The sequence below is a fragment of the Gastrolobium bilobum genome, unplaced genomic scaffold (genome assembly GCF_033153095.1).
Source record: "Gastrolobium bilobum isolate Gb01-03AN ecotype WA unplaced genomic scaffold, APGP_CSIRO_Gbil_v1 utg11339, whole genome shotgun sequence".
Taxonomy (NCBI): Eukaryota; Viridiplantae; Streptophyta; class Magnoliopsida; order Fabales; family Fabaceae; genus Gastrolobium; species Gastrolobium bilobum.
This window is the reverse complement of record NW_026897528.1, coordinates 75558-139861: the sequence shown is the minus strand read 5'-3', so window position 1 is coordinate 139861 and position 64304 is coordinate 75558. Positions and strand designations below refer to the sequence as shown.

The window sequence follows — 64304 nt, the reverse complement described above, 5'->3', positions numbered from 1 at the left end:
TACTTTGTCAATTCCCTCTATATTTTTTTTGCAGTGGAGCAGGAGCTCATTTTTTCAGTAATGGCTACAATGCAATTGTTGTGACCCTTTACTTTTATAATGATCGAACTATTGGCATGTAATTAGGTTCAATAGTAATGAGCGAGGTTTTGGGATGTAAACAGAGAAGATGATATTTTTATGAAAATTGTATTAAATTTTAAAATATTTTTAAACCATTTTATGTTGATTTCAGGTCCAAATGGAGAGGAATATGCCTGGTGTCAGTGTACAGTAAGTTTGTTATCTCTCTTCACTTAAATTTTTGAACATGTCCACTGAACTATATTTCTTAACCTAGTGTGATGATTTTGTGGGATACACTTAGCTAAATGTGGACAAGCTAGCATGTATCAACTAGATTTATGGCTTGATCTAGTAGCTGCCCAACCACTTCCGCAGGTTAGTTTATTTTAATTATAATTGAATAGTAATCGAATTCTGACATTAATAGATCAATTTTGGAATAAAGGTGCAGAGGGAGGTGCTAATTTTCCCTATCCTAATTTATTCCTTTTCAGTAAAATAAAGGATACCATCCTTTTACTTATCCAATGATCAAACCTATGCCCCAAGCTGCACTGAACTGAAACCAAATCACATTTTGAATTATTATGATGGAATCCCCCATTTCCATTGGAGATTTGTGTTTCTAATAAATGATAGTAGACAAAGGATAGGGAGGCTTACAGTTGAGAGTCCTAGAAACACTTTAATCTTTATTAACTAAACTAATCCTGCTGAGACATAAGATCATTTTAATTTTTAAAAGTTTGCAAAAAAAAAAATACTATTGCAGTTAAAAGAAATCTTAGTCAAAATTAAGTTTGTGTTATTGATTTTTTGTGCTTACATGTCACATTATATGAGTTACCCATGAATATGGGTTTGGTACACAGGGTCTTTGGATGTGGTAGAAGAAGATGGAATTGAATTTATAGTAACCAAGGTAAAGTACCATACCCCTTATATGAGTTACCCATGAATGGCCCACGTGAAGAAATGTGAATGAAATTTCTATTTATTCTTTTCTTGAAAAATTTGCCAAAGTTGAAACTGTTAAATAATTCTTGATTCTCTCGTGTGTTTTTGAGCAACATATCTGGGAATTGTTTTTTATGGAAGTTTTCATGACCCTTGGGGTCTCTTAATTCTTTCATGACAAAAATTAAAGGTGGCCCCAGGTGTTGGTCTCAAAGAATTATGTACATTTTTTTTTTATTTTACATTTAATTTTATATACTAGAGACTTATATCTGTAGTTTATATGCGAGCTCTGAATATATTTGCCATTGAAATTGCAAGTTTCTGCCTTGCTTATCCGATTACACCTGTGGCATAGTAATTTTATTGATATTGTTTTCATATTGTTTTTAATGCAGGCAATAGAATTCAATAATCATGATCAACCTTCTTCACATTTTGCAACTCATCAGCCATAAAAGATTTCTTAGGTTTAAACTTTTGTAATTTTATTGGCACTTTGATTCCATTAGATTTAAATTGTAATATTACTGAGGTTTAAATATTTATAGTATTATTGATACTTTGATTGCATTTATGTTAAATTTGCAAAGCACATTTACTTTGTTTTATCATGTATTTGGATCTATTAAGTTTTAATGGTGAGACATTTTATATTTGATACACTATTTGTATTTATCTTGGATTATATTTAATTATGTATAAATTTAATGATAATAGATTCAGAATAAATCAATAATATATTTTTTGTAATGATATAAATCATTATAAGATAAAACAATAGCAAATAATTATTCAAAAAAAAAAGCAGCAATAGCAAATTCATAAAAGCAGCAAATATTCGTGCATAAAATCTCAGCATTGCAAATTCGCGGCGGTTCAAAATCGCTGCTAAATTTTTTAAAATATTTTATTTTAACGTCGGTTATATACATACAACGTCGGTTTTGATTTTAACGTCGGTTATTCCGTCGGTTGTGTGAAACCGACTCTAAAATATTTAATGGTGCCAATTTCTGCGTTAGTTTTAAAAAGGCCACCAAAAAATTTAGCGGCGGTTCAAACCGCCGCTAAGATTAAAAAAAACCGCCGCTAAAATACATTTTTGCTGTAGTGAAACCTAACTAATTTTGTTATAAAGTAAACTATGTAACTAAAAATAGAAGGAAAAGAATTAAAATATTGCTATTTTAATAATTATTTACGAAAACATAGCTATTTTGAAACTAAAAATGGATCTATTGCACTGAGTCACGCCCAACATGAGGCATGACCCAAGAGAAAGACACGCCTTACATTGGGCGTGAATCATGAGGAGAGAGACACGCCCAGGCTAGGGCGTGACTAGGGAACCTGATATATATCCCCATTTTCACTTTTCACTTCACGCTTTCTCTCTAAGATATTGCTCTGACTTCTCTTTATATTTTTCCTTGAATTTTTTGCGCAGCGAAGCTCTGTTAGTCAATTAAGTCTCAAAACTTGCTTTCTATATTTTTGAATTACAACAATAGATATGTTATACTAGTGACGTAGGATATTGTTGGTGACATAGAAAATTATTAGTGACTTAAGATATTGTTAGTGACATAGGGTATAATTAGTGACTTAAGATAATTATATGAAATTATAATATATGCACACATACTTTTAATAAAATTAAATAAATCATTTTTTTTTAAATCTTGGAGTAGGATTGTAAATTATTTCAAATTCAATTCATTATAACTATCAATTTTTAATAGTATATTATTATGGTTGATTCGTCATTATCCGAGTATCCTCGGTCTACATCCGAGCACAAGCCAAAGCCTTCTAATCCGACCACACATGTCCTTCCTGGACCATACAGGTGGGAGATACTCTGAAGGAGGACACAACACATGCATGTTTCATAGACCGTGTGGAATGAGGATAAGATTTAATCGTTGAAGACTCGACGCGGTAAACTAAAGGGGGGACCCCTCATGATGATATTCCGCACGTAGTCGATGAGTACCTTACATAGGCTGGTTTCATACATGTGGCACGCATGCGTCATATTCAGGTATGTATTTTAGAATGTAATGTATTATATTGTGATTACACTAATCTTTATAAATTAGTGAATTGTTTACATATGAATTGATAATTGTCTTATATACGTCAGATTGATTCTGCCCTTATCAGTGCTTTGGTCGAGAGGTGGAGACCAAAGACACACTCACCTTTCACATGATGCAGGTAGAGATGACCATTACCTTACAGGATATGGCGGCTATACTGCGATTGCCTACTGACGGGTAAGTAGTTACTGGATGTATCACATTGGATTGGTCGGCTGAGTGTGAGGAGGTTTTTGGTCATATGCCCATTGATGGATCTGACCTCTTTGGTGGCGATCTACGGCTTTCATACTTTGATAGACTGTATGCCCTTTAGGGTCCAATTGCTGAACATCCCGATGAGGTGATGCGTTACAATAAGGCGCACATTGCGCGTATATTAAGAGCATGGCTCCTGTTCGGCAAATTAGGGGGTAACAAAAAATAATATGCTAGGGTGCCGATATGAAATAAGACATATATTTTACATTTGCGTAACATTCATGCGAATGTTAGCGAGGAAGTATTCCCAAGCTTCCAAGGTCTCACCCTCAACAATGGCAAATGCAAGTGGCAAACATTCATTATTTCTATCTTGAGCCATGACAATCGACAATTTTCTTTTTGTACTTGCCATATAAATGAGTGCCATCAATTTGAATCATTAAAAATTGAAAGACTCGCAACACTGTATGAAAGTTCAGAAAATGTGTTGAAGTACACGTTTTCCACGTACCATTCGATTCGCCATAAAATAAACATTTGTTTGAACATTGTAAAAAGAACCTGATGAAAAGCGAAACATATATTCACACCACCTCGGCAAAAATGCATAAGATTCCTCCCAATCACCATACATCATTGCAATTGCTTTCTGCTTCGCATACCATGCCTTTCTATATGAAACTTTGAATCCATAGGACTAAGTGATCCTCTCCTGAACCAGTGCAATTGAGACTGATTGCTCCTTCTTGATCATCTATAATAATCAAATTGTAACGTACACATTAAGACAAACAAAAATACAATCAATATTTCATAATCAGAAAATTTTCTAATAATGTACCTAGTATGAGTGCAGCAATAACATCATAATCAATCTGTCTGTGATCCTGGTCATTCAAGCAATTTTGATTTCCACCCCATTTAGTAACCTTCCAATTTTCACCGTACGTTGGTTTTATTACCCTAATCTTCCACGGGAAACCCTGTTTATACGCACAACATTTCATGCTTAATTTTGTAGGCATGCTCTCAACCACAATCGTTTCTTGATGCTCATTCATGAGATTCACTTTATTGCCATTTGGGCCTCTATTTTTTATGCAAATTCCTGCTTAACAAACAACTTTTCCCTTAATTGTCATGGACCCTGGTCTGAACCCGAACCCTCGGTATAAGATTCTTGTTCGCTCGGATGATCCAATCAATGTATGTGGAATGTGGAATTTCATTCCAAAAAAGAGTAACAACATCATCACCCGCATGTACGAATTAATAATAGTAACAAAAAGAAAAATTACGTAAACAAAACCATATATGTGTATATGAGTTGTTTACTAACATAGCTTTAGGATGTTATAGTAATTGATTCGACCCCATATCATGATGTTCTGGGATTTGAGACCCCCCCGATCATAATATGGATGGATCTGAATCGCAGACCGAGCACATTCCTCATTATTGTCCGAAGCACTAGCATCCTCCGCAAGAAGATGATCTTCCATTGCCATATATTCATCATCGTCTTCATCATCAGCCTTATCCATAACCCAAGTAAGGTCTTTTTCATCTTCCTCAAACATGTTAACAACTAGAGCAGCTGATGATGGTAAATTACGTGGAGAATTGAAAGCAGCTGACCACATCGGTAAAATTCTATCCTCTACTCCGACAATATCCATGTACAACTCTAAAAATCTTTCCTTGATTGGTTGAAGAATTCTTCCATTACCATATCTACGTCTTCATCATCCATAACTTGAAAGCCCATGTACTATTCAGATTGTCATAAACTTGCCATGACCTCATGGGTTGAATTCTTCCATTACTATATCTACGTCTTTGAGAGCTAATTTTTGACGAATTTTCTGATGTAGTTCGCCAACTGTTGAGTTTTGCTTCATACATCAACACGAATTTTCTTGCCTTAAAAAACTACACCACGTCGACCTTCCACTTTCCTACAATTATAATATAGAACAACATGAACATAATCAAAATGTGAGTTCATTCTTAAATATATTAATAAAAAACACAAAAGAGGGTATGAATAAACAAGTGATAATATATGTAAAAGTTGGATTTATGATGGAGAAGAGTCGTGAAAAATATGGAGAAGAGAGGGATTTAAATAGGGGAGAACTGAGTTAATCACACCCAAATAATACAGGATAGGGTTCCTGGTCACGCCCCAGCTTGGGCGTGTCTCTCTCTTTATGACTCACTCCCTATGGAGGGTGTGTCTCTTCATAGGTCACGCCTTATGTAGAGAGCGAGTGGTCACACCCAATTTTGGGCGTGACTGAGTGCAATAGATCCGTTTTTAGTTTTAAAACAACTATGTTTTCGTAAATAATTATTAAAATATCAATATTTTAATTTTTTTTCGCCTAAAAATACAACTACAACTTATTACTTCGACTTAAGATTGATAATGGATATTCAACACATAAAGAACCATTTTAACTTAAAACCTTAATGATTGGGTGACACTACATCAATAATTTTACATCTCTCTAACACACCTGGTCACACAAAAGCTCTTTGAGCTTGAAGCATGAATATTGCACAGATCCATTTATTGATTTATCTTGTGCTGCACAGGCCCATTTTTGGTTTACCTTGTGCTTACTTAATTCCACCATAAAGTTGGGGTAGTGAGGATCGAACTCGTGATCATTTGGTCACTTAAGCTTTGGTACCATATAAAGAACCATTTCAACTCAAAACCTTAAGGCGTTGAGTGAAATTATATTAATAATTTTATATCTCTTTAACTGAAAGAGGCTATCTCTTTAACTGAAAGAGGCAGAGGCTTTGTAAGTAGATCTGCGAGTTGATTTTGAGAACGAATAAGGATCAAGTTGATTTACAATATTGAGTCTTGAGTTCCACAGAAAAGAAGCAACAGGAAGACGAAGTAAAGTTGTGATATTACTTAGCTTAATTACTACATGTTAAAAAAACAACATGCCTTTTTAACATAAGGCCGAAAGAAGAAAATGAGACAAAGGCTACCTTAAGACAAATATTGTTACAAAGTAACTAAAAATACACTAAAACTTATTAATTATACATCTTTAATTTTCAAGCAAGATTTGATGATTTTTTCTCTCCATTAATTGTTTTGTGTGTGTCTTCCTTATCATCAAACATAGTTTGCGTTTACAATCAAATCCCAACTATATGGTTTATAAAATTATACATCACTTATTAATAAAAAAAGGGTAAATTACACAAAGCCATTGATAAACCTTTAGTTTATCTTGTTTTTATAGACTAAAATCAAATGAATTATCATGTTAAATGAGTAAAAACTAGGGTTTTGATATAAAATACATGAATTATGTGATTATGAATTAAATAATACATATTTGCTATTTTGAAGGAATTTGATGATAAATGGAGTCAAATATGAAGATTGGATAGATGGAGATCAAAACTATAAGATATGAGGATCTATCTAAAGAAAATCAAGAAAAATCAAGTTGTTAAAGAGGAGGCTTAAGCCCCCATTTCAAAGCTTAAGCCTCCCAATTATTCCAAAATAAGCAAATAACCACTGCCTGAGGAAGTTTAAGCCCCCAACTCAGGGCTTAAGCGCGAACCAAGAAGAAAATTCAGATTCGAAGAGCGCGTTTAAGCGCGCCACGTTAATTCTGCATGCAAATCTTAAAAGGCTTAAGCGCCCCACAGCGCCACCTAAATATGAATTTAATAATATTTAACATATTATTAAATTCTAAAACTATTTAACATATTTAATAATATTAAGACAATAATACCTTTATTCTCAAGCCACCTAAACCATTATCATGACACCCTGATCTTGCACCACGGCCCTCCAGTTGCCACCTTGTCACTGGTCATTAGTGCCCTTCCTTTCAAGTGCAGTTTCTAATATGAATTTAGTAAGGAATTGATATAAAAAAAGAAAGAATTGAAAGAGTTACTAGATGGTCAAACTTAGGGCAAGTCATTGCCTGCACATCCGTCAATAGGCCTTGTGCTTTCTTCCACTGTGGAGGTTTTACCAAGCACTCAAATAGTAGCACCAAAGAATGCCAAGTAAAACCCATTATAGCAATTGCAAAGATGGGACCAAATATGTCTTTGAATTAAAAAAATATTTGTTTTTTGGACCCCAACGGAGTCACCAGTACTCAAACAAAGGACTTCCATTCCGTAGTAAAACGATCTTACCTCTGGTTCATCTGTTGTCCAAGGAAAACCCTGTGCAACAGGTATCCTCTGCCTGAAATTATAATTAAATCAATACATTTGTGTGTGCGATCGCCTTTAGGATATCGCTACACCAATAATAGTACTTAACATGCAAAAGTCTTAATTTGGACAAGGATAATATAAGGCTGCGTTACGTATGATTGGATTTTATAACTGAAGATAAGCCTACCTTTCCACTCCAGCTGCAGCCACTAACAACATAGAGCTTAAGAGCTATATCTTAATGCGATAAAATTTCGAAAGCATGTGACACTTAAATTGTTGAAGCGAACTATTACTTATAGTTTATTAGTGTTTTTAGCTACATTTGCTGTGTCAGTTGAACTAGAGCTGCAGACAAAGTAGCAATTAGCAAGGCTGGTTTTTGAATCAATTGGAATTACTGCGCACTTCCCTCACGGTTACGGCAATGAGCAATGTATAGCGGCTCCATAGCCCATGTATTTTCACATAATCACATAAACTAATTGCCCTGAGAATTGTAGCCTCCAAAACTGTTCCCTTTGAAATCATTGTTGCTGATTTATATATTTATATTAAGATTTATCTTCTATGTATACATAAAAGTATGCGAGATTGATATTTTCTCTTTTTCGGAAGAGTGACCATTTTGCCACACTTGGCAAAAAAATTTACCAGACTGCCACGCCAAGAGTAAATTTTGTCAAAATGCCACGCTGCACCCTTAGCCGTCGTTGAAGAAGTCTGACAACATAACTAATTCACATTATCTTATCTTAACTCTTAATTATTTTCAGACTTCTTCAACGACGGCTAAGGGTGCAGCGTGACATTTTAGCAAAATTTACTGTTAGCGTGACAGTCTGGTAAATTTGTTTGCCAAATGTGGCAAAATGGTCACTCTTCCCTCTTTTTCCTTCTTCTCCTAACATGAGCTCATATGAATCCAATATACTTTTATGTATGTGACTATATGTAAGAAATAAAATTTATAACATGAAAATATTAAACACTTTATATTAACATACAAGATAACATATACATGTGATATATATATAGGGGCGGGATATTCTTACACCAGTGTAAGAGTTAGAAGTCTTACACTCAATCTTGACCATTGATTCACTTGTATCTAATGGCTCACATTACTAAAAAATTAGAGCCCTTATATATAAGTGTGATCAACGGACAAGATTAAAAGTGTAACTTACACTGGTGTAAAATGATCCTGACCCATATATATATATATATATATATACAGAAACTCTCAATTTATATTTTATACATGGTTTTGAAAACCGAGTTGACAAAAGTTGTAATCGTAGAGAGTTACAATTGAAGGCCCTAGGTACGGCGCTCCATGAACAACTAGGTCATTAGGCAATGGTTTCTCCTCTAGCATGGCATAACCTGTAGCAGTAGCACACAAATTAATATTTATATATTAAAAAAAAGATATATTAATGAAGAGAATCAGAGCATTCAAAATTAAATCACCAGTGAGGGAAGGGATAGGGGCATCTGAATAGTAAGTGGAAGGCCTTCCAAACTCTTCAGAGTATGGTGGAGACAGCACGTCTAGTATTGCACATGGGGTCAACGCTTTGAAAGAATGAATGTTGCCACCACTTCTTGGAAATAATATAGATGGCTCATGTGGCGCTTTGATTACTTCATCAATTACCCTGCCTGCTAATCCTACTACACCCCCGCAACAATATTGAAAGACAAAATGTTATTATGGTCAATTTGAATTTTGTGTAATACGGTGAGAAATTCAAATTAAAATCTTTATGCTGTAGTAATTCTTCTTACTTGTTTTGCACCCAGAAGTATCCAATTTGATCCAGTCATAAGCTTTGACATGGACTGAGCCATATAAAATCTTGCTCAACACTGTCATTCCCGGGTGATCATGAAGTGGAAATAACTTTCCTGCTGGAAGACAGAACACGCCAATCTGCATGTTCTTAAAATTCATTAGATTAAATATTGTCCTTAAACTTTCATTAACAAGAAGTAAACAAATTTAGTACTTAAATTTTCTACTCACAGAGAAATTGTCACATTCATGAATGTGAATATATGTTATTTCAGAGAAGCCTTGCCCACAAAGCAATCCCCTGCTGCCATCTATGTTTGTCTCTGAAATCGGAGAATCACACGACCCGAACTCGTCAATTCCTACATCTATAGCTTCAATTTTATCTGCAAATTCATTAACCTCAAACCTATGAATTAGTCTTCTATTTACATACCACACATAAGCTAATACAATGGTTAGGAAAATTATAAAGACAAACAATAACATGTGCACTTGATTCAGGATGTGGATATATAAAAACCCACCTAGGAGATTTTTCAGATAATGAATTTGTTGAAAAGTTGGAAGCCCCTCCTGAGAAAACAAGGCATGACAAGCATCATACAGAACTTGTATTTTGTTCCTCTCCACCATTGTCTGTTTGGATGGCCAATGTTTAACGCATTATGGAGATGAACGATGACTATAAATTGAAGGACAGTGAATAACGTCAACCAAACCTTGGGCCCGATCTGACTTATTTTATATTACAGTGTGCTTTTGTTGTTTGAATCTTTTTCCATTTCGGAAAGGGAAAGGGTTCTTTATTATACAACTAAGACAAGCTGGGGGCGGAAGCTTGAATTTTGACATTAGTCAATTTTTTTAATATAATTGCTGCCCTATGTTTAAAGATAAAAATGGGCTGTAGATATTAAAACTGTGTGACCCCTTCTGTTGCTTACATTAAATTTTTTAAATTACTAGCAGTATGCTTAATTTTCTATATGAAACTCTAAATAATGCATTAGGAAAAAATTATAAAAGGCAAGTTTTTGCCGTCCACGCACTATTTCATGTCAGGCGTTAAAGAAACAAGCACTGTTGCTGGTAGTATAACTAACAAATATCTGTTTTGGTGAATTGATTATGTACACCATGCTAAGAGATATAAGATTAAATATTGATCAGTAACCGTTGGTGCCGAAAAGAGGAACACGTTCACATTGAAATTCGGTGACTATACATCAAGACAATAATCTTCTTGTACTAATTAGATGTAGTGGGGAATTCTGTTGTTCCCTTTTCCTAGAAACATTTGCAATTGATTTTTTTTTTTTTTACACTTTTCATTTTATTTCATGATTTTTTTATATGAGAGAAAATATAAAGAAATTGTGTTAGAATGTATATTTTATTATTTCAATAGAAAGTAACATAAAAATTATATAATAGAAATAATGTATAAATAATAGTCATTTGTAATTATATAAAATCACTTTAAAACTACATAAGCAAATGTATACGATAAAAAAAAAGAAGGAAAAATGATAGGGTTTTTTTTTTTCTAGAAAAATTGTTGGAGTATTTAAGTATGATGATTGATTGGTGATAAATAATGGACTCAATGAAGTTCCTATAAATAGGAGAATCTATGAATCCAATACTTTAAATTTTTTTGAGAATTAAATTCCTACCACAGAAGGTTCTCGGCCACGTAATATCGTTCTCTTACTCCTCTGTTGACTCTTCTGCTGCTGCTTTGTTGTGATTCTAAAGAGTAAAGATGTAGGGAGTGCATGAGATGAAGACAGTTCCAACTTCCAAGCTTTCTTCGTCGTTTCCTTTCTCCTTTAGATTCTATGTAGTTGAAGTTGCACCTGAAAAATTTCATCTTGCTCTTTCTTTGTCATTGCCTCACGACGAGCTAACTTGATTTCTGAATTACATGACTCAGAGCCAAGAAGGGATGAATTAGTTCCTTTAGTACAATATTAAAAATTATACAAATAAAAATATATGCAAAACGTAACGCAAAAAATATGAATGTTTGAAAGTAAAAGATACAGGAATAAGATTAAAATGTTGTTTATCCAAGTATCTGCTCAACTTTTTATTTATTTCACCTGTGTTTTTGTTCAAAGTACATCGACTAATATTCCTCTATCTTATGCTTCGAAAAAAAGTAGGGTGATTTTGTTTCTTTTAAAGATAACATAACAACCTTCTTCTATCTCTACTTGAAATACAGGGATTAAGTCAAGCTCTTCCAAAATGATGATTATAGAATTTTGAAACTTCAGTAGAAGTTTTTTATTCTTCTTATAAATACATCATATATGTGCACAAACAAGAGAATTATTGGATGGGGAGGAAAAAATAATAGAAAAAATTAAAAAAAAATTGAATAGTTATGATGAGATAGTGTGAAATTTTTTATTTATATATTAGTATATATCATTACGGAAGAAGAAACTACTAAGGCATTATGAGATTGCCATTAAACAGAAATCGTCTGAGTAAGATTCTTATTTCATATCCATATTTAGAACAATTGACTATATACTATAATTTCATATCTTAGTCCGGTCGCTATAGCCATAATTTTCGCTGCTTCAATAATTACATCAATTAACTAGAAACAAAACTATGGTGTAATATGCAGGACATATAATGTTGTTAATCAATCGATTTTTTAAAATAATAATCATTGAGAGAAGAAGCGTCTTCCCTCGAATACTTTTTTTTTATACAGATAGGTTTTTGTTAAGAACTTGAAGTCACCATCCCAAAAGTTAGCTCGAAGGGTGGGAGTGCCAAGGCTTCATAAACTCTACATTAGTTGCTTTGATACCATGTTAAGAATCTTGAGATCACTACCCAAAAGCTAGCTCAAAGAGTGAGAATGTCTAAGACCTTATAAACTCCATATTAATTGCACGTAAAACCAAGCGTGGTACTATATTTTTCAACAGTTTTGTTTTGTGACAATCATCGTTACGTATGCAAATCCTATGGGCTTTCGAACTGCTGTTTTTTGGGATAGATGTGAAGACGATATTGATGAGGATTCGGTTTCGTTTACTAAATACCTTTTTGTAGTCACACACCATGATTCAGCTTCGAAAAGACACTTTCAACGTTTTATTTTGATCTGTCAAGCTGACCAAGTGAGGAATGAGGATTGCACCAAAAATAAAAAATAAAAAAAATGAGGATTTACTGAGACCCGATTTCTCATTGTTGTTTAGGATGAGTTATTCTATGGACAGGTTCTATATAATTGACAAATGCTCTCTTTCATATGCAAAGGACAAAAACAGAAAATAAAAGAAAAAACAAGGGTAGAATAGTAAAAACAAAGTGTTGACTGTGAGTGAGATCACGAAAATATAAAATGAGCCGGGATCGTATAAATTTTTTTCGTTGTTTAGATTGGATTCGTAGGTCATTTTATCTCTCATAATTATAAAGATTGATTTGATGTGAAAAAATAATTATGTTATTTAATCACAACCATTCATTGATGATGATGACAATAATAACATATCTACGTAATCATTTTTTTCACATCCAAAGCCATGGAGAGTAGACTTTTGCAGTCTTGAATACTACGGAAATGTTTGGTAGATGAGAAATTTTTTTTTATCCAAAAATCTCAATTTTCAAAAATATAATTTTTACATTCAGTTTACGATAATATATGAAAATTAAAAATTTAAAAAAATTTAATTTCCCGAAAATCGTCAGAAATACCGCGTACCAAATGAGGCCTTAGCGTAGTAGAATTTCGACAGAGACCTCGAAATTTTCTGCATAATCAAATTGGCCTCAAACTAGACCGAATTTCATATACCATATAGAACAGTTCACTGTTCTTTGTGTCTTCGTAGGATTCAGCTGAATTGAGCTCAAACGAGAGATGATCAGTTTATTTGCTTGCTGCTCTACTAGAAAGAATCATAAATACACACTATAAAAAAAAAAATTAGATTAACAAATAAATTGATAGCTGAAAAAACAAAATAAACTTTTTTTTTTACTTTTCTTTATTTGTAAGTCATTCACAAAAATATATTTATATCCCCTTTAACATCTTTCATAAATTATTATTTCGTTGAATTAAAATAATTTATCCAATTTAAACTAAAATAAGTAAAATTGTGCAATGTGACACAACGCCTAATAATAAAATGGCTTTATTAATCTCAAGCAATAAAAAAGAATTCTCTCATGCAATAAAGATAATCATGTGTGAGATCCACCCACTATAGAAAAAAAAAAAGAATAAAAAAGTAACACAAAAATTGATATATGTGTAGAAGAGAAAAAATTCTTTCCTATAACATAATAGTATATTTTCCCATAATAAAAAGGGATTTATTAATCTTATGTTGCATAAAATATAATCTATCTCCTACACACACAATCTCAAAATGGGTCCCACGTTACTTTTTTTCTCTCTTCCCTTAAAAATGGACCCCACCTGCACCAATGAGTGTGTAGGAGATAATACATATCTTCTACAACATAAAAAAACTATTACCCTAATAAAAATGGGCAAATCAAATCTCATATTAGAGGAGATAAAGACATCTTCCATTTACCAAAAAAAAAAAAACATCTTCCAGCATATACATCAAAAGTAGTGGCTGATTTATTTACTTTTTTTTTTTGTTAAGTGGGATCCACAAAATTTTGTACCACCAGCATGACATGAGGCTCCATTTCCCCTAACTAAAATATACTTTATTTGAATTTGTATAACCAGGATTTTTTTATACGAAACCTACTGCCTACTGTCCCTACTTAGCTAACTGTTTCTACAAAAAAAAAAAGGGCACTTTTAAGGCTGAAGCAAACCTAGCTCTGCTGAGTCGAATCCAATCTCGGGACAAGCCCATTACCAATTAACCCAATAAAGCTGTTGGTTCCAATTGAGCCCACTTTTCCACTATTGCATATATTTCAAATGAAAAATGTTACTCTTTACTCCATTTCATTTCATGTAGCAAGCTAGACTGAAAGAACTCAAATGGATCTTTCCAAATTCCAATAGACTAGGGGAGCTTAGAGAAGCCAAGTTCACAAGATTCTAAACCATATAAAACTCAAGGGGAGCTTTAGAGAAGAGTGAGAGCATTCCACACCCATCGTGGATAACCAAAGCAACCCTAGCAGTGGACCATCCCTTTCTCCAAACACAATTAGAGACTGTGGAAAGGCTACAACATCATAATCAAGAGACGTAGGAACGAATAATAGCCCTTACCTAGGAACCTGACATTGGGATGACGAGTGCAAAGGCAATAGGGCAAAAGTTTCATTTCACATACCATCAACACTGCCAGTATATCCAACCTTAAAAGTAGGTATAATGCCATCAACCTGTATGAATAACTTATGAACAGTAATACTCACTTAATAATATGCACTTTATTTTAAATTCATATGATTTTTATTTATTTGATTACCATTAAATCAACTTACTCTTTAAATATTTAAATATCTATATTTTAATTTTATCATCCATATGAATTTCATAGTTCTCCATATTTGAAATTTCACAAACTTCGAATTTCAAAATGAAAGAATACTTTTACAACCAATACCATGATACCATCCACGTCCAGTCACCATGGGAGTGTGAATGCGTCGCACCTTTTCGCCACAAGAAATCAAAACCCCCGTGCTTGACAGCTATTTCTCTATTTCTATTTCTCTGTCTCCATTACGTATTATTAATAAATAAAAAACAAGAAGAATAATTTCCCAGATAAAATAAGAACAAAAACAGAAAAATAGAAAACCATGACAGGGAAAAAAAAGAAAAAGAAAAAAGAAAAAGAAAAATAAAGGTAGGGCTATTTTTGTCCCCGGAAATGGGATCCAACGGTCCATATTGTGCGTCTCCAAATATTCCCCGAAAACGCAACAATCGGGGGCAGAAACAGAAGCCAAACCAAAGCTTTCGGTTTCCCCACAAAAAAAATAGCTAACCCCTACAAACCAAAACCGCTATTTCTTGGTCTGAAACCAATTTTCTTCATTTTGTACCTCTCTCTCTCTCTCTCTAGCTCTCTTTCTCTCTCCTCTCAAATCCCGAACCAGATCTCGCTCCGATTCCGCAATGGCGGCTGCTCTCTCTAATCGCGAAGAGTTCGTGTACATGGCCAAGCTGGCGGAGCAAGCCGAGCGCTACGAGGAGATGGTGGAGTTCATGGAAAAGGTCTCCGCCGCTGCGGATAATGAGGAACTCACTGTGGAGGAGAGAAACCTCCTCTCCGTCGCCTACAAGAACGTGATCGGCGCAAGACGCGCCTCGTGGCGCATCATCTCCTCCATCGAGCAGAAGGAGGAGAGCCGCGGCAACGAAGATCACGTCGCCGTCATCCGCGATTACCGATCCAAGATCGAGTCCGAGCTCTCCGGCATCTGTGACGGCATCCTCAAGCTCCTTGACACCCGCCTCATCCCCTCTGCCGCCTCCGGCGACTCCAAGGTTTTCTACCTCAAAATGAAGGGCGATTACCACAGGTACCTCGCCGAGTTCAAGACCGGTGGCGAGCGCAAGGAAGCCGCCGAGAGCACCCTCACCGCCTACAAATCCGCTCAGGTTTCCACGATTTTCATTTTTCTCTGATTTTTGTGATGTAGATCTGGTTGTTTTACTGCCAGATTGGCGATTCTGACTTATCATTTATATACACACACACAATCACGCACGATTTGCTGAATTAGATTGGAATAATGGAATCTCTACGATAACGGAGATTTTAGAGTTGAAGGAAGTTGAAAATCGGAAATTACTGGTTAAAATTGAAATATTGTAGGTTTAAAGCTGCGAATTGAATATCGTTAATTATTACTAAATGTTTTTTTCTGTGTGTGCGCGTTTAGCTTACTGGTTTAAAATATGTGCTTCTGCTCTGCAGATTTTTTGTTCTTTTGTTTGTTTGAAACGTTTCAGTTATTGTGCTATGCAATTGCTCTGCGGCTTTCTGCGATCGAAGATTCTTTCGCTGTGATCTTTTGTTTGAATGCTTCGCTTTGATTGGTATTGAAATGTTAATTTCGGATGTGTTTTTTTCTGATGTTTTAATTTGACTCTTACTGCAGGACATTGCAAATTCTGAGCTGCCACCAACTCACCCTATCAGGCTGGGTCTTGCTCTGAATTTCTCTGTGTTTTACTATGAGATTCTTAACTCTCCTGATCGGGCTTGCGGCCTTGCAAAACAGGTTAGTGTTGGAGAATCTGAGTGAAGGGAGAAGATAATTGGTGTGTTATTTTTTTCAATAAATTCCCTTTCAGATTAATTAAATGTTTAACGTTTCTTGTCCGTGAATTGGAGTGATGTTTATTGCAACAACTCCATATTATAATTCCATGAACGTTGAAGTAACCTTGTGTTTAGGTTCTGGTAACTAAATAGGAATGTCTCATGTTTGTTCCTCGATAACTTTGGCATTGGAATATATATATATATATATATGGGAAATAATAATCTTATGTTACATAAGATTTGTTATCTTATGCATAAGACACAAAGTAAACGTGGAATCCATTTTAAATTTTTTTTTTCTTCCTTATTCTCTCTCCTCTCTCTTCTCTATGTGTGTGTAGGAGATAGCTCTTCTCCTATGCAACATGAGAAAAGACAATCCCTATATATATATATATATATATATATATATATATATATTAATTTGTTTACATTTTTTGTTTTTTTCGTTAAGTGGGAACCACAAAATTCTGTCTCACTAGCATGATACGAAATCTTTCCTGTAACATGAGGCTTCATTCATGTTACAGGAAAGATTTCGTATCATGCTAGTGAGACAGAATTTTGTGGTTCCCACTGACTTAACGAAAAAAACAAATAATGTAAACAAATTAAGCACTGCTTTTGATGTATGTGCTGGGAGATGTATTTGCCTCCTGTGACATGACGCTCGACTTGCCCTATATATATATATATATATATCTATCTGTGTGTGTGTCCTTCTTTTGTGTAATGGTATGTACTCAAGAACAATTCTGTTCATTTCGATATACACCAGGCTTTTGATGAGGCAATTGCTGAATTGGATACATTGGGAGAGGAGTCATACAAGGACAGCACTTTGATAATGCAACTTCTTCGTGATAACCTCACCCTTTGGACCTCTGACATGCAGGTATGGTTTTTGAGTTTTTAACCATATCTTTTGTATCTTGTTATCTCTCAATTATCTTTACACAATCTTTTATTGATTTCGGTTTACATTTTGTTGGGTTTTCAGGATGATGGTGCAGATGAAATTAAAGAAGCAGCACCTAAAAACGATGAACAGCAGTAAACATATCTTACTGCTAATTAGTCATTGAACTTCTCTTCGATAATGTTTTCAAAGGGAGAAGGTGCTGATTGCTAATCTCAATGCTACTGAGATTTTAGGCATTCATGGTCTTTGTTATGAATTATGGATGTAGTGGGCTTTTAGTTTGTCCTTCCATTTGTACGTGTTTCTGAGTTGCCTATTTTCTTAATGACACTGAAATTTCTATCATATGCAATTGGAATGTGAAGATTCTATTCCCTTTAGCAAACTTGATGTCGCAGATTTTATTTTTTTTAGGATATGAAGGTGTTGGCTTTATTTGTGTTCACTCTGAAGCCTTGAAATTTGAATTTAGCCTGCTTGGAATTTAACGTTTATTGTGAGTATTGCCCACTTCATTCTGTTCAGGTCAGTTTTTGTTGATATTGAGCGCTATTTCTGTGCAATGCACATGTATAAGTGTTTGATCTTAAAAGTAATGTTTCTTATTTTCTCTCGTATGGTATGTTAATTTTAGTGTTGCATTCGAAGTAGTGAAGAAGCGGAAATTACAAGGGCCTTTAGCTTTGGAGTTGTAGTCAGTTATAGATGGTGGCTGGATATAAAATTGTCGTATTCCTTTGGCATGGTTTGAAGTGCCAAGTACTGGATCAATGCTCGAGTGTTACTTGTTTGTGTTGATGTTGCTTGGTCTCAATTCGTAAAATATTAAGCAAGAAATACGCTGAGAGAGTGCGTGATATTATTGGTTAAGTTCTGCCGTCGAAAAAAGGAAAGGAAAATTTCATAATTGTATTAAGTCCCAACTATGACCACTCGAAACTTGTTAGGGCATGCAATTCGGCGAATCTGTTAAGCTTTTGACCAAATAAATGTTGAAAAGCATCATTTAAAATTCCTCAAATTAAACGTAACCAAATTTTTTTCCCAAAATTAATAGAATCGTGGCAGAAGGGCATATGTGTCTTCAAAATTCTTCATTATCTCTTTGTTCAATTTCTTGCATTGGAGTCAAGAAAAAATTTACAGAATCAGTAAAGGCAGTAGCTTTATATAATAAAACCCATGTTGAATAACAAATGAAAGCAAATTGATAGGAATACCCAGTACAAAAAAGACATAGGCTCTACGACTCAAAAATGCCTAGGATTCCATACAACTTTGGACGCGAATCCTTGATCAACGTCAGATATCAACTTCCCCGCAAAAATAGTGAACAAAGTACAAGAGATAAAATTATAATTTAATTAGAAGAAAAGAACCACGATGACGGAAAATACCAAAAAAATAAAATAAAAAGCTGTCAAGTGCAAGTTTAGAATATTTTAAATCTTAAAAATTTATTAAGAAGATTAATAATTTAGTAAAAAAGAACTAGATGTGTAAAATTACAGACACACGTGTATATTGTAAAGAATTTTGTGATACATCACTCTAAAAGCTAGCTCAAAGAGTGTGAGTGTCCAAGGCCCTCACACAAGAGCTCATTGGACTTGAAGAGTGGACAATGCAACAAGCCCAGCCTACCTGTGCTAAGAAACTCCACAAGAAAAAGTGGAGGACGACGAGGCTCTGATACATGTAAAGAATTTTGAGATACACACCCCAAAAGATCCGTCCTTACCATTTGCCTTGGAGCATTAAATAATTCCTTGCAAGTTGCAAGAAAAACAAGAACATGATTTGGCATTACAGCACAGAAAACCCAATATTGGAACTCGGAAACATGGTTCAGACGAAAATAAATTGTACCCATGTTCTTGCGAGAGCTCTGAACCTAGAAGCTGGCAAATACCGAATCTATTCTCAATACAGTCATTAGCCTTAGAGCCAAGACTAGTTTCACCTCAATCAATTCACACATTGAAAACCGAATTTCTGCAATTACCGAAAGTCCGAAATCATCAAAATATTCTCGTTTCACTTAGCCAAAAATTCGTCAGGCCTTAAGTGATCATAATTCATAATGACCGAAACAATAGTTGCAGACCACACTAGCTATATATTGAAAGCTAAAATTAGTTACTCTCACTTAAATACGCCCTTTATTAAATATTAAATATGGTAGTTTAGCCTTAGCTAAACCCAATGCTTGTTATTCAAAAGCTGGAAATTGTGTGTTCTCGACTATTTGCACCGACATCAAAAAGGGAAACAGGACATGACACGACACGAGAAACAGAACACGTACTATATACTGATACGTTAATTTTAAAAAATGATATATTTCGATATATTAGGACACGTTTTGATATTAAATAATATTTTTAATATATATAATATAATTTATATTTAATACATATAACAGGCAATAATAAGTCATATAATCAATTAAATATTCAAATTTCATAAAGCAAAAATAATTTTTCATACTTTGTTAATTTTTTTATATCAAATTTCATAATAGAAAAGAATTGACTTATAAATTATTTTTTCATTTTTAATTAATAAAATAAAATTTAGACCTAAAAAAATATATCCAATGTGTGTCAGAGCATTGATCGCGTATCAGAAAAATTAATCGCATGTCTGAAAATATTAACCGCGTATCAGAGTATCCGACTCGCAAATGTTTTTAAAAATCACGTTTCGGTACTTTCTAATTTCTTGGCACATGAATGCGTGGGGGTTGGCGGACGACAGTAGAAATCATGAATCCATACACTCAATATTTTAGCTTAAGGTTGAAAATTTTCTAGTTTTAGAAGTTAATACATTGATTTAATTTACATTTCTCTTGTTTCTACCAGATATATATATCTACAGAAATATGAAATTAATCCAGTAAATCATATTAAATAATGGTAGATTAGTTAGTGTCAGAAAATTAAGTAAGTAAAGATGAGAGCATGTATTCAATCCTTCACATTATCATTTTTAGGAAGAATTTAAAATTTTAATCTCAGAAATCATCTAGAATTGAACTAATTTTGAAGCGATGAACAAATTGAAATTTCTAAAAAAAAAAACAATTAAATCATGACTTCTCGTACATAGGACTAAATTCGAGAGGAAAGTAGGAAACATCTAAGCAAAGACCATAAAGCTTAGAAGTTGAGAGTCACAGGGCACAACCTTTAAGGTCAACGGAATAACGAAGCAGCTTCAGAGAGCAAAAGCAAGACGCAAGTATGTTATCTGCTTTGATTATTTTGAGAAAATTAATTATGAATTAAAAATAGTCCAGCAGCCAATTCGTCATCCTGTGCGAATGAGCAAGAGCAACTTTAAATAATCTAGTCAACATAAACACACTATCAACCATTTTATAAGGAAAATCAAAGACTGGTCCATGAGTTTCATAGCTCCAAATCAATTTGACAAATTGTAAAGCAAGCAAAATGCAGGTACTTGCTGATTTCTCGTTGGGTATCACCTTTTTTTTTTTTTTTTTTTTGAGTTACCCAATCCTAATTATCTCTTTGAGTCGAGTTGCCTTTCTCCGGTATTCCCACGAGCTTCGACTCTTTGAGCTTTCTATGAGACTAATCTGGAGTGCGGGGGAACAATGATGGATAAGGGTTCAGCCTCCTCCCCAAGAATACATTCAGCGGGAATCGAACACATATCCAACCTCACTAACTCAGCGCCAAGTTACCAACTGAGCTGCACCCGGCGGGTATCAGCTAAGCCAAAAGAAAAAATGATTAAAATTTGCTGATTAAATTTCTATTGATTGCATAGCATTTCATTTTCAAGTGACACCTTGTCTCACAAGAATTTGGCAGTTTAAAACCATAGGTCAACTTTGCAATAAGCATTGCAATAAAGAAAAAAAAAATCCACCTATCTATGTGTTCACAATGTAAAATTCTAATAATTTGAACTCCACTCTATATAATTTTATTTTATTTTAGTTAACCCAACTTAATTATCTCTTCGAAGTGAGTTGACTTCTCTTGATATTTTCATAAACTTTGACTCTTTGAGTCACCTATAAAATTAATTTAAAGTGCGAGACGGATCCCAAAAATAACATATGTGGATCGAAGAAAGCTTTTTTTTTTTCACTTACTCAACTTTCTTGTTACAAAACTGAATTACCACCGCCATTTGATATTCTCCATAATTTTTGTTAACAAACTTTAAAGCCCAAGGGCCGTGTTAAAACCAAAAACAAAGATTAATCCACAAAGCCCAAGTTATTAGTCTCGTGATTGAAAATCATGAACACGTGGCAGCTACACACCGGTTTGATTGTGGTAGCCATTTCTCACACTGAGCTCGCCAACCTTTGTGAGGTTTGACCGGTACACAACACAACGCTGCAACACCCCCAAATCCCTCTCTTGTTGTTGTTGTTGTGTTGTAGCAGCCCCTCACTCTTCCTTCCATCAATGGCTGCCGACAAATCTCCAACTCTAGCTGAGGTCTCTATTCCTTCACCTCTCATCAATCTCTGCCTTTCTTTTCTTTTCTCAATTTAACGGATCTTCGTCTTCAATTTGAGTTCCTCTTCTCTTTTGAATGGGAACAATATCAATTGAAGCTTGATTTAGTTAATCCACAATCTGGACTACTCAATTTTCCCTTATTATTATTTTATTATTTGTAGCATTGTGTTTTTAAATTGCTTTCTAATGTATGTCATGAAAAATTAAGCTTAACGTTATTCATGACATTTTTTGGTCTGTTATATCTAGCAAAATTTCTAAGCCAGATCTATATCATGGGCGCTAAGTTAAGTCTCTATATTGGTCAAATTTAACGTTATTCTAGGGATGATTGCCAGGTTTCTAATCTTCCATTCCACTTTTCTTCAATCTGCTGTTTGTATGACTTATACAAGTATTGGATGCTAGTAAGAATTCTCTAGTTTTATTTGTGTTATGCTTAGTCCTTTAGTATATGTCCATATAGCCAATTTGGCAGCATTATTGATTGTGGATGATAAATCATTTATGTGAACTACATGTCATGGATATTGGAAACCCCGATAGTTAGAATTGCTGACTGCTGAGGTATGATGTGTTGCTTGCTTATATCTTTCCTGTTAGGTAATGATGACCTTTTCCCTCAATTTCCTCTGCTCAATGTACATCTTTTTACACCTTGAATTTGCATTCTTTAACGCTTTGATGATTGGTTTTCTATTGTTATGTAGAATGTGAGGTGAAGGTAGTGACAATTTTTTTTTTTTTTTTTTTCTGGACTTGCAGGAATATTTTGTGAATGACAAACAGGAGAAAACAGATGTAATTGAAAAACCTGTTGAAGTCAAAGAAGTTGAAAACTCAAAGGTGGCTGCTTCTGAGGAAGCTGTTGTTGAGAAAACTGTGCAAGAAACAACTCCTGTGGCACGCACAGTTACTGAGGAAAGCAGTGAAGTCACCCCTCCTGCTGAAGAAAGCACTAAAGATCAAAGTAGTGGCAGTGTTGAAGAAGAGAACTCGGGTGATCAAGACGCAGCTGAAGAGACCGCAGAAATTAAGGTGACATTTATTTAACTGAATCATTTTTCTTGAATTGTTACTTGAGTATATCATAAGCTTGCTTGATGCTCCTTCCTTCAATATGTTTGTATTTGTGCTATTATTTTCCAGCTTGAGACTGCTCCAGCAGATTTCCGTTTTCCAACTACAAATCAAACAAGGCATTGCTTTACCCGATACATTGAATATCATCGGTGAGTCTTACTCTGTTGGCCTTTTTTATTGAACTTGTTGTTCACACACACTGAAGAATTGCACCATTCTTTTATTTGAACCTTCGAAATTCTTGTGTAGGTGTGTAGCTGCAAAAGGAGAAGGTGCACCAGAATGTGATAAGTTTGCTAAATATTATCGTTCTCTTTGCCCTGGTGAATGGGTATGCATTTTCAATGCTGTATATTATTGATTATCTGCTAGGCACTATCTTCTTGTCCAATAAGATTTATTAACTAATATTGCTGCTTGTTAATGTGAAATTTCCATCTGTTTATGGTCTTACTGAACCCTTTTTCATGGAAATGGAGCTGTTTCTTTTACTTTGTTGGTAGTAATATAAATTCTTTTAAGGAAATTGCATCTTGTATGCTGCAACTTAGCTGTTCTTTAGTTTTTATCCACTTCTCATGATATCTGACTTTATGGAGAGCAAGTTCTTCTTCTTCTTTTGGGGGTATATATGGAGAGGGAGTTCTTAAGTTGTGGTAAATGTTCCTGTATATGGTATATGCATGATATTTTGGATCCTCATAGTTTAAATTTTAAATGTTTGATTAATTTCTGTCATCTCAGCGCTTTATCATCTTTGACTTGTTATCATGCCTTCATTGTTTAACTCGTGCGGCCTAGCCACCTGGATCCATTTTATTCTTTGCGATGTTGAATATTCCTTCTCAGATAAATTATGCTTCAATTACCTGATAAAGCACTCCATATGAAGATCTTCGTTTTTTTGAAATGATTACAACTTTTCTTTTGTTGGCTGCAAACTTAAAATAATTAGCACCTCCTTGAATGAAAAACCCACACTTGAATGAATTGTGAAGCATTTTACTTGGTTTTAAAGTTTCAAACGCTTCGTTGGAGAGTATTGATGTCTGATATAATTCACACAAGCAGTGCTTATTGAGTTAGTGGTAGTACTGGTGTGTATATTGCTTAAATTGAGTTTTATGTTCCTATGTGTGAGGGCCAACTATCCTAATACTGGTGTGTAATACTTAGTATTTACAGTAACTGTCCGAATATTTCCAATGGATGCCTGATGAGTGATGAATACTTTATCATTAGCAGTAGCCATCAAATACAGTTATACAATTATGATTTTTTTTTTTCATATCTTTTTTCTCAATCACTTATTTAGTACATTTCACGAGAAACAATTCCTTTTTTAGGTGTTTTTTCTGTTGCTAACAATCTAAAAATTGCGTTGATGTGCTAACTGTCTGTTTTCATCAAATTATCTATTCATCAGATTGACAGATGGAATGAGCAAAGGGAGAATGGAACATTCCCGGGTCCGCTGTAGGTGGCGCACGTCTGAAATAGCTGCACAATTCGCTTGCAGTATTATATTTAAAATTGCTAGAGATAAACTCTCAAACCTTTGGGGAATGTTCAATGTTACTCATTGGGTTAATAAGAAATTTTGGCTGTCTATTTGAACTAGCTTGAGTTGTACAAATTCCAGGAAACGCATCTGGTGAAATGTCCAGAGATATGAAGTATCATTTACCGGATTCTTTACCCTATGAGGGATTGGTAGTTCTAGTCTTTTATGCCCCCACCCTTCCCAATATATATATATATATATATATATATATATATATATATATATATATATATATATATTCCCTAAAGCAAAAGATTAAAATATGTTTAAAGGAAGTATTTAAAATAGTTAAATGTATAACGAAGCTTTAATGGTACTTCAGGGACCAATAATTATTAACCACTAGTATATGACTATCGCATGAAATATTGTTTATTGGGGAATAGAGGTGAATCGTAAATAGAGACCTTGTCTTGTTGCTTTGCTGAATTTGAGGTTCTAGTTCTCTAGTATAATGTTCTGTTATGTGGAACAGCTCCCGTCGTTTCTCCTTTGCATCTAGTTAGAGCAGTACTATTACTAATCTTGGGTGGGTGCGTTTATTAATTTCTATTTCTTTTTTTCTTTAGAAAGGAAATATGACTTTTTTTTACCATTGTGCCCCTAATTAAATTAAAAAATATTATGTCTCCGTTTTTAAACTATTTAAAAGTATGACATTTTCTTTAAACATAACATCAATTTGTCCCTGTTTGACAGTTGGCTGGTACTTATATTCGAGTATATAACCAAAATACTCAGAGTAAATTAGGTGTCATGAGTTTACACTCGAATACATGACCCTGATACTTGAGTATGGCACCAAATACTCGAGTATGATGAGTTTTTACCATAAAAGTTTAGAATGCTATAACTTTAGGCCCAAATCAAGTATTTTTTTTATTTCATGTAACTTTTTTTAGATCTACACACTAGAAAATTCCTAAAGGATTATTTGTTAGTGTTGGAAAGTAAAAATTTAAATAATATCATTCTTAAAGATAAAATATGCCAAACAGGGTACAAATAAGCATTTTTTGGGAATTTTTTGGATTAAATCAGGATTTACCAACGCTTAGTTCTCGAAAAGTTATGTGGAGTAAAAAAAAACATATGGACACCTGAATCAAAAGATACGGCCTTCCGAAGTTTTACGGTAAAATTTTCCAAATTTTGTAATGCAAATAGGTTTTGTGATATCCACAAAGCTCCTCATCATATCACTCTAGTCAAGTCCAATATTATGAGTATATGACCATAAAAACTTGTTTGATCCAAAAAATATCTTGGAAAAAAATTTATATGGCTAAGTTTACTGATATAATCAATTACCGTTCGCTAGTGTAATCGATTACTTGATCCAGTCAACGGTCAAGAATGCGTGATATGAGATTTTTATAAAAAGCCTAGCTCTCGCAAGTAGCTTGGGTTGAATACTCGAATATTGTTCGTGATCTGGGTTTTTATGAACATAGGTGTACTCGAGTAAATGTTCATAAAAACCCAGATTACAAACAATACTTGAGTATGTTACAAATGTACTCGAGTATTTACTATTTCGCGCAATTTACTCGAGTACATAATTTGGTCAACGGTCAAATAGAGGCAAATCGGTGTTATGTTTTGGTACGAGAGCAAAACATTAGTATTTATTTTAATTAAAGGCAAAAGGGTAAAAAGCCAAGGAAATATCCTCATTCATTATAAATTTAAAGGACTGCTTCTTGTTAGTATGTCTGAACCCTTTGGAGGATTGATGCGGCATTAGATTAATAGATTGTAGTGATAAAAGAGTTCAAGTAATTTTATTAGAATGAAAGCGGCACAGATTAAGTGATAAAAGTGGTAGCATATTTATGACATGAAATTTTTGGTGAAAGGAAAATAATGAAGTTATTAATCAGAACAGTATAGCAAATACGTGAAACCCTGTATCATTCTTTGAAATTGCTTTTGCTTCAACTTAACTAGAGGATAACGGTGCTTTCTCGCTATATGTGCATGAATAATTACGTAGAAGTTAAAAGTTTTCCACTTAAAAAACGAGAAGAGAAAATATTAAGTCAAAACTTGAAATCCAAGGTATGTCCTGGGGGAGGAAGTAAAGAATGATATGGTACTACATGTTTACAATTTGAGTTTGGTAATGTCGATCTTTGGTCGAGCATATGTATATGCCTCATAATTGATTTGTTGGCCCAAGGTACTCAATTTTGTGAAAGTGGTTATCAGATCAACCTGAAAAAGTAAAGAAACCAAAGAAAATAACAAAGTGAATTTTCAAGCCAAAGAAAAGAAAAGACCCACTAACTTTTTTGCTGCTCTTAGATGGAGCTATACATAGATAAACTTACCTCATAATCTGTCTGAGAGACTGTTTCACGGCTCCGTTGGTATTTTTGAACCCATGGAGTAACATCCGGATCAGTGGCCAATAAGGTCTCTGTTGCAGTCTGATCAGGTCCTAAGAATGCAGACAAAACAGCCACCTGGCCAAACAGAGAAATAAATAAATTAGTAATATCAACTTTTTTTTTTAATGCATGGGAAGTATTAAAGGATGCCTGCTTGAACAAGGTGTATCTTCTCATTTCTACATGGTTGAGTTCAATCATGCAAGGCAAAAAATGATGCTGCATTTTAAAGCATAATCATCAATTCATCATCATATAGCATTATAGTTCCACTAGACTTCTATGGTCTAGATAAATAATGGTTAGCTTAATTAAGAACTTACTAGAACAAAGCCTGTGTCATGACTTGCTTTCACGATTTTACCTTACTTATTTCTATATTTAGTTTTTTTGATATGGAATTGCTTTCACCATTTCAAAGCCACACTGGAGAGGGAAAAAATGCTTATGTCAGGCTAAGTTGAGCTTTGCTGAGTATAGACCAAGATCACAATTTCTACTCTATATGCACACGGCATCTTTGATTGTATATGCCTCTCTACCTTTCAGTTAGCAAAAATAGTGACAAAGACAAATTATGTTAAATACCTGGCGAGGACCAAAGCCTACGGCAGAAAACTTCTCTTTCATTTCCTTCACACTAGCTTTCTCCCATAATGGAACTCTCCCCTCTGGATCTGGTTCTTGAGCATCGGCCCTACCAAATTGCTTATCGAACAAACCCCACTGATACCACAATAAAAGTTGCATGCATTACATGCTCAAGTTAGTGGAGGCTCAAGTAGTAAAGGGAAGAGTATCATGGAGTGACATCTTGTAAACACTCTTTATCCATGTATCTTCTTATAAAGCTTATGTGGGACTTCACTACGTGTAACTATTAATAAATCAAAACATCTTTTTCCCACATTTCACCTAAAGATACGTAGATGGTGCTAATAATAGGATCAGTGTTCCCAAAACAAAAAAGTGGAACCCCAAAAGACTTTGAAAATTAGGAAAGCATAATAGGTCAAACTGACATCGACCAAGAATTGCACAACCCTAAGAGTAAGGCTTCCAAAGCCAGAGGATGGGATCTAGCAAACAAAAAGAGTAATTTGTTTCCTTAGTTATGTGACATATATTAGAACATTCATATAATTATTCATAAAAAAAAAAAAAAAAATCAGCATATAAAACTTCTTGCGAGTTGTGATCTATGCGTTAGCTCATGCATCTGCTCAATTAGCAATGAACCTAAAAGCTCTACTTGAGGATTGGCACCATAAAGATATTTATAAGCAGATTTAAGTCAGTACACAAGTTCAGAAGCATACCTGCCCATTTGATCCATATGCAGTGTATAGTAAGTTCCCTTTCTCCTCATTTCCACCACATTTACGAATAGCAGAAGCTAAAAATGTAGCCTTGACAGCACTTTGTGCTACAAAGAATTAAGTCAATAAAATCAGGGGAATTTGAACATATCTCCACAACTTCTGCCCACCTTAATTACAAATTAATTTTACAAAAATGGTCATAATTAACAGACTAATAGAATATACATGTGCAACACGTATTGTTAATAACCGTTAAGCTTCAACTGGGTGATAATAAAAAGTACAACCTGCATACTGGATGAGATCTGCATAGGATATGGGTCCACCTTTGGAATATGAATCTATCTCCTTTTTTGCTTCCTCTAATAAATCCAAGGCAGCAGAAAGCCCCTTATTTTCAGGTCTACTTATTTCTGAGCTTCAGGCAGAATAAGAAAAAAGGGAGAAAATATTAAAATTATCAGTACGAAAAAGGTGAAAAATAATGATGCTTACAAGTGAAGGAAGAGGAAAACTTTCATCATTGAAGAACTAGCTAGCAAAACCAAAAATGTAAAATATACTAATAAATACGCAAGCACAACTCCCAAGTTTAAATTTTTTTATCACGTTGTACGAAGAGAAAGAGAGACAGAGAAGCCCTAAAAAGGTAGGAATTTGGATGCAGCAATAACAACCCAGTGTACTTTATGAAACACAACTGTTTCATGTCTGGTTATATGTTAACAAAATTGGATTTAAAATATTAGGCTTTATCAACTTGTAGGCACAATCTCATGAATGTTAATTCCAAAGGAAAAAAAGTACCTGAACCGTATAGAACCATTTGGGCCACCCGATTTTGTTGCCTACAAACTTAAGCAGATGCCGATCAGTATTTAGTTTAAATGATGGAAGACAACTATTTGTGCACCCGCGTGTTTTTCTCACCTTATCATAAGTGAAGGCATCGTTTATAGCCAGTGTTAGTATGGGAGTAATAAGATTAGGATTTGCCTGTAACAAATCCAATGTCAAATTAGAATATATCCGCATTGAGAGTTCTATTTTCTGGATGAATAGATACATACACCTATGGAGTTTGAAATATGTGTAGTCTATAAACAGACAGTTTTTACTGTTACAAAATGCAAGTCAGCATGATATACCTTTATGGATGTATAAAGTGTTCCCTTAACTTGAGCTGTAAGAATAGAAGGTTAGGAGTCCGCTGAGAAGAGAAATCGGTTGAGTTTGACATGACTAATAGTTACAAGAAAATCTAGACCTAAAGGCTCTTACATTGAAATTCAGAACGTTGTCTACGTTGTATCAAATCAGCAGCATTAGCCATTCCAACAAGCGATCCGGAGCTTCCTATCAATTCCTGCAAACAGATACAACTGACCGAAACTAATCATCACATCAATCGTATTCACTAAATACATACATTATATTGTATTCCTATAAGCATCTATATCTATGAATAACTATTGTTGCATTAGATATTCAAAGGATAATGCTATATAAAAACACTACAAGAGACAGAAAGAGGCAATAAATATGCGGAGTCATTGGATACCATGTTGACTGTAGAAAAGTTTTGGTTGATCAAGAGGCAAATCTAATGGTGCAATTGCAATGTGTTGGCTCAAGGTTTGCTACTTGAACTACTTTGTGATGATAACAAACATAAAGCTTGATGTTCTTTGACAATCTCACTTGGTCTTTTCAAGAGACTTATTTGTTAAGGATTATGCAAAACTATCTCTTGATAATAGAAGTTTCCCTGCTGGAAGCTATGAGAAGATGAGATGTTCATGTGTTCAAGGATGAGCCACTTCAAGCTTGACATACAAAACCTTATAAAGAATTGAATCTATATCTGTTGTCGAAGATTACGAAATAAAAATGCAAAGAAAAATGCCTTAGAAGTGAATCTATTCAAGATTTGATGACTTCGTGCTGATATGAGTTACGGTCAAATTTTTGTCATGAGCTGCTTAGATGAGGCGATTGATGAGGACTATGAGCTATCTGATGAGCGTTTTTGCTGATGCGGAAAACCTCAATCCAAATGAATCCATTACCTTGTGCAATGTGTCTAATACTTCCAAAACACCTCTGCAGTGTTCAAATATTGTACCAAAAAAGCAAGGGAGGCAGCTAAACCAATGAGGAGCTAACTTTAGGAAAATGTCTTTCTAAAGGAGAAACTTTCTTTTTGAATTTTTGTCCACGTACATGTGCAAAAACGAAGGCTGGAACGTTTCCATCAATTTTCTATAAATGGGCAGCTTCTTGGAGAAGATAAAAACTAACAACAGAAGAATTTTCTGAATATTAAAGCTTCTTTGAAGCCTCCATCTTCTTGAGATCAGTTGGGTGCATTTATGCTAAAAGAGTGTTCAATCTTTCTTCATCTCTTGCAAAGCTTAGTGTGGATGTTTGTTCTAGTTTGTGAGCTAGGGAGTTTGGTTTGAGAGTGACCGAGAGGCTGAAAATTAAGAGCTGTGGTGGTACTAGCTTGAAGAGGTTAGAGGATTCAAAGACTACTAAGTGGTTAGATAGTGGAAAAATCTCACATTGGGTGGGAACTGGACATAGACTCCATGGAGTTCGAACATGTGTAAAAATCCCTGTACAAGCTCTTTCTTCCCTTTCTCTCTTTAATTTTTGGATTGCATGTTTAATCTTGATTGTTGTGTATTGAAGTTTTCATTTTAGGTTTTCTGACATCAAGCATCTCATAAAAAGATAAGCTACTTATCATCTATCTCGTCTTACCTTTTCAAGACGAGAGACCCATTCCCTATGTCTCCACCATAAGGTTGTGGTCTCAACCACATCCGACACACCCTCTCCTTCACTCCCATGCATTACTCACCTCATCATGAGAATGAGCTGGCCTCACACATGAGGGGGGGCCTACGGGGTAATGGTTTTGAGGTCACACTTTGTACGCCAAGGGAATCTTCCATCCCCTATATATACCTCTTTTTTCTTAAGCAGAAGGGAAAAAATACTCTAACACTCCACCTTTGTCATATATTCCATACATCACACTAAATAGATATCATATTCATAAAATACGATTCACTTTCAAAATGCCTTGGTGGTGAAATGGTAGACACGCGAATTCTTTAATTTTTAAGGTTTATGCGATTGGAGGGATTATGGATTATACCTATTCACACAAATACCTCGACGATTCCTGCTAGTTAATACGTAAAGCCCAATAAGCATATCTTGAGTTGGTCCCTGCGGAAAGGAAAAAGAATTTCACGCTCTTGCACTAAATCCTCAATAACTGACCCAACTATACACATACCTTTCAATCTACTCAGTTTAGTGCGACATTTGCACCATCAGTCCATGCTAGCTGAACTCTTGTCCTCCACACCAGATTATCTCTAGCTCACTGAATATTAAGCATTTCATCCTCTTTAGTGGGTTGACACTCCACTCCTAGGCCCACTTCAAATCAATAAGTGAAATGTTTTACCTCTGTTGGATATCCTACACCCATATATTAAGTTTCCTAATTACTTTATTATTAAGTTTCTCATTCTCTGCATAACCTATTTTACATCCATCAGTATTACGCTTTTTGGTTTATTTTTGCAAAAGTTATTATTGTAGCTGACTTGATTCAACCCCCTTCTCAAATCTTATTTCACCACAATTGGAATGAGTTTTCAACTCGTACAGGTAAAATGTTGTTTATATATCATTAAGCTATTAAAAAACATAGGTGTTGGGGACAAATTAAATAGAGAAGAACTCTGGGTCATATTAGGTTATGTTGTTGCTTTGACCATTGAAGCTCATCATCATCAACCAAGGAAAATTTGTTAGACCTTCATTCAAATACGGAAAAGAAAAAAACAAAGAACAAAATGCAGAAGTAACATGGTTTCAAAACCAGAATTAACTTTTGCAAACATAACACAATTTCAAATGAATCCACCATTGTGGAGTGATAACAAATATCCTAATGAATTTATTTAACAAAATATGAAATTGTAAGAACATGAATTTAATAGCTTCCCACCAGCGCCATTGTCAAATTATGATTCCATTTGTATTAGCAAAGCATATTCATCAGATGCAAAGGCTACATCTTTTTAAAATATATAAATAAATACAGAAAAGTAATAGGGAGCATGTTGGATTTTTCCAAAAAATTGTATTAACAGTCAGAAGAATGGCTCTTACCAGGCCAATGGTCGCCCCGAAGCATTTAAGGATGTCTCTCCGTCTCCCATGGAACTGATCTTCATCACTAACATCGATTTTGACTTTATTACAACAAATGGGTACCTAAGAACAAGTTGAACAATGGTTATAACTTATGATAAGTAAGCAACAGTAGGAATTAAAATGATTGAGTTTTTTTTTTGGTCATATCAATGCAAAACTCCAAACCCATTTCGCATTATTCATGAACAATGCCACACAATAGCATTGTGAACTTAGGAAACAAAGAATTGTAACCACATTGTATGTTGACAGACAAACACTAACACGCAGAGACAACTAAAGCAAAGTGCGAACTTACTGAACGAGGTTGGTATCTGGTGGTGGGTGGTGGATCATGAGCAACGAGTGGAAGCAGAGAAGGGAAAGCTGAGAGGAAGGAGACACCCATTGCTGCAACTACAAGTCTATCTTGTTCGGTGTCTCTGGAGAGAGAGAGAGAGAGAGAGAGAGAGAGAGAGAGAGAGAGAGAGAGAGAGGGTCATGCAAAAGGGGAGCTTCTAAGTTATGTGGAGTGTACTAGGTCGCGGATGATATGCATTATCCTGAAATTCTTTTGCTATTGGATTGTCTTATTTCTTACCCCATCTTCATAACTAATACATTATAAATGTTGTTCGTATTTTATTATGTTAAAAGAATAAAAGAATAGAGTATATTGAGAATTTTTTTTTTTACAAACTTATCAATTATATTATGTCTGATCGGTAACACTTTATTCAAGAGTATATTATTGGTCAAACATAATGTAGTTTATAAATATAACATTTTCTATGTTAAAAATTTATATGGTAAAAACGATGTATGAATATCATTATTTATATTATTTATATGAGATTTTTCTACTGTTAAATTCATGTTTATTTACTACTTGATCCACTTGTAGACATTCATTTAAATCTTTTTTTCTTTTCACCATCCACTAAATTGATCCCGAAAATATACTGTTCAGTAATTCAAATTATAATGAGCTTTTCTTTACGAATAATATAACTTAAAACCAAATATATCTTTCTTTCTTCTTATTTTTTTCAATGAGGATTATCAAATTTTCTGTTATTTTCTTTTAATATAGTGCAAAAATTGGTTAGTTCATTATGTAAATCTGATGAATAATTTTCTTAATCCAAGTATACTAACTGATCTCTTAATAATGATTTTTCTAAAGAAAAAGAATGAGGACATATAGAATACTGACAAAACATTTTTTATGATAAGACACTTTTAATAGTGACAAAACATTATTATAAAGCTCAATAATTGGGAGCTTGTTAGCATGTGAAAGAAGAGCCAAGGTTCTCTTAACCGCTGAATAAGAATGAAGAATAATAAGTGAAGAACCACCTCAAATGAGTTTGTCCAGCAAGCCCAATCAGGCACTCCCTGCCTGAGATACCAGCAAAGTCAAGTTTCTCCATTCCACCTATTTGCATCATTTCAAAGAAAAAAATTTCTTTGGTCAAATTTCTAATACCAACTTTAATTTTGTGAGAAAGTTGGTCACGGTGACAGGATTTGTAAACCCCAGAAGGAATTTGTGCTATTAAAGGTTGGCGAAAATTTTCAGGAACATAGAGAATGATGCAAACCTAAGTAGATCTTACTGTTAGTTTGCACTTGTTGGCCAACGAAACTGAGATAAATTGGTACAGCTTTTGCTTTGACTCTGGGAAAAGGGGTACAACGTATATAAGTGCTAAGTACCACATTGTTGGAGTTAAAAATACTGAAAGCATTTACCAAAAATAAAATAAAATAATGAAATTAAAGTTTCTGTTTGCTAAGAAATTGTCTGACTTTTTACGTGGAAACAAAAAGATATTTTGCATTTTGTTGTCCTCAAAGGACTAAGAACAAAATGTGGTACAATGTAAGATTTCTCAAAAAGAATTACAATAACGTGTGATTGAATCCCTGGTCAAATCTGAAACCTCTACCTCTCTTTATAAATAAGTCAAGTTCACAGAATGAATGAATCCACTCCAAGCCAAGAAATTCTCATCCCAATCTATGATGGTATATCAAAAAACCCCGAATGCAGGTTTTCTTTTCTTTTTCTTTTCCTTTATTCTTCCCAAATTAAAAGGCCACATGAAATAGTTATACCGATATATACACTCAGCCACCACACCTTCTAGCTACACGTCAGATTTTATGCTCATACTTTGGTAAATGATAGCGCGTGTCACCCTTTTACCAAGGGACCTTTCCAAGGAAAAAGTTCTGCAGTATCTGATCTACCTAACAATGAGAGAGACGTTTAGATGTGGTGGTTCTGTTCGGCATAAACAATCAGGTAAGGGATTAGCATAGAAGGCCTCTTCTGAGCGAAACCTATCCATGCCCTTTGTTCCAGAAATTGGCCCTTTTCTCTTCCTTGGGGAGCCAAGTCTGCACAACACATATAACAAATGAAAAATCAAATATAAAGGTTCGCCCTGTGATCAGCATATTATAAAAACGAATGAATTAGAACAGATTCTTCAATAGGTTACACTAGGAAGATAATACCAAAATATTCATGTCATGTATTGGACAAACGTGACAATCAACCAGGGAAAAAAGAGGAAGAAGAAGAAGATAACATTCTGTTTCAAACTGATAATCCCACCTATCATTCATGCAAACCTGCTGTCAGCGGTGTTTGGTACATACTATAACTACGAAGCCTAAGATCTAGTTTTCAAAGATCGATCCAGCCTAGGCTGTGAAGCCAGATGGGTCAAATTCATTCAAAGCAAATGAAATGACCTGTTTCACTAATGGTCTATGGAGAAGACATGTTCAAGGAATAACAACAAAATAATAATGGCAAGTAGAAATATGTTATGATACAATCATGTGAAAAGGGGAGATGTAGAACAAGCAATCATAACAAGTGAAAGAACCGTAAACATAAATATATACATATGTAACATTCATAAAATTACTTAACATGTACACTGAAGGCTTTTTCAATGACATACCGTCTTCTGTGAAGATCAATAATCCTATTTGATAGTTTTTTCCCCTCAGTCATTGCTCCCTGATCCAGTTTATCAAACAGACGAACAAGGGCTTTCCTAATTAACATGACAGAACAAACATAACAGCTTTATAATGGATGAATTGGAAAGAGTCTATTAGACAATCTTGAAAGATAAATAAATAAAAGTGGATCTGATAAAATGACAGCTTTACCTGTCCGGAGATATTGTTCTTCCACGTCCAAGAAAACGGCGATGACCTTCAACAGCCCTTGCCATGTTTCCGGAATAAGAAGGTATAAATACATCACTTTCAATAGATACAATATAGTCAAGAGCAGCCATTTGAGATGCATGATTTAAAAAAGGATCAAGCTCCTCAATGGATGCTAACTTTTCCTGAAATTAATGACAGGTAGGTTAATCAACATGATACCAATGCTTCCAAGCAGGAAGCTATTACCCCACCCAAGGAAGAGACGCAGAGAAAAATAAAGTTTTTAATCATTAATAATAGAGGGAACATTTTTCAACAGTTCCTGCAATAACTATGAAAATACAGCCTTTGTAATCTAGCTCAACCCTGGTGCTTTGGATGATTATATTCTGGGCTTTAGACTACTCTAGAAATAACATCTGACAATTTAGACTTCTTGCCATAAGATCAGTACCTGCTATAGATAGAAAAGTTTTTTCCATAGAAAAAAGAAACCTCTGACTGATATCATGGCAGCATCTATATAATTTAATAGGATCGTGAGCCAAACCAGACACAAACTGTCATCAAACCAAAACGCTTAAGTAGTTTATAGTTTATAGTCTTCCTGCAGTGTCCCACTATTGATGTAAAGATCCCCATCCATTTAAACAATGTGGGAAGGGGCAATCTTCTCCTTAATTTAGGATAGATTTTCCATTTCAAAACATCTTAACCTTTTGATTCTACTTCCTTTTCAATTAAAAATATGTAAGGGATTAGAGGATGAACATGACATTATAAAACTTTTCCTGTAAAACCTCACTTTATTACTCAATATCATATATATTATCAATTTAGACATTGAAAGTTTCAAGTTAATCTTGATAACATACAGAAATGCTTTATACAACTTTTTTTACTAAAAACAATTTGAAACAAAAAGGCCCCATTAACTGTCAACCACATAGAGCAACACAGCATTGCAATTCCTTACCTTGCTCATTAACAAGGGGTAACGGGAATGCAGTTCAGCCATGTAGTACTCACCCCCATATATCTCACCAGCAGCAACATATATTGGAGTCTTTGATGGGTATCCAAGAGCAGTAAGGAAAATTCCAACTTCCTTTGGAGTTAAGGGGCAAAACCCCTTGGCCCTTTGCTCTCTGGGATCAATGTCCTTTATTTTCCAATAGGAAGTGTTCTCCCTACAAATTTTGTATAAAATAATTTTCAAATAATACTTGTGAGAAAAGACATGAGATTCAATGCTTCATTTTGAAGCAGCCACAGTTTCATACCTGATCATCCGTAGCTCTTCAGCTTCATCTGGAGATAAATTATGTGTACACCCACTAAATGCAAGCATATCCTTCTCATAACGTAAATGCAATGCAATATAAGGACCAAATGACCTCATCCTCTCCACCAGCAACTACAAGTACCCAAAAGTATTTAAGAATGAAATATAAAAAGCAATCCTAGAATCATGGTCCAAGTAAGAGATAGATAAAGAAATCAAAACCAATAAGAGTTAAGATCTCCTTATATACTTTTCCCATTTGTTCAATGCGAGGAGAGAAGCGAAGAGCTTCATAACAAGCACGGCAGCGAAGCTTTTGAATGTCTGGCGGTAGATTGTTGTTTGCTAACCGTGAATCAGATTTGGAAGCTCGAATAACCTTAAGATGTTATAAATAATTAGATGATTGCACAATATGTCAGAAAATAAGGCAAATAAAAAAATGGTAACAGAGAACTGCATTTAACAAAAGATTTCCAACATACTTGGTAATCTTCCCACAAGCTGGCAATCTCGTTAGCATAGTAATCCATGCCAGACCAGCTTATGAATTGCTTGACTATTCTGGTTGCATTAACCAGTTCTTTGGGAAGCTTCTTAATGATTTTCACATCATTAGCAAGAGAATTCATAAAATGCTCTTCATCAAAAATATCAGAGAAATTGCTGAAAATAAAATCATAAAACTCAATCAAGTAAAATCCAATAAGAGAAAGAAGCTATGACAGAAAAAGAAAAACAGAATTAAACATTACCTAGTATCTTGCCAAAATGATCTTTTATCAAGTTCTGGAATTACAAGAGTGGCATTTATGATACGAGCTACAGCTACCATATCACATATCTGCAGCAAAGGGAATAAATTTTCAGCTTCTAACAAAACAATGGAATGGGGCATCCAAAATTGACAAATACAACATTCCATGATCCTCATTCACGATACTGTCCATCCATCAGCATAGCAATCAATTACACAAGACAAAAATTCAACATCAAATAACTTTACATCAAAACTAATTTTATGCATATAAGAGTAATTCAGAGAGAGAGAGGTCAGACCCCAGAACGCATTTGGTTGAGCCCTCCATTTGTATGAACTAAAAGATATCCTTGTGACTCAGCAGGAGCTGAATAAACAAAAATTACTTTTAAGTACCACAATATTTCATACATGCAACTTGTAAGAAAAGCTTAAGTTTCTTACTGGTGTAATTAGGAGTAGGCTTTGTGCAGGGAAGAAACCCACGATTTGATGGAGGCTTCCACAGCTTCTCGTAATCCGAATCTCCTCTTGAACCATTCAACTGTCAATTCTAAAGGAGTGAAAACATGAAAGGTGCATAACTGCTTTGTATAATTTAAATACATCGGCCTACATACATGACACCCCAACATCTCTGAACATGTACTAAAACTAAATCAAGTTTAAAGTCAAAGAATTACACACTAGACGAGATTCATAAACATTAGAATTGCACAGAAACAATAACAGCAAGGAATAAACTGCCCACCTGGTTGACGGGGGAAATTGTGGAAATAAATTAATGAATTTAAAAAAAAACATGTTTGCAGTCAGGCTGATGTTCTAACAATAACAACTTAATAAGAAGCTCTTTGGTTGGTATAAAGATAATTTTATTAGATGTACATGATTCTGTTTCTTTATCACATTTTCTCAGCATACAAACAGATCAGATCACCATATCAGTTATTAGCTAGTGTTGACATGAAACACAAAACCTTGGGAGTAGGAAGTGGAGCTTTGGATAAATGGGGAGGAGCCAGCTCTCGCGTCCAGCTTTGCAGATCATGAGGCTGTCAAAATTTGAAATACAGAAGAAACAAAAATTAAAAAAATAAAGAATAAAATAAAATTTAACCACTATAATATCAACCGATGATATAAAAACAAAATTTCCAAAAATAAAGTCTTATCTATAACATAAATCAAAGTGGATAAACTCCCCCTAACTTGTTTCTTAAATTGGTAGCCATTAATGGCAATCTTCTTCAAGTCAACAAAGTACTGAAAACAAAAACCCTAATGTAGGGTCAACTTATAGCATAAATTTAGAATAGTTTCAAGTGCATAATAATAATAGCAGTTGGAGAGGATCACGGAATTTCCCAGAAAAAATCTAAGAAACCCATATAATAATGAGAACCCTAAACAAAATAAAAATTAGATTTTTTTATTTTTTATGAGGGGAAATGAATAACAAAAAGAGAGGAACCAAAAAAGGAAGAGGAGAAAAACCGTTAGGATCTTGTCATTGAACTTGTGATCCTTGGAGGAAGGGACAACAACGTGTACATGAACAGAGAAGAGAGCCACAAACGCTATTGAACATATGGCTACAGTGAGCAACTTCCTCAGCAGTACCAAAGGAATCCACTTGTGCCTCTGCATTCCACTCCCTCTCTCTCAGCTTCTGGGGGCACTGATTTCACCCAAATTTAATGACTTAAGAAAAAAAGCATAAAATTGTGTTGCTTTATATGCAGATAATGTTAATCCCTGCGAATGAACACTTATGTTGTGTGTATGTGAGGAAGAGTGAGACCATGGGTGTGTGTGTGTGTGCGTGTTGGTGAATGGTGACTTGACAAGGACAACAAAAGCTGGTAGCTGTTTGTTTTTGGGTTTTTTCAATGTTGTGCAGCATGCCACTTTGCTCTGGTCTGTTTTTCAAGTTGATCTGAGTCTGGGACTTCCCAATCACACTATTTTCTTTTTAATTATTTTTTTCAACTCTCGGATTATGAGGACGATCATCATTAAATAAATATAAATATTAAAAAATATATTAATATAATGTATTAATATATGATATAATAAATAATAAAGTGGTAGGATATTTTTACTACCAATTATTTCTAAATCCATTTTTTCATCCCACAATATCTGGAAAAAAATTCAAGAGAAAAAAATAAAGGAAAAACTACTCTTATACAACATAAGGGGGCGTTTGGTACATGAGAAATTTTTATTTGTCCGGGAATCTCAATTTTCAAAAATATGATTTTTACATTCAGTTTACCATAATATCTGGAAATTTAAAATTTAGAAAAATTCAGTTTCCCGGGAATCCGGCCAAATGCCGTGTACCAAACGCCCCCTAGTTTATCTCCAATAGATCCATAGTAAATCGTGACACTTTTTTTTTTTTTTGTAAATTGTGGGTCCCACCACACATGTATCTATAACATGAGAGAAGATATTTCATGTAACATGAGATTAGACTAACCAAAAATTAATCCCCTAAATATATAGTTATATTAGAATTATAATGGATTGATAATAAAAATAATTGATACTATAAATATCCTGCCTCAATAATAAAAACGCTACGAAATCTATGGTTAAACTCACTTTTCCGATAATTATGCACAAATATACACGCTTCCACACCGGAAAGATCTGAAGATGATGGTGGTGAATTCATACGACGAAGACAAATAGAAATGTTTGTGAATTTTAAAACACCTCTATAGTCTAATCCTTGATGTCATGACACTATGCGTTTTACCTTAAGAAAAAAAAGGAAACGAAATATCATCTTAAAAATTGAGTTGCCATTTGAAATTTATACAAAAATTCAGTATTAAATAACTGATTGGCACCTCATTCATTCTTCGTAATATAATCAAATCTTTTTTAAAGAAAATTATCATATTCATAACTAACGAACTGCATTAGTTCCTCTAAGATAAGGGGGGGCGGGGGTGGTGTTGTGCAAAGCTATAATAAAAGTGTCGATTTTCATAATTTATAATATATGTCTATATATTTTGTCATAATCTCGGTCGTTAATAGTCAATGATACATATTATGGTTAATCTCGGTCTTTTATATGTGCCTAAAATAAGAGTGTCTGTGGTCTGGATTGGATTGAATTAGTTTTGAAGTAAAAATCATCTGATTCAATCTCTTCGGTTTAATCATTTAATCATCCATTTGGTTTGAATTTTATTTTAAAATTCAATCTAATTTTATTAAGTTTGAATTAGATCAGTTTTTTATTTTTCAAAAAAAATAAAATTTAAGTCATACAAATTATTAACTATATAAAAATAAAGCTATTCAAAGTTACAAACCACTGAAAAATTCAAGTCTTTAAACTAAGAGGTAGGATATTGTTATTTGTTACTACCAATTTGTTTCACCGTTAGATCGATTGTGTCGATCCAACGATTATATTTATTTCTACTTTTGTATGATTATGATTCCTCATATTTAATGTGAAAGCATTAAAAATAGGGTATCATAACCATAAAAAAAAGAAAATAAATATAAAATATTAAATATAAGGAGAAAAAAGTTAAATTAGAACCGTTAGATCAACATAATCGATTTAACGGTGAAAAAATTGATAGTGACATTGGTAGTAACACTAATTGATAATAACAATATCCTATCTCTTAAACTAAAATAAGTCTTAAAACTCACGAAGTGTTGAAAAATTAAAACAAGTCTATTAAAATAGATTAATAGATAATAAAAAATTAAAACAAAATACTTTAATATCAATAACATCCAAGATTTCAAGTCTACAAAACAACAAGATCCAAGTCACTATCTTTTGAAAATAATATATACATAATACATTGAATTTAATCAATTTTCACCAACCAAAGTGAAAACTAATCCAATCCAATTAAAATATACATTTTTTTTTTGGTTTTTGAGTTATCGATTATTGATTTTTCGATTAAATCATCGCGATTTGAATCGGTTGATGAACTCACCTACCTAAAGATACATATTAACCAAATTTTTTTTTAGCAAAGCAGCATCTTGTGACGAAAACCACGCAAGCCAATACCCAAATAGGAATTAGTTTTGTACCTAAAAGATTGAGAACTTTAAAGACAATCTAAGAACAATGTTTTTAATCGATGAGATTTAATTTTAAATTTATTAAATAATATTATAAACTTAATCTATCAATATGGGCTTTTTAACCCTTTTGCCCCTTATTAATTAAAAAATAACTATTTTGCCACTGTTCCAAAACTATACCTCAATCTACCCCTCTTTAATCGATTATATCAAATATTTAATCGACTACTCCAAAAAATTTGACCTAGTCGATTGCATAATCGATTAAATGAAAAGAAAGAACATAAAAAGATGTGTTTTATGTTATGCCATTTCTATCCTACTTAAAGTTCTCACTTCTCAGTGTGTGTTTTTTTTTAATATTATTCTCGGTGTGTTTTATGTAACCATAAAAAGGTAGACCTAGTACTAGACTAGTTGCTACCACTTCCTCAAGCTCATCTTATCCTTTCATGCACTTACTCTATCAGACAGCCATGCTTCATGCAGTTTTGTTCGGTTAAGACACCAAACTCTGGAACACAAGAACCTCTGCGACATTTTTTCTTTTCATTTAATCGATTATGTAATCGACTAGGTCAAATTTTTTGGAGTAGTCGATTAAATATTTGATGTAATCAATTAAAGAGGGATAGATTGAGGTATAGTTTTGGAACAGTGGCAAAATGGTTATTTTTTAATTAATAAGGGGCAAAAAAGTTAAAAAGCCTATCAATATGTGTATTTATGTAATTAACCTATTATCTTCTTGTCGGACAGCAGACTGTAATATTCTCAAAATTTATAGTAATTTATTTAAAAAGGTGTAGAAACATTACCTTATCCTGCCAAAAGAAAAAAAATGATGTTCTTTAATTCTTTTAAAGTACTTGTTAACAAATTATTTGAAGAAAAAAATATCATTTTCTGTCCTAGTACAATTATTTTTAGGCAAAATAAAATGTTTATATATATGAATACTCAAATTAATAATTAACATGTATAAAATATATTTAAGAAATATATTTTTATATAATTTACATTATAATATATATACACCAACCGTTAGTTTGATTGATTATCATAATCATTGCAACCCAACAGTCTGTCTTCCAGGTAATGCGTCACATATTCTTAAAAATATACACGTGGCATTCGATTTCCTTCAGCCATTGATTTTTTTAAGAGAATCTGTGATCACGTTAACTCGCTCATGTCAAACGGCATTCTTCGAATTTGAAATAACCAAAATCTATTATTACACGTGAAAGGGATTCTGAGACTCGGGAGTAAGTAAGGTACGTGTCATCAGAAATTGTCGTTTTTTTCCCCATTTTGGGATGAAATTATAGCCCATGGCAGGGCATTCTTATGTAAGAGAGTATCAGGGGATGTTTGGTTTTGTATTCTTTTTTTAAAGAAAAAAAAAAAAAAAACTGTCTTGTACAATAATTAATGAAATTTGATATTTTCTGTATTTTTTTAAGTTAAAAATCAAAATATAAAAACAAAACTAATTCAAATACATTTTCTAAATTTGATTATAAAAACTAAACATTAATTATAATGTTTAGAATTATTTTTACAAACTAGGTCTTATCAAATAATTATTTTTCTAAAAATCAAAAAAAAAATAATTTTGAAAACAGAATTTAAACAAACACTTATATTTTTCATATTTTATAAGGTATTAATATTTCTCCTATCATAAGAAATAAAATTAACTCTTATAAGTTTAATACGACGTCGTTTTGAGATTTATGATTAAAAAAAAGGGTATTTTAATAAAATTAATAGGGCAAAGAAGAATATAAAATTTTCAAAATACCCTTTATTTTTAATCATAAATCTCAAAACAATGTGATTTTGGGCTTACAGGAGAAACTCTTTTCCCAATTAAAATATGGGGAAAATGTGTCATTTTAAAGGAGGTAAAGTTGTGTCATTTTAAGTGAGAGAAAGAGATAGATAAAGGAGGAGAGAGAATGGACAAAAAAATATAAAGGTCTGGGTCCCACCCTATGTAGCGCCGATACTGACACGTGACACGATACGACACGACACTCCGACACGTTAATTCTAAAAAATGTTAAATTTTGACACGTTAGGATACGTTTTGATATTAAATAATATTTTTAATTTATGTAGTGTATATTATATTTAATATTCAATAATTTAACAAAAATATGAAACTAAACTTATAAATTATAATATTCATCAATTTTGCAAAGAAACATAAGATATCCGAAATATTTATATTAAACTCAATAAAATGGTAATCGTAATCCAACAAATCTAATAGTTGAAACTAAAAACTCAACACAACGAAACCTTTGAACTTTTTCTTGAATTTCTATAACGCGTGTTGAAGTGTCGGAGAGTGTCGGAAAGTGTCGGACACGACACGTCAGGGTTTTTGAAGTGTCGGTGCTTCATAGTCCCACCTCTTTGTAAGAGTGAAATGACATAAGTTGTGTCATTTAAAAGGACAAACACAATATATTTTTTATATTACATGAGATAAAAAAATTAGTAACTTACATGAAATAATTTTATCTCATGCAATGCACAAAAAATGGGTGGAATTCATTATTTTTTTCCCTTTTCTTTTTAGTGAATCTCACCCAATTTTATGTGTGTTATATTAGACAACATGAAAATTATATTCCCATAAAACATAACATGTAGTTTGCTTGATCATACTTATCGTCACAAAATTCAAAATATTATGTAATAAAATTTCAACTTAAAATATATTTTAATTTCACATAAAACAGGCCGAGATACACATTTTGGTCCAGAATCCAAACCATTGATCGACCCACCAATCACCGATCAACACGACTTAGAATTCGAATAATCTCAACGAGCCAAGGGAGTCCTGGGTGCAGATTAGTAAATCAACATTTAAGCTATTAGGATTCTATTAGATTGTGTATTTAATTTCCATTTGTAAAAGTCTAAAAAATCATAAACGTGAGGTGTGATTGAAATTTTTTTTATCGATTACTTATCTTAACTTCTTATTTATATTATGTGAAGCTTTCATAATAAGATTCTTTCTTTGTGCGATTTTCATTTTTCTTAGCAAAAGAAGCATAAAACTATAACCCACTAATTAGACACATGAGCAATGAAATATACAAGGCACGCTCATCAGCACCAAGTACCTACCGTCTCTGCACTCATTAAGTCCCGCTAATAATCATAATCAAATGGAAAATTGAATCCACCCTTCTAATTCAATTCTGACAGTACAATTCTAGCGCGATTCGTGGGGAATGGGGAACACGTAAGAGTGGCGATAAAGTGCTAAAAAAATATAGGGAAAGGACTTGGAACTATTCTGCACCCAGATAAAGCAATATTATAATATTATATATCAGTGTTTGTCATTTTAAATGATATAAATTTTGTCGTTTTAAGGAAGAGATAGACACAAAAAATGAAAATAATGAAAGAGAAAAAATGAGTAGTTTTTTTTTAATTTAAAATAAAAATAAAAAAATTTATTCTGTGTCTATATCTTTTAAAATGACATAATTTTATGTCATTTAAAATAACAAATATTTTTTCTTATTATATATTGTACCAAAAAAGAAAAAGCAATATTATATAAACATGTAGCAGTTAATTGAATTATTTGGATCTATGAGCAATAAACACTGTTTGCTGAACGATAAGCACTGAAGTTGAGCAATAAAGCCATTGGCACTGTGACGTTGACAGGCAAATGAAAATATGACAGCTGGAGGAAAGTATTGAAACAATGTCATTTTCCAACCCCTCAAACTGGGTTCGTTTGAGTCGTGGTTTATATCAAAATGACGAATTAGTATATCAGGAAGGAAAGGTTATATGGAATGTCTCTGTCATTTCTAAGGTGGGGGTAAGTAAATGACACATCAGAAGTTGAATAAATCTCAAAATAATTATCGTGATGAATTTAGCAAGCTAGTAGCACCTAGTTGGGATTGTGTTGGTGATCGAGTGCATCCGTGAAATTTCGATAATTCTGAGTACGTTGCAAATTTACATCATTGATTTGATTTTTCACCAGCCTAAACTTGGACGCTGAATTGTTAGTGAGGTGAGATAGCCACTTATGTATTCTATCGAGGGTGAAATATGTTCATATATGGATGCTTATAATAGCAACGCTTGATACCAAAGCATGCACTCGAGAAGCTTTTGGGAACAGTGATTAAAATATCATTGTTTCTTAATTTTTTTTTTCTCTAAATGTCACAACAAGAGTGTTAATTTTTAATATGTCACGTGGAAAAGTTCATTGGACACTGCAGCGGACTCATTTTATTGATGTGTCACGTTCCTGGTGGACACTAAGTTCGCTACTACAAGTATCAAACGTGGTTGTAATTAATGCATCTGCACGTTTCTACCTGCCACGATGACACATGGCAGACATGCAACGAAATTCGCTAGGGCGGGCAGCGAACTTTGTTGCATGTCTGCCACGTGGCGTGACAGGTGGAAACGTGCAGGTGCATTAATTGCAACCAAGTTCGCTACAATGCCGAACGAACTTGCTCACGTGACATATTGAGAATTATCACTGTTGGCATGACAATTAGGGAAAAAAGTTGGGGAACAGTGGCATTTTGATCATTGTTCCAAGCTTTTCATGGTACTGGGCAGGCATACTACAATATATATATATATATTTGTGATTAATGTTTAGGGAAAATTTTATTTTCTCCCATTGTGGTTTTGTGATTTATTATTTGACCTCTCGTGATTTTAAACTTATTACTTAGATCTATTGTGCTTAAATATTTATCATTTAACTCCCCGTGGTTTTCAATTTTCACTTAGACTCCTTGTGATTAAAATATTTTCACTTAAACCCCTTGTTACAACAATAAAAATTTAAAAAAATAAATAAGAGGAAAATAAATTTCCCTTTTTTTTATTTTATATCCTCACCTAATGCATTTAAGGTTTAAAAAATAAAAACAAATTCTAAAAAAATTTCACTTATTTTTATCAAGAAAATAAATTCAAATCAAATATTTTTATTTTATCTATTTAAAGAAAGTAAATATCTTATTTTGATAATACATATTGAATTTATCATAAATAATATTTTTTAATTTCATCTTAAATGATTTTTTTAATTTCAAATATATTTTAAAATAATTTTTTTTAAGATAATTTGTAAATTAGTTTCTGAAGAAATAACTTAAAATATTTTTCAAACCTTAAATGCATTACATGAGGATATAAAATAAAAAAGAGAGAAAATTTATTTTAAATATGTTTTTAAAATGTTTATTTTTTAAACCACAAGGGGTTTAAGTAAAATTTTTTGTAACCACAAGGGGTCTAAGTGAAAATTAGAAACCATAGAGGGTGATAAATTATTTCAGCATAATGGGTTTATGTCATAAGTTTAAAATCACAGAGGGTCAAATGATAAATCACAAAATCACAATGGGTGAAAATGAAGTTTTCCCTAATGTTTATTATGTTATAGGAGATAATTTTATTTCCTATACACACATAAAAGTATATGAGATTCATATTTTTTCTCTCTTCTCTTCACATGACCCCATATCTGCCTCACATATTTTTATATATATGTAGAAGATAAGATTATCTTCTATAATATAAGAAAAATTGTATATTTACATGGAAACGTTTTACAATGCCCTTCATGCAGAGGACATACTAGGCCAAATGCAGTAAACTGAACTGTTAATTTATTAAGGGTTCCATTTTTATTATATTATTGGAAAAAAGTTATTTGCAACAATTTATTATAACTATGTATTATGTAACGCCCAGCCGCTTCAAGAATCAATGACTATCCCCACATACTAACACGAGACTTTTCAGTGTGCTTTTTTCTCACTCGCACACTTCCTGGAAAAACTTTCCAGGAAGTCACCCATCCCAGAATTACTGCAAGTCAAGCACGCTTAACTACAGAGTTCTTCTATTCCGAATTACCGAAAAGTAGATGTATATTGTTAGTATAAGTAGTACCAATTAATTCTTATAAGTTATCCCAAACTGTGTAGTCTCATGCACAGTATTTGGAATTTCTCTCTTTCGGGTGTTGATTCGATTCATTCATTTAACCCCCGCTGGAAGTCTGACAAGAGCCGCTCCTTGTCCATGCCCTTTCGCACCGGCGATCACTCCCCGCCTTCGTCAGCGCTCGGGATGATACATGCCCACCAGCTTCCGCCTAGTTCGTCCTCGAACCACACCGTACTGGGAGAGAGGTCTTGCTCTGATACCACTTATAACGTCCGGCCACTTCAAGAATCAATGACTATCCCCACATTCTAACACGAGACTTTTCAGTGTGCTTTTTTCTCACTCGCACACTTTCTGGGAAAACTTCCCAGGAGGTACCCATCCCAGAATTACTGCAAGTCAAGCACGCTTAAGTATGGAGTTCTTCTGTTCCGAGCTACCAAAAAGTAGATGCATCTTGTTAATATAGGTAGTACCAATTAATTCTTATAAGCTATCCAAAACTGTGCAGTCTTATACCTGCACAGTCTTCGAAATCTCTCTCTTTCGGATGTTGATTCGATTCATTTATGTAACCCCGCTGGAAACCTGTCAAGAGCCGCTCCTTGTACATTCCCTTTTGCACTGGCGATCACTCCCCGTCCTCGTCAGCGTTCGAGATGTTACATATTACAGGTAGTACATAGTTATAATGGTAAAATTATTTTTTTTCTCCGCCATATCAGCCGACAATATCTGAAAAGAGAAAAAAACAGTTTTAATATTATAACTATGTACTATCCACAATACATAATTATAATGAATTGTTGCATATAACTTTTTTTAGTAGCAACATAAAACAATGATTTCCCATTTATTAATTAAGAAAAGTACAGGTTGGGACGAGTGACGTGAACTTGTTAAAGAAGTAAATCATATTGTCAGTGCTATGCGAGTAAGGGGGGTTATGTTGACAAACTTTTTTTTCTTATAAACTACATTAAGTCTGATTAGTCAGACTTTAACCAAGAGTGTCTGACTAGTCAGACTTAATGTAGTTTGTAATTTTATAAGAAATTTTTTTATCAATATAACCCTCCCCATGATAGTATGTACTCTTTTTCCAAAAAGTGAAAAATAAGAGGATATGAAAAAAATAATAATCATAAAGATAAGGATAGTATAAATGTGTTTTTTTCATATCTGATAAAAGATGTACTGAGTATTCGGTATATATGTAGTACCAAAAATATTTTGAAAAAAGTAATGAATAACATTTATATATTACAAACTTAGTTTCTAAAACGAAAAATGATATCATTTGAAAAAAAAAAACCTTAAAAGTGTGCTGCCAGTGCAAATGGTGGATATGAAGAAAGATATTTAAGAATAAAAACTTTAAAAAATTGCAAGAGTGCAAATCTAGAAATAAAAATGATTGCTTCAACCATTGTAAAAAGTGTCAAAGCTTAATTAAAGAAAATGGTTTAATGTTACCTATGTTGTAGGAGACAAATTTATTTCCTATCTACACAAATATAAAAGTGTATGAGATTAATATTTTCTCTCTCTCTTCTCCTCACATGGGTCCTACTACTTTTATGTGTATGAAGGAGATATATTTTTCTCCTAAAACATTAGAAATATTAAACCCTATAGAAAAAAAGGGATAAGAGTTGTGCCTACTTTTTTTATGCCTACTTTACATACAATCTCCAATTCTGTTAGGTCAGAATCTCAACTAACTTTCACCCTTTCTCTGTCTTCTTAAAATTCTCATCTAACGGTGTTAAAAAAGAGTAGGTAGAGTATGCATGAAAAAAGGTAGGCCCAGGAAAAATATCCAAAATCCAAAATCCAAAAGAAAAAAAAGGAGAAAAGAAAATAAAGGCCCAATAATTTTCTTAGCCCAAAGCCCAGTTAAAGTGTCTAGGTTCATTATATCCTTTTGTGTTTCTTATTAATGTGCCCATGTTTATTGCTTCTTTCAAGTTTCCCATCGGAAAGTTATAGTATTTTTTTTTTTACCTATACCAAGATCATTTGATCCTCAAATGTTTTTTTTTTTTTTTTTTTTTTGTATAGAAGATCCTCAAATGTTTGATACATCTAAAAATATCAAAAATTTGAGCTTAATATAAAGTAATACATGCGGGGTTTGACACACCAAACTTTGTATCCTTTTGCGGTAAATTCATTTAATTTTTTTTTAATTTTAAAAATTCACTTTTTATATTTAATTTTGAGACAAAGTGTTTATACTCTTGCAACTTTAATTTGCTTGCTCCTATAAAGAGAATGAGTGAGAAAAAGAAAAAGAAAACTTCTAACAACTAGATAGAATAATAGGTTTGCATCACAACTTGAACATGACTCAAGACATAGGAGTAACCTTACGTTTCAGACACAGGCAAAAATATAACTTCGGCAATTTGTTTCGTTCAAAACATTACTCTTCTCCGTGTGTGATCCGTTTCCAAGTATCCAAAAATAGGCTTTGAAATTATTGTTGCGAAGATTGCATCTGGGTCTTATTGCTGCTCTCTTGATTATTTCCAATTTTTAATCCCTGCGTGTCTGACATATGGGAGAAGACATTAATTTTCATGTTTGTGGTGCCAACTCAACAACGTGAACTTTACAACGCATGCAAAGGAAATAGCGACTTGTTAGGAGGAACATCTATGGACCCACGCGTCTTACATACGAGCTGTAACGTAGTACGGTATTAGGTTTGCGTTTTCCCCATATTATGACCATCCCCTGCATCTGCATGTATAAAGTCTTCAAAGATCTCACCCCCCAAAAATGGTAATAATTGAAAATACAAAAACTTCAAAGTCTCATACTTCAACCCTAATCAGGGTCCAAAAAATAAAATAAAAACCGTACCCCAACACTAATGTAAACTTACCATATATGAAATTCTAACCTGGGAAATTTTTGTTAAAGTTGCAGTCTCAGATAAGATTTGAAATTTAAGTAACAGCCTTATTATAGTCACCGATACAGCCAAGTCAAGCCAGTCAATTCCCCCTGCATGCGCTGACCTAGCTGTTCATTAGTGAGCAAGAAAACTGAATTAAATGATATTATTTAATATTTTTCTACCTGTATTAGAACCGCCAGAGCTAAACAACAAAGACTTGCAAGAGTTCTCTTTCGAGAAAAGAAAGATGAATAGGAGAAATATGTACCAAAAAAGAAAAAGATGAATAGGAGAAACAAAAAGAATGCAAAGAGAGTGGGGTGATGTTCAAAAATAAAAGCACCAATGAGAGAACAAGGCTTTATTGAACGAGAAAACTAATTCTATTACTACTATAGCCATGGACTCACACACCCCCCATCCCTCATTTTATATACAGCACCTGGGAAGCTCTAATGGTGCCTTCATCTTTATCGTTGTTACATGAGGACCCCTAAATCAACATACTTTATCCTCCAATGGATAGATCCCTGGTTTACACAAACACATGACAGCTCAACTTGGTTATATACACTCCAACTACTACTCAAAGAATACAACTGGTAACTAACAACCACAAGCCACAAGTACAACTGATACATCTTTCTTCACCTTTTGCTAGTGTTACAAGAGATAATTAACCATTTCTAGTTACACAGTAATTACTAACTAACTACATATCCCTACTGAACGTAACATTCTCACAAAAAACGGAATAACCAAATCTTAGGTAATAATCTTTGGCTCTCTTTGGCATATATGTTTTCCGTTTTGGATCCGCGCGTTTACAAAACTAATATACGTACTGTATGTACCTCGATCTAGTTATATATTATATATTATAATAATAAGACATGTGTTTGTTATTTTCCCTTTCAATGATCCAAAAAAATGTACATCAATATATATACTGAATGCATATGCATATGACATAATGTAATACAAGATCTTTATTTATCTTTCCATTTGTAGAAAAAAAAAATGAAAATAAGAACTAATAATCAGGCACTATAATCCACCAAAAAACTTAAGGGTGGAGAAAAAAACAACAAAAGAAACAATGACTAATTTAGAAATGGTCATCACTTTCAGCTAGTTGCGGTCACGGTTTCCCTTATACTAGACATAGAACGAACCGGCTCAGTGTCCTTCATTCTCTTGCTTTTAGTATGAAGCAACTTGAAACAAAACCCAGTTCTGCTTGCACTCTTATTATGACCACAAGGGACTCCACCTTCACGACTTCTCCTTCTTGGAATAAGAGCCAATGACTTGCTCTTTATGATTCCATGCTTGCCACTCAGCATAAAGAACGACACCGAAGAGCTACTCTTTCCCTCAGCAACAAAACGGAAACAATGCACTGGAGAAGCACAAGAAGAAGCGGAAGATGATGAGGAGTAATAGGACGACAAAGAAGAAGCAGAAGAAGAAGAAGAAGAAGAAGAAGAAGAGGTTGTTCTACGTGAGGTAGAAGCAGATAGTTGAGTAAGTTTTTCCCTCAAGCAAAGAGAACACACGCCAGGTGATTGGCGGTGTTTGGGGTGTTTCTTGCAATGACCGTTGGGCTTGACCCGGCCAACTATGTCCTTTTCCTTTGTGAATTGTTTTCGTAGGTTTTCCATTTTGCAAGCTTAGTCATCATTTGGAATTTGGTTCAGTTAGTTCATACACACACATATATATATATATATAGAGAGAGAGAGACTGAGAGAGATCGAGGCATGGAGAAATTAAGGTTGGGGGGTGTGTGCTAGATTTTCCATGATACTTCATGTGAGCTTCCTTGCGTTCTTCTCAAGATGTTCCTTTTGACGTTTTCATTCGTACAAGTTGAGAATTCTTGATGGTTAAATGAACGTGTGTGATTGAGGCAAGGGGGCCCCACGGGTGGAGTCGGTGGTTCTCATGCTTGCTATCTCAAAGCATTGTGGAAAAGGCCAAAGCTTTCTGTGGGCGGCGTGGAATATATATCTAAAGAGATTTATAAAAGTGTTGGCGAGGACAAAATCAAAGCAAACTAGGTGTACAAGTCATTTGGGTTTTCTCTAATCAACTTCTATAATAAGTCATCGGTAGATTATAATAAGGGACATTGTAGGATATACATTTTATCCTCTGCACCCAAAAAAAATATTTTGGATTTATATTTTTCTTTTCTTTTTATTCTTCTCACATTGCCTTCTATAAACTCCAAACATTTTTATATATAAATATAGAAAATAAAATTATTTTTTGTAACACAAGAAAATTTTATATTTTGTAACACAAGAAATATTAATTCCTTATAATAATATTGGCATGTATATATGCTTTTTCATATTCATCATTTTTCACGACTCTATAAATGGTTTTACATTACACATGGATATATTTTTTGGGATATACACAGATAATTTATGTATGGAGGATTTCAGCAAGCATCATTATTTCTCTTAAAAGTTAATATGCGCTCAACAATATGATCGTTATCTTCATTCTTTTTCCCATGAAAAAAAAGACAGTAAGTTGACTCTTAATATATATGTCGGTACGTTGGGAATCTTAATAAATTTTTTTTTGTAAATAAAAGTGCAGAGAATTTTGGACAGAAAATTTATGAGTTCGGCGATAAAATATTATTAATGAAACTTTCTTTATTTTTCTCATTTACCACTTTATTTGTATTTACTGGTATTTTTTTTCATATTTAATATCGTTAAACAATGGGAAATCATTTACTATTTTAAGACGCGCGGTAAGCCTTTTCTCTTACGGTGTAAGGATCATGATATATTTATATACACCTGAATTAATCTAAATTCAACACGAAAAGTTGCTAACTTCGAAAAAGATCAATATTTTACACTTAAGAGTTAAGACACACAAGTGTTTAAGTCCTTTGTAGGAAATAATTCTTATTTAAGATTTTGATGTACCAAAAATATAAAAATACAAAATAACGTGTAAGAATTATTTTCTTCACATAATTCTCTAACATGAACAAGGATGTAGACCGATGACTTGTAAGTATTCTTTGGTATTTTGAATTTGGCGAAGGGACACGAAAGAACCGGGGAAGAAATATACATATAGTTATGAAACTGACATGTGAATTTGCACTGGAAAAAAAAATAAAATAAAAAAAGCAAGGAGAAAAAAAAAAGATTCAGAGTAATGTTGTCTAATATTTATCGAAATGACGTCGTTTTGGGACAAAAATCATTGTGTATTTGTAATTTTAATTTATTTCAGGGTTATAATAATTTTTATTATTCTAATTTTTTAATTTTTCAATCCAAACGACGTTGTTTCAATAATGATCATTAGATAAAATTATCTAAAGTAACATTAGATACTTTATCCCCATAATTTATTTGTATTATATAGTATATACTAAACTATTTTTGCCGCGGTGTGAGTCTGAAGAGCAAATTGTTAAAAGAAATGAAAACTCCGAAAGCGTTGTTGGAGACAACTGTATGTGGTTTACAAATCTAGGACAAAGGCATTAAAGACCACTAAATTTTCGCATATGAGGGCCATGTCGAAACCCCATTTCCCACTTGTCTTTTGCTACTGCCGCAAAGTCAGTTATCACTTAGTAAATTTGAATGGTTTGCTGGCCAATCCTTGATGTTTCTCTTATCATCTTTGATCTTTCTTTACTTTATTATTATTATTATGGACTTTGTGTGTATTAAAGAAGGGGCAAGACGTGCTAAGTTAAGTTGGAAGGACAAAAGAGTTTTTATTTTTTGTTTTATCTTTTAACACAAAGCTCTACTTTTTATGTCAACCTAAGCAAATTTCATGGAAATGCAATCAACTTATCTTTATGTCTTTCCTTTGTGAGGATGGAAACTAATACTAATAGATCAAATTTGGTTTCTTAAAACAGATAACCCCGTTCATTTATCGCTGTAGTGCTGATGAACCTACATGTGAAAGGATTTAAAAATTTAGTGTCTTAACTTGACGTTTTGAGCTAAAATTTGTTGGATTTTTTATTTAACCCATTGTTAATAGCCTCTTCTATTTGAGCTCCCCCATCAATTACCTAAGAATTAAAATTATTCATGGGTGATTTCAAATAATGTCGGACTTAATTATTTATTTTTCACACTTGAACTTTCATACCTTTAAAATAAAAATTTACTATTTTTTATGTCATTGAAGTAAGAAGTAGAGCATGACAACATAATTAACTGGCTAAATTTTGTTTAGGTAGTTCCTTGTGAGCTCTCAAGCCCGCACTTTTTTTTTTCATCTATTCACTTCTCTCACATATTTGTCATGAGTAGAAGCATAGGTACTATTTAAAGTTATCACAGTATGCACAAATATATTGTTCGTTAAGGTGGCTTCCTATAACTATTATTCAGAAGGTCACCCTTCTAGTTATCCACAAGATGATTCACGGATATCATATATTGATTTATCAAAATGCATCACTTTTGAGAAAACAATAGAATAGGGTGGAGAGAGGCTCAAATTGCAAAATGTTATAACTTCAAAGGGGTATATTGTAAGGAAAATCAATTGGTCGTGTTGCAGAACCACTTAATAATTTCCAACAGACTCGTTAAAGATGTGTCCCTCATGATTTTTTTTATTTTTTTTTTAAATTTAAATGGATCCCATATATTTTTCTCTCACTATGGGACACAAAGCTCTTCCAGCAACATGACCGAAGATTTCCCCATATTGTAATATATGATAGTTTAAGGAATTAAACCGCATTACATGCCATAACCACAATATAAAGGGTTATTAATTATCCAAAAACTCAGATAAAGTTAGTCAGTTGTTACTTATAATTTGATTTTAATTCAATTTATTTACAGTTTAAAATTATTTAAAAAATTTCTCCAAAAAAATTATTTAAAAAAAATTACATAATTTTCATATAATGTTAAATGATTACTATTTACTATCTATAATTTCATATAAAATGGTTTCAAAAAAATTTCCATTATAAATATGGAACAAATCAAGTTAATAGGAATTATTTTACATTATAATTATCAAATGAATAATTTGTCAAAAGTTGAATGTGCAGATCATGGAATGCATGCCAGCAAATTTTTTACAAAGGTAGTCATATTATATATATTGATCTCAAAATAGTTTTTTATTTTTAACAAATGGTGATAGTTTTTCTTTTTTTGGAGTTACCCAACCCTAATTATCTCTTTGAGACGAGTTGGCTCCCTCCGGTATCCCCACGAGCTTCGACTCTTTGAGCCGGCTATGAGACTAATCCGGAGTGCGGGGGAACAGTGATGGCTAAAGGTTCAGCCCCCTCCCCAAGAATGCATTCAGCGGGAATCGAACACATATCCAACCCCACTAACTCAGCGCCAAGTAACCAACAAATGGTGATAATTTAGTTGGTGCCTACGAATTGAATAGGTGGTGAAAAGATCCAAGTTCTATCCACATCAATACTATTTTTAAGAAAGTTTAAAATCTTAATTATTAACATGTCTCAAATTCAGAATTAGTCTAATAATTGATTCAAAAAGCTGAAACTCTTGAATATACCTAAAAGATTCTACTCGTCTCAAGTAACTAGGTTGATATAAAAAATTTACTATTTTTATTGGGATTTATGCATCAAATGGTATCCAAATAAACGCTAACTTTAACGACTGAACAACGAAATTTCCTTTCGCAAGTGTCAAATTCAAATCCAATTAAAACTCTAGAAACAAAATTCATGGAAACGAGGGACGAACTTACATGTCTTGACAAGTACCACCGACCAAATGGTTTCCTCATTCAATAAACTTTATGAAGAGTGTGTGTGAGAGAGAGAGAGAGAAAAGCCTACCACAAAAAAAATACAAATTAAAAAAGATCTGTGGAATTTTATTTCTTTTTTGGAAAACGATCTGTGGAAATTGAAACACACTTCCACTTCAATATCCAAATTGACTCGCACCAAAAAAAAAGAAAAAAAAAAGAAAGAGTTCCGAATAATATCTGTATCATTCAATAAACTTCAATATCCAAATTTCCCTCTAATGGTTCAGGCTCAACACCAAATATAGCAGACGAAAGTTCCTTCATTTTCCAAACACCAACTTCAACTCAATTCAATTTCAGATTTTTCTCAAAAAAAGAAAAAAAAAGATAGTGCCTTGCCCAATTTTGCAGGCAGAGAACAAAGACATGTTTGAAGAGATGATGTGATTTGTTATGAAGATGGGGTAAGGGAAAAGGGAAAAAGAAAAAGAAGGGGACAATGTGGAAGAAAATAGCAATTGGGTTTTACTGGAAGGCTGATTTCTGGGGTTACTCATTGGAATTCACGATTTTGTTACTGCTTCCATTGTTGTTATTGTCATTGCTATTATCACTTGCATTGTCCCTCTTCTGTGTATTATTTTCTTGTTCCCCTTTCAAAACTTGTTTGTAGATCCTGATCGAGATCGAAACTTGTTCCCCTTTCAAACCCTAGGAATCCATAACCCACGTATTAGATATTAGGTATAAGGGTAGTTTAGTATTTTAATGATATTCTATATCTCTTTTTTCTGTTATGCTCTTCTATATAAGAGCTCAATCATTGTACAAATTAATGACCACAATCAATGAAATCAATATTTTCTCTTTACTCTCTTTTAGCTTCTAATACCACACAAAAGAAGAAAACAACAGTACGAAGAGTAAAAATATAGATTAGGATAACCCAAAAGATTCAGTTTTTTATTTTTCTAACTGTGATATCTCATTTTTATCTCTCTCTCCATACTTCTCGCAAACGAAATATAATTTTCTGAGGTCACACTTTTTCCAAGCGTGAGTGGTGCTTTGGTGACATTTTTTTTCCAGGCATGAGTTGGTCACGCCTTGTTTAGGCATGTTCTTGTGGGGTATCACGTCTGTGCTAGCCCAATTCGAACGTGACATCTTACGATACATTTGTAAATAGTTTGAAAATAACAATATATTCGTAACTTTTTATTTAATTTACAATAAATTAATTTTTTTGGCTGTAACTTGTCTCTTCCCCCAACTTACCAATTGACTAAAAAGATATTGTTTGACTAGCAAGTCATGTCAATTGAACCGTTGCACTGGCTTTAAAATTATTGAACTTGTTCTATGTTGGCTGTAGCTGAAGATCAAACCGACGTAAAAGAGACATGATGCTTACATCGAAATGAATAATATTGTAAAAACTCTGAATACTAAAATACTTTGTTTCTCATTATATAATTCCTCTTCAATTGAGGTGTATTTATACACAAGTCAAGTATAACAGAATAAAACTAAAGCCTAAAGATCCTCCAACAATTTCCTAAACAAACACTTTGTTACAAACAGTAATTCAAAAATACATTTACAACAATATTTCAAATTAAATAACTCTCTATTCTAACACTCCCCCTCAAGTTGGTGCATAGATATCAAGCATGCCCAACTTGTCAATTGTATCTTTAAGAACCTTTCCAGAGACTGCTTTTGTTAAGATGTCCGCAAGCTGATTTTCAGATCTGATAAAAGGAGTTGTGATGATTTTCTGATCCAATTTTTCTTTTATAAAATGTCTATCCACTTCAACATGTTTTGTTCTATCATGTTGAACCGGATTATGAGCAATTTCAATGGATGCTTTATTATCACAATAAAGACTCATAGGAATATCATACTTGATGCCCAAATCACTCAGAATATTTCTAATCCATAGAAGTTCACAAATGCAATATGACATACCTCTAAATTCTGCCTCAGCCGAAGATCTTGCCACAACCTTTTGTTTTTTACTTCTCCATGTGACTAAGTTGCCTTCTACAAGAGTAAAATAGCCTGAGGTGGATTGTCTAGTAGTTTTGTCTCCAGCCCAATCAGAATCAGTAAATCCTTCAATGCCTTTCTTGCTGTTTTTTGAAAAAAGAATACCTTTTCCAGGTGTCCCTTTCAAGTACCTCAAAATCCTGTATACGGCTTTCATGTGCTCTTCACTAGGGGAATGCATGAACCTACTTACTATTCCAACTGCATAAGCAATGTCTGGCCGGGTATGTGAAAGATAAATAAGTCTTCCCACTAGCCTTTGATATCTTCCAATTTCAGCTTCCACTTGATTGGGGTATATACCAAGAGTATGATTCATTTCAATGGGGTTGTCAACTGGTTTACATGCCAACATTCCAGTTTCTGATAGGAGATCAAGAGTATACTTCCTTTGGGTTAAAAAAATTCCTTTTTGAGACCTTGCAATTTCTATCCCAAGAAAATATTTTAAGGGTCCTAAATCTTTCATTTCAAACTCTGTTGCTAAGTGATGTTCAAGAGACTTCATCTCTTCAATGTCATCTCCAGTTAGGATCATATCATCTACATAAACTATTAAAATAGTTACCTTCTCCTTTCTGTGTTTATAAAAAAGAGTATGGTCACAATTACTCTGCTTGTACCCAAATCTTGTCATTGCTAAAGAGAAGCGTCCAAACCATGCTCTTGGTGATTGCTTGAGTCCATACAATGCTTTTTTCAGTTTGCAGACCAGACCTCCATTATTCTGAGATAGTTGCACTCCTGGTGGTACATCCATGTAAGCTTCTTCCTCTAGGTCACCATTTAAGAATGCATTCTTCACGTCAAACTGTTTCAGTGGCCAATCTCTGTTAGCTGCTAATGAAAGTAATATCCTTATAGTATTAAGCTTAGCTATCGGAGCAAACGTCTGTTGGTAGTCTATTCCATATTTTTGTGTATATCCCTTGGCCACTAGTCTTGCTTTGTATCTGTCTATGCTTCCATCTGCCTTTAATTTTACAGTGAACACCCATTTGCACCCAATTGTCTTCTTCCCATTTGGCAAGGAAGTCAATTCCCAAGTTGAATTATTCTGGAGTGCTTCCATTTCTACATTCATTGCTTCCTTCCATTTCGGATCACCTAATGCTTCCTGTACATTATTTGGAATTGACACACTAGATAATTGATTAACAGTTAGTGCATACGATTCAGATAAGTGTTTGGTAGATACATAGTTGCTAAGGGGGTATTTGGCCTTTACTTTGAGATCAGGTTCATAGAGAGTTTTTGGAATACCTTTATTACTCCTAGAGGATGTTCTGGTCTGTGTCTGAATTAAATTAGAAAGAGGAATAGGAATTACCTCTGAGCTTTGTACAGGCTGGATTTCAGATTGAAATTCTGGGACAGCCACCAAAGGATCCTCGGTTATGTGTGTTAGACAAGGTTGTTGTGGTGCTGCATCAACAAAACCAGATTCATCATTTTGTGCAGCTTCATCATTCGGTGCTGCTGCATCATTTAAACCAGATTCATCATTTTGTGTTGCTTCATCATTCGGTGCTGCTGCATCAATAAATTCAGTTCCATCATTTTGTACTGCTTCATCATTCGGTGCTGTATTTGATGGATTATTGGAGTGGAAAGGTGTTACATGAGTTCTAATGCAGACTTCTTCTTCTCTGTTCATTATTATTGTTGGATTCTCCCCCTGAGAAGGAGAAGTAGAGACTCCCCCTGAGTAGTAAGGCTCGTTCTCCCAGAAAGTAACTTCCAAAGTGACATGAATTTTTTGAGACAGAGGATCAAAGCATCGATACCCTTTCTGGACATCTGAATAACCAACAAAAATGCATTTTTTGGCACAAGGATCCAATTTAGACCGCTGATTTTTTGGAATATGAACATAGGTAGTGCAGCCAAAGATTCGGGGTTCAAGATTAGAGGGATGAGGTATAGAGAAGTAAGAAGTAAGAGCCTGGTAAGGGGTTTTAAATTTAAGGACACTAGAGGGGGTCCTATTAATAAGATATGCAGCTGAAGTCACCGCCTCTCCCCTATAGGATGAAGGGACATGCATCCCAAACAAGGAAGCTCTAACCACTTCTAAGAGTGTTTGATTCATTCTTTCTGCTAATCCGTTTTGCTGTGGGGTATAGGAGCAAGAGGTAAGGTGTTTGATTCCATGTGAGGTCAGAAAATCAGTAAATTCTCCTGACATATATTCCATGCCATTATCAGATTGGAGAATTTGAATGTTGGTCTTAAATTGAGTTTGAACAATGTGGAAGAAATTTTTAAACACCGTAAAAACTTGTCCTTTATTTTTCAGAAGACTTACCCAACACATACGTGTACATTCATCAATAAATGTTACATAATACAAAGATTTAGAGAAAGAAGGAACTTTGGCAGGGCCCCATACATCAGAGTGAATCACTTGGAAGGGAATAATACTTTTATTCAAACTTGGATAAAAAGGAATCCTATGGCTCTTGGCCAATTCACAAACAGAACAGTGAAAGTCACTAACACTTACATCAGAAAAGAAATTGGGAAATAATTTATTCAGATACCTAAAAGATAGGTGACCTAATCTCCTATGCCATAACCAAATTTTATTTTTTGCAGAGTCCACAGCTGAAGTAACAGAGACACGAGGAGGGGAGTTAGTGCTACCAGATGAAACATCCAAGAAATACAACTTTCCTTTCCTAACACCATAACCAAGGGTCTTCTTTGTTTGGTTGTCCTGAAAAATACATTTATTTGGCAAAAAAATTACATAGCAATTAAGCTTAGAGGTTAGCTGACTAACAGATAGGAGATTAAAATCAAGAGAAGGAACAGCTAACACAGAGTGAAGGTGTAACCCATTGGACAAGGAGAGTGAACCCTGACCAACGATGGCAGAGGTTCCACCATTGGCTGTTGAAATTACAGTTTTAAGGGAAGGGGAAAAATTTGAAAGAAGATTAGGATTCCGAAATACTTTGAATACTAAAATACTTTGTTTCTCATTATACAATTCCTCTTCAATTGAGGTGTATTTATACACAAATCAAGTATAACAAAATAAAACTAAAGCCTAAAGATCCTCCAACAATTTCCTAAACAATTGAGGTGTATTTAAACAATTTCCTAAACAATTTCCTAACCATGTAAAAACTCTGAATACTAAAATACTTTGTTTCTCATTATACAATTCCTCTTCAATTGAGGTGTATTTATACACAAGTCAAGTATAACAGAATAAAACTAAAGCCTAAAGATCCTCCAACAATTTCCTAAACAAACACTTTGTTACAAACAGTAATTCAAAAATACATTTACAACAATATTTCAAATTAAATAACTCCCTATTCTAACAAATATTATGACAACTAATTTAAAATTGCCAAAGACGATGGAAGTTAGAAATAAAATTTAGTACAATTTTGATAATTTTTTATCCGACGATGAATGTGTGGAATGCAAGGTAAGTTCACTTAATATAAAGGACCATTTAGTGTACTTGATAGGGAGAATATGATAGGATAGTCTATCCCATCTTTTTGTTTATTAGTTGTTTGGTATGTTAATAGGATGAAATAAAATTATCTTTTTGTTTTTTATTATCCTACCCAAAACTATTAACTTATCAAGGAGGGGCTTGAGTTAAAAAGTGGTAGGATAGGATAGGAAAAATCTAGGAGTCTGTTTGATTGTGTTTTGATTTTTTTGTTCTGAAAACTGTTTTGTAGAATAATTATGGAAACAGTTGTTTTCTATGCTTTTTTTATTTTGAAAGTTAAAAACCAAAACAGAAAACAAAAACAACTCAGACATGTTCTCTAAATTTGATTCTAAAAACAAAAAAACAGTTACAGTTTTTAAAACTTTTTTAACAAAACAGGCCTTATCAAACGAGTTTTTTTGTTTTTTTGTTCTAAAAACTAAAAAACTGTTTTTGAAAACAGTATTCAAACATGGCCCTAATTTCTATTTTTCTCGATTCAACCTTACAACCCCCTTCTCTACCATCAATGCTGCCTCTGAACCCCCAAAATAAACAAACTTACTCCTACCAGTTAGCTCTAGTTTGAACACAAAATCTACCAGGAGAGAAAATGGAAAAGACATATTAAGGAAGAGATAAGTAGAGCGTATGGTTTCGCGGGAGGTACTGACTGGGGCCAACAGGAAATTAGAGGCCTTCTTTTTTTGTTATTTGAGTCGTGTTGTGAAATCGGCAAGTATACTGTTCGTGTTCAAGTAATAAAATGATAAGTAAGATATCGTTCCCTCGAAGATTAATGCACCAAGTACTAATTTAACTATTTCCCTTAAGTTGGAAAAGAAAATTGATTTGATTTGTGAAAGTAATTGAGTGTTGGAATTTTAAAAACAAGAATATTAAAAAGCATACAAGAATTAATTAAGAGCATAAAGAAAATATGAATTTGATTAAAATTTGTAAAAAGACTATAGCCAGGATGCACTTCTCCTCCGATCCTCCCTTATATTCTTATATTGTATTTTATAATTAACTAATTGGTTTGCTCAGACAATTCATTATTTTCCTATAAATTAGTTGAACCTTAATGTCTTAGTGATTTCAACCCTTTAACCCAATCAGAATTATAATGTCTTAGTAATCCCTCTTGAATTAAGCATTAATCAAATGAATTAAAAGTCTGCAATCTATGTAAGCCTATGTCTAGGTCATGCACAAATTGTTATTCTACCCTTGTTCAGACTAAAACTCCAATATGTTTATTGTGAGCCCTAACCCTCAAAGCCCTATAATTTAGAGTGATCAGTTCTAAACAGGATATGAAAAAATTAACACAGGCAGAATAAAACAAACTAACTAATTAACTTATAAAAAAATTGTATAGGAAATATAAAGGATTACATTGGATCCGTGATTCCAACTACTAAAAGAAATTAGCCAGAGATAGCTGGCTTAAACAAATTAAAGAAATTAAAAGAATTTATAACAAAGAAAGAAAAGAAAAAGATGAAGAAGGAATATTTAGTCTTCAATTCCTCTGAATCTGCTTGCCTTTGTCAAATTATGTCTTGAGTTTCCAAGAGATGCCTTTTTATAAGAATGAAACTCATATCTTTTAATTTTCCATCATATCTTCAATGGAATCTTCACTAAAATCTCCTATCATATCTTTGATTAAATCCTTCAAATCTTCCCTTTTTTAATTTAATGGAAAAATTTCCTTAAAAATATTCAAAGAAAGATTTGATAAGATCTTTAATGATTCACAAATCCAAAGCAACTCTACTTAATATCTCCAATTTATCTCTTTATTGAGCTAAATTTTACTGCAAAATATAAAAAATCTTATGAGAATATTATTGAAAATAAAATAACAATTTAATTATAATTCTCATAACTTTTAATTACTTTTAAATCAATTTCATGCTCATATTAACCTTTAATACATAGTAAATTGGAGACTCATCAAACAATTCCCAGATTTAGACATTGTTGTCCTCAGCAATAAACTAGAATAAACACTATAAAGCAGGAACGTAACCTTGTGAGAAGAGACACATAAAATTCAATCATAACATCGAATCAAACAAAAATTTATAGCAAAAGCTCATGAGAGTACTATGCTAAGCATGAATAATTTTCAGTGTTGAGAAT

At 33.4% G+C, this 64304-nt stretch overlaps 6 protein-coding genes across 8 annotated transcripts; 2 read left to right on the top strand and 4 right to left on the bottom strand.

Moving 5' to 3' along the window:
- Positions 1-8814: 8814 nt before the first annotated feature.
- On the bottom strand, positions 8815-9993 carry LOC133307692 (plant cysteine oxidase 4-like). Its single transcript, XM_061508242.1, has 5 exons — positions 9885-9993; positions 9589-9743; positions 9351-9495; positions 9033-9236; positions 8815-8945 (listed from the first exon to the last, which is right to left on the bottom strand). The coding sequence occupies exons 1-5, from the start codon at positions 9991-9993 to the stop codon at positions 8815-8817; spliced, it is 744 nt and encodes a 247-aa protein (XP_061364226.1).
- A 5298-nt stretch (positions 9994-15291) lies between these two features.
- Positions 15292-17992, top strand: LOC133307701 (14-3-3-like protein). Of its 2 annotated transcripts, XM_061508249.1 has the most exons (5): positions 15292-15955; positions 16459-16581; positions 17404-17520; positions 17626-17675; positions 17737-17992. In XM_061508249.1, exons 1-5 carry the CDS (start codon positions 15470-15472, stop codon positions 17813-17815), a joined length of 855 nt encoding a protein of 284 aa, XP_061364233.1. In that variant the 5' UTR covers positions 15292-15469; the 3' UTR covers positions 17816-17992. The 2 variants fall into 2 exon arrangements, with proteins under 2 accessions (XP_061364233.1, XP_061364234.1); XM_061508250.1 differs by having other exon boundaries at positions 15306-15955; positions 17626-17992.
- A 3893-nt stretch (positions 17993-21885) lies between these two features.
- Positions 21886-24844, top strand: LOC133307702 (cytochrome c oxidase subunit 6b-1-like). The gene is made up of 5 exons (XM_061508251.1): positions 21886-22034; positions 22824-23096; positions 23208-23290; positions 23391-23472; positions 24568-24844. The coding sequence occupies exons 1-5, from the start codon at positions 22002-22004 to the stop codon at positions 24619-24621; spliced, it is 525 nt and encodes a 174-aa protein (XP_061364235.1). The 5' UTR covers positions 21886-22001; the 3' UTR covers positions 24622-24844.
- A 1793-nt stretch (positions 24845-26637) lies between these two features.
- LOC133307703 (thylakoid lumenal 29 kDa protein, chloroplastic) lies at positions 26638-33186 on the bottom strand. Of its 2 annotated transcripts, XM_061508252.1 has the most exons (11): positions 32961-33186; positions 32618-32722; positions 29702-29786; positions 29569-29603; positions 29351-29416; positions 29228-29268; positions 28708-28838; positions 28418-28524; positions 27687-27824; positions 27039-27173; positions 26638-26922 (listed from the first exon to the last, which is right to left on the bottom strand). In XM_061508252.1, exons 1-11 carry the CDS (start codon positions 33048-33050, stop codon positions 26812-26814), a joined length of 1044 nt encoding a protein of 347 aa, XP_061364236.1. In that variant the 5' UTR covers positions 33051-33186; the 3' UTR covers positions 26638-26811. The 2 variants fall into 2 exon arrangements, with proteins under 2 accessions (XP_061364236.1, XP_061364237.1); XM_061508253.1 differs by lacking the exons at positions 32618-32722; positions 32961-33186 and adding an exon at positions 31587-31816 and having other exon boundaries at positions 29702-29802.
- Positions 33187-34468: 1282 nt separating this feature from the next.
- Positions 34469-39793, bottom strand: LOC133307700 (O-fucosyltransferase 7-like). The gene is made up of 12 exons (XM_061508248.1): positions 39385-39793; positions 38868-38942; positions 38332-38431; positions 38187-38254; positions 37883-37971; positions 37613-37793; positions 37378-37506; positions 37126-37259; positions 36819-37032; positions 35840-36024; positions 35626-35721; positions 34469-35050 (listed from the first exon to the last, which is right to left on the bottom strand). Exons 1-12 carry the CDS (start codon positions 39535-39537, stop codon positions 34897-34899), a joined length of 1578 nt encoding a protein of 525 aa, XP_061364232.1. The 5' UTR covers positions 39538-39793; the 3' UTR covers positions 34469-34896.
- A 12195-nt stretch (positions 39794-51988) lies between these two features.
- Positions 51989-52527, bottom strand: LOC133307718 (uncharacterized). The gene has a single exon (XM_061508271.1). It carries the CDS (start codon positions 52525-52527, stop codon positions 51991-51993), a length of 537 nt encoding a protein of 178 aa, XP_061364255.1. The 3' UTR covers positions 51989-51990.
- Between the last annotated feature and the right edge of the window lie 11777 nt (positions 52528-64304).

Coding starts and splice junctions, on each gene's coding strand:
- LOC133307701 (XM_061508249.1), top strand. CDS start 15,470: ATGGCGGCTGCTCTCTCTAATCGCGAAGAGTTCGTGTACATGGCCAAG. Junction 16,582..17,403: donor CTTGCGGCCTTGCAAAACAG/GTTAGTGTTGGA, acceptor GATATACACCAG/GCTTTTGATGAGGCAATTGC. Junction 17,676..17,736: donor GCACCTAAAAACGATGAACA/GCAGTAAACATA, acceptor ATGTTTTCAAAG/GGAGAAGGTGCTGATTGCTA.
- LOC133307702 (XM_061508251.1), top strand. CDS start 22,002: ATGGCTGCCGACAAATCTCCAACTCTAGCTGAG. Junction 22,035..22,823: donor AATCTCCAACTCTAGCTGAG/GTCTCTATTCCT, acceptor CTGGACTTGCAG/GAATATTTTGTGAATGACAA. Junction 23,097..23,207: donor AAGAGACCGCAGAAATTAAG/GTGACATTTATT, acceptor ATTATTTTCCAG/CTTGAGACTGCTCCAGCAGA.
- LOC133307703 (XM_061508252.1), bottom strand. CDS start 33,050: ATGGGTGTCTCCTTCCTCTCAGCTTTCCCTTCTCTGCTTCCACTCGTT. Junction 32,723..32,960: donor CCAGATACCAACCTCGTTCA/GTAAGTTCGCAC, acceptor ACTTGTTCTTAG/GTACCCATTTGTTGTAATAA. Junction 27,825..28,417: donor CATATGGATCAAATGGGCAG/GTATGCTTCTGA, acceptor TTGTGGTATCAG/TGGGGTTTGTTCGATAAGCA.
- LOC133307692 (XM_061508242.1), bottom strand. CDS start 9,993: ATGGTGGAGAGGAACAAAATACAAGTTCTGTATGATGCTTGTCATGCC. Junction 9,744..9,884: donor TTATCTGAAAAATCTCCTAG/GTGGGTTTTTAT, acceptor ATGAATTTGCAG/ATAAAATTGAAGCTATAGAT. Junction 9,237..9,350: donor TACTTCTGGGTGCAAAACAA/GTAAGAAGAATT, acceptor GCGGGGGTGTAG/TAGGATTAGCAGGCAGGGTA.
- LOC133307700 (XM_061508248.1), bottom strand. CDS start 39,537: ATGCAGAGGCACAAGTGGATTCCTTTGGTACTGCTGAGGAAGTTGCTC. Junction 37,794..37,882: donor TCATTTTGGCAAGATACTAG/GTAATGTTTAAT, acceptor TTTTATTTTCAG/CAATTTCTCTGATATTTTTG. Junction 37,033..37,125: donor GAAGAGCTACGGATGATCAG/GTATGAAACTGT, acceptor CAAAATTTGTAG/GGAGAACACTTCCTATTGGA.
- LOC133307718 (XM_061508271.1), bottom strand. CDS start 52,527: ATGGAAAACCTACGAAAACAATTCACAAAGGAAAAGGACATAGTTGGC.